The following is a 72089-nucleotide window of genomic DNA, read 5'->3' on the forward strand; positions in this document are numbered from 1 at the left end:
GAAGATTGAAAAAGATGTGAGTGTAGTGATGGGATATAGCCTTTACTGATAAAGTTATTGGTCTTAACTACTCACACGTGAATATTGAACTTGGTTCAGCAATGCACCATGATCAACTCAGACATTTCTGCAGGTGGTTTACAAATACACCCATCGCTTTACCAACCATCTGCTCCCACCGCCTCCAGAGTTTATCCGAATGGATTCCTGTTTCCCTGGTTCCTTGTGTTTTCTTTGTACACATCCAGCATTTTCATCAAACACTCTAATGTTGTACTGAGGAACCTTGTTCCCCACTGTCTGCCATGCTGTGCCTGATCCCGTGCTTTTCACAGATCAAACTGACTTCCGGCACCTGGTCCGTACAATATTCCCTTCAGGAGGTACAGACTGGCCTTGAGTAACACAGGAACTGAGTGAGTGCCCATGAGCAATGTCTGTAGCCGCATGATGGAGAAGATGACCACAGCAGCTGCATTAGTGGCACAGTACACATGCAACAGAATCTCTGTGCCTGTATTTTAGCCCCTGACAACTGTTACTCTCTACTTTTCTGCAGACCAAATGACTTTTTTTTTTCTACAAACACACCATTCTAGTTGCTTGGGGCTTTAATTTGTTTTGTTCTGATTATTATCATATATAAAAGTAAAACATCACTAGTCTTACCAGCCCATAAGAAAGAAAGCGAGAGTGAGAGAGAGAGAGAAAGTGACAAAAAGAGAGCGAGAGAGACAGTTGGTAGTGGTTAAACCTGAGAATTACCAAGCCTTAGGGGAGAAGTCAAGAAACAGAGTCTTTCACGATATATATTTAATTAAATAACAGCATTACTAATATATTGAATCCACATAAATAATCTAATGAGTTAACTCAAGGACCTACCACATTGCTTATTTTTGAGTAGTCATGCATTTTAAAACATGTTTGAAAAGCAGTTCAGGAACAAAGCTATATCAGGACAGCCATCAAATTGGACACAATGACTGAATTTAGCTGCATACACCTTTGTTCTCTGACTGAATAATTTGCAGCTTGTATGAATTCATTCACCTAACTTCTGCTTTAACAGGTTAGTTCAAAAATAGTCACTTTTTCACAGTATGATGGTAATGATTTTCATGGTTTGCAATTGCTGTAATAGCAAATATCAAGTTCTTAATGTCACAAGTTGCAGAAGATAATACCACCTATCATAATGTGCCAATTATACTAAAGCTTCAACTGCAAATATATATTAATTTCACATTGAAAACAAAATGTAAGAATGAAGCAGGCAAGTGCAATTCAATGGATTTCTAATGAATCAATTCACTTCCAGTTAAACTGTAAACTCAGAAGTAAGAATCATGCTGTTAATCTTCTGTACAAATTTTAGCGTACACCATGTGATATAAAGGATCAAAGGGAGAAAGTCCTACAAATACTCAGTGGGCCAGGTACCATCAATAGAGAAGGAAATGAAGGTAACATTCCTGCTGGATTTGTAAGGATTGTAGTGAAACAAAGTAATTCCCCAGAGCCCTCATCTCTCACACCTCACCCTCACAGAAGTCAAAGACAACAGAACCATTGTTTTGGGGATATTTGGAAATGTTTGCACTGTTCTGAGGACATTATCCAGCATTAACCATTACATGGGCATTTTCTGTTCTGGTTTGCATTCCAAAGTACATTCCACTGATACTTGTTGGCTATCTAGTGGAACACAATGGGCAGAATATCATATAGCCCATGAACATCTCACCTGATGGATGGAGAGACAATAAACCTATTATTGCCCCTTCCAGGGAGGACTACTGAGCAGCAGGTGGCTGTGGCTCAGGGTCAAGGACACCAGAGCAGATATACACTCTCTGCTATTGCAGTGGCCAATCTATCTCCAAGTGGTGCAGCCTAATCAGAGGCCACCAGCTCTTCTGCACTGAGCATTGAAGCCAGTGGATGATGCTAGTGCAACAAGCAGCCGAAACTTCAGACTGAGAATGGACTCAAGGCACTGGGGAATAAAGACAGCAGAGTTTCAGCAGTGGACAAGGGAGTCGGATTTTCCCTGAGGATGAAGTGTAGTACTAGCCACCTCAACCAGCACGTGGTATTTGGTCATAGTTATTGCATCCAAATGCACAGTGTGGGGTTTAGAAGGAGCAGACAGGTATATGGAAGACAATGGTCTTCATAGACCAGACGCTATGGGGGCCAAGCTGCCTCAAACATGCAACCATCTGTCTGCTCAAGAGACTTAATATTAAATTCCATAACTGCAGAGCCCTGACCACATGATATGTATTCTCTATTTTTGTTTCATTGTCCTTCACCTCCCCACCACTCCCACCCCACACCCACACACAGCCTTTCCTGTTTAATTTGATCTCAGTAGAGAAGACCCATTCTCTCCACTTCACATCTTAATTTTACATCACTTTTTCTCTTCCATCAACATTAATAACCTATTGCACTCAACTTCCACAACACCTCTTCCCTTCAACCTTCCTCTGTCAAAAGTACACAGGTATCCATTTTCCAAACTCTTTGAATTCTGAAGAGGAATCAGATCAAACTCAGAATGTTAACTCAATTTCTCCCTCCCTAGATGCTGAGTCTTTTTCTGCATTTTCTGGGTTTGTTTCAGGTTTCTGGAGTCTGCAATGTTTTGCTTTTATATGAACCTACAGGTGCCCATCTTGAACCACAGCACCTAGCATATGTGGCATGTCCAACCCAGAGTGCTCCTGATTATGAGCAGGTCAGGCAGCATCCAAGGAGCAGGAATATTGACATTTCAGGCAAAAACTCTTCATCAGGAATGAAGCCCTGATGAAGGGATTTTGCCTGAAACATCGATTTGCCTGCTCCTAGGATGCTGCCTGACCTGTTGTGCTTTTCCAGCACCACACTCTAATCTCCAGCATTGACACTCCTCACTTTCACTTCTGATCATGAACAAACCCCGGCCCCCTCACATTACCCTGACCTCATCCATGTTTTACCATAAACCGCCTTATAAATACAGTTGCCCACTTCAAAATTCTAATCTTCCTTCCCCTCAGGCTGCAGCCCCCAATCCCCATGAGGTTCTTAAGTCTCCTTCCTGCAGTAGAAGCACTTGTGTTTCTGACTTAGTTGGGGGATGGGGGATGGGGAACTGATGTCATTAGGAAAAGGATCTGGCCAAAATGGCTTGGGAGCAGCTACTTGTGGGGAAAACTCCATCAGGGTAATGGGTCATAAGGTTAAATCAGGACTCTACAGGACAGTGAGTCTACCATCAAGAAAGGAAAAGCCACAGCAAATGTAATAAGGAACCTAGACGACAATAGCTGCCACTGATACTTTTGTCCCACATCCCTATTCTTTCCCACCTTCTATGTTCCGACATGTTGGTATGAATGAATTAATTAGTGATTTCTAAGGTTGTGAGATATAAATTGAAGCAGGGGACAATGCCTGAGGAGATTCAGGAGTTTGGGGTCTCTATAACTTTTTGTCCTGTACAGATCACAGGTTGGAGTGTGATATTCTTTTCCTTCATAAAACCCCAACATCAATGAGTGCTGCAATCTCCTCCTTCACTAGTGAAAGAGTTTAGAAAAGATTTACAAGGATGTTGCCAGGGTTAGAGGATTTGAGCTATAGGGAGAGGCTGAACAGGCTGGGGCTGTTTTCTGCTGGAGCGTCAGAGGCTGAAGGGTGACCTTATAGAGATTTACAAAATTATGAAGGGCATGGATAGGGTAAATAGGCAAAGTCTTTTGCCTGGGATCAGGAGTCCAGAACTAGAGGGCATAGGTTTAGGGTGAGAGGGGAAAGATATAAACGAGAACTAAGGGGCAACGTTTTCACACAGAAGGTGGTACGGGTATGGAATGAGCTTCCAGAGGAAGTGGTGGAGGCTGGTAGAATTGCAACATTTAAGAGGCATTTGGATAGGTATATGAATAGGAAGGATTTGGAAGGATATGGGCCAGCTGCTGGCAAGTGGGACTAGACTGGGCTGGGATATCTGGTTGGCATGGATGGGTTGGACCGAAGGGTCTGTTTCTATGCTGCACATATCTATGACTCAATGACTAGTCAAGATGCTTACCACGCCCACAATGACTGCAGCCATTTTCATCTGCTCACTTTCAATTTCCATCCCAATGTAACGTGGCAGTGAGTGATCCTTGGCCAGTGGCTTGCAACTTCCTATTCAAGTATCAAAGAGCTCCCAAGCACCTAAATCCCTTTCCTGGTAGCATGTGCCTGGACCCAATGGATGATGCTCTGAGATGCTGTTTGGTTGTACACAACACAGAGATCATTCAGAGCAAGTTGCAAGCAGCCAGGTACTCACTTAGATTTCCATATTGGGTTTTGGCAATGCCTATCAAAAATGCCTATATTTCTGCATTTAAAATAATGAATTTTACAGTGGTCAAATCCACCTTCTATCATTTTTTGTAGAAGACACATAGTTTTTTTTCTGATTTGCAATGACTTGGCATGTTTGTTAGAACAGAAAGCTGGATTTTAATGAGGCAGGTTGGGTCATTACAAGGTATTTTACATGCAATAATTCCCCTTAATTGGAAACTCTCTGCTGTACAACAAGAAACTTACCACATCACACATCAAAAACATAAAAGATAGAGCGAGATTTTCATGACATTGTGATCAGTTTCACCAGACTTTTCATCTGATTCTACCACAACTCTTGCCATAGCACACATTGTTCATACACTTATATAACTCTGCTCTTAGTATCTGCTGTTTGGCTACTGTTTGTGTTAGATTCTCACCTTTGGCTTAAGACTTTGGCTTAGAACTCGCAAAATGAATGGATTCTGTTGAAGGTTGATCTTCTCCTCACTGAAGTTTCTGCGCCTTTCTGGTACCTCCTCCCATCACAATTTAAATAACTATCTCCAAAGTCAAATCCTCTTTAAACAGTAATAAATCTGACAAAGACTCATTAATAATTCAATTAACAATTCAGTCCTGATTTCAGAGTTTCACTATGAGAGTTTTCCATTTATCTGTGGAAGTCATTTCATGAAGTTATCTGCAGATTCCCCCAAATTGGATTCTTCTATCCAACCATGACCTTTCAAAAATTTTGTCTATATTCAGATTAAAGTAGTTATCAAAAGTTTGAAGGGCTTCTTCAGAAGTCTGTGGCTTCTTTTTATATTTTGGTGATTTATAACATCACCATTATCCTGCTTGTTCAGTTTGAGATTTAGTATTTAAACTTGAAACAGTTGTGATTCTTAAGTATTGTTTTCTTCAAGATTTCCAAACTTGTATTCTACTTGGCCCATCTTTGATATTAAATCTCGATGGCAATACTATTTCTCCAACCATGTTTATTTAATTAGATTATTTGTGATATGCACTTTTAAAGCTGTTCTAAATTCTGCAGTGTCTAAGCGCTGCAATATTTTGACATTTAAAGCTATTAATTCTACAGTGGGTCAACCCACCTTTAACCTCTTTTTGTGGAAGATTCTTACTACTTTAAATAGCAGTCCAATGTTTATTTTCTTTGGTTTTTAAACTGTGCAATGTTGAAAAGCTGTATTTTTTTCTAATAAACTTTTAATTCTTTCAAATGGCAATACTGCACCTCTCCCCTGCTTACTGGTGATCATCCCATCTTTTTGAAGTCAAAATGGTTGCTTTCCATGTTCTTCAGGTAAAATGAAGGTTTTCCAGGCAAGATTAAAGTTTCCCACAAAGTGGACACTTTCCCACCTTTCATAACTAATGCATATTGTTAAAAATTACCCAACACCAGATTATAGTCCAACAGGTTTACTTGGAAGCACTTGCTTTCGGAGCGCCGCTCCTTCATCAGGTTGTTCCAAATAAATCTGTTGGACAATAACCTGGTGTTGTGTGATTTTTAACTTTGTGCACCCCAGGTCCAATGCTGGCACCTCCAAATCATGAAAACGTATTGTATGTCGCTTTCCACAATTTTCCATTGAAGCTTTATGTCTTTATAAATCTTTCTGCTAAAATCATAGCTTAAATTACTGTTATCCTATTTTTATTACAGTCTTAAACATCTTTCTTCAGTTAGATTCTGTCCTCTTTATCTTTGAAACTGTTCTTTCTTCACATTAAATCTACATAACAGTGACATCAGTAAGTTAATTCTGTAGCTGTTAACTTTGCTGTTGTAGTAGTGTTTTTGCACTTTATTCATAGACTGCCAAAGCAGTCACTTCATAGCCAAATCTCAAATGAAAACTACATTGACAGAACCTTCTTCTCAGGGAACTAACTAACTACCAACTGAGATTAAACATTATTTTAAACTCTGATGAACCTACACTGCTTCCCCTTTGCTCCTTACCAGATCTCAAGTGAAGGCTTTAGTCTGGAGAACTGTTTCTGCCCTGGGGTGGAATGATACCATCAATTCTCCAATTGAGGTATTTTTGACCAACCATTTTAGACATGCAATGTCACATCTCTGGAGTATGTGGGACAAGAACCCATATCTGCTGCCACAGAAATAAGGACATTACCACAGCGCCACAATAACCTCTTAATCCTTCTAGCTATATGATTACAGGTCTGTTTAGTTAATACTGGTAGAGGATGAACCATTAGTGAGTCATAACTAGAAGTGCTTTTCTTAACAGGATGTAATTTATTGTGCAATAACAATGGTTCCAAATTACGTTTGTCAGTTAAATGTAATAATTTAGATTTTCAGAAGGCAAATGATGACTCATCTGTCTCCAGCAAGATCTTTCTTTTCTCTACTGAAGGCTGAATGACATGCTTGAATTGTGGGGAGCTTAATGCAGTTTCCAGCATTAACTCATTTACCAGAGCACATACACAGCCCTCTGTAATTCAAGAGTTCTGCGTTTTCTTCCTGTTTAAATAATATGTTTCTATTCTATTCTTCATCCCAGCATGGATAAATTTGCATTTTTCTAAATTGTCCTCCACCTGCCAAGTTTTTGTCCACTCACTCAATGCATTTACATCCCTTTTCAGACTCCTTATATTCTGTTCACAAATTTTTAACAATCATTGTTTCATCAGCAAATTTAGCATCCTTATATTTGGTCCCTTGAGCAAGGTCATTGATGTAAATTGTTATTAGTTGAGGGCCCAGCACTGATCCCTGTGATATTTTATTCATTGTATTTTGCCAACCTGAAAATGACCCTGTCATATCCACTCTCCAGTTCTAGTTGGCTAATCAATCCTGTATCCCTGCCAACTTGTTACCATCCAACACTATGAGCTCTATTATTGTGTAGTAACCTTCAGTGTGGCATACTGTCAAATGCCTTCTGGAAATCTGAAAACCTTTTATCCAGGTTCCTCAAAGAATATGAATAAATTAATGAATGATGACTTCACTTCCATAAATTTTAAACCAATACTCAAAATGGAATATTTTATTTAAATGTCTTTGTTTTATACCATTGGGGAGATAATCTCTACTGGTAACAATAATCAACCTGTTTTTCAAGCAGGCTATATGCTATTCTGTAACTATTGTGCCACCAACAAGAGGACTGATGCTATTAAGCAAAAGTAATGGAATTTAAGCCATTACAACAAAGACACAAGATAACCAGTATCAGGTAATCTAATTAAGAAATTGAGGAGGCTCATTGTCATGAACAAGCAGCTCTAGAAAGCATACATTCATCATTGTTGCAGAAGAAGCTAAATTCTTTTCCATAAAGATCAGCCTGAGAACTAGACATACCTTGTCCTGTTGGGCTATACTGTATTCAGCTGTAGAAATAACATCAACACTGAATGCCTGTCCATAACACACTGGCAGGGTCAAAGAGGATGCTATGTGTTAATTTTCCAGGACATGTTTTTGTGATAATGTTTACTGAAACCAACCATGTACCTCGCACATCTGCAACAAAGTTGTTTTGCTGCTTTTGCACTCTGTAAGCACAGCTCTGAAAATTATTTACCCTCCATAATTGCTGCTCACTCAAAAGCCCCAATTCATTGAAATTTTCTCAGTACTGTACTCTATCATGTCCTTCTGAGCAATATTTTTGAACATTTTCCTATGACATATTAAGCTAAATGACCTGTACTTTCCTGGCTTTCTGTCTCTCTCACTTTTTGTTTAAAACAGAGGAGTATTTTTCAATCAGATGGAACCTATCCAGAATTTATAGAATTTTGGAAAATTAAAACCGAAGATTCTCCTATCTCAGCAGCAAATTCTTTTAAGATCTTAGGAAATCCATTGGGACCTCGGATTTTTCAGATTTTATTTCTAATCATTTTCACTGTACACTATCTCTGGTGATTGAAATGATTTTAATTCTTGACTCAGAATTGTTTTATTTACAGTTCACTGTCTTCTACAAGAAAGATGGATGCAAAATATCTGATCAATTCATCTGCTGTTTCCTTATTTTTCATTATTAATCTCTAGACTCACTCTTTAGCCCTCACCTTTCTTATTATTTTCATTTTTAAACACCTGCAGTAGCTCTTGCTGTCTGTTTTTATATTTCTAAATAGCGCTTTCTCGTAATCTAATTTATCCCTTCTCATAGCTTGCTTCATTACTTTTGGCAATTTTTTATCACGTAAAAATCTTTTGCCCCCCAGAAATATTGAGTTAAAATCTTTCACAACTATTTGTAACTTGTTAACTATATTGCTGATGTAGTCATTTCCCAAACCATGTTTATAGCTTCAAAGGAGGGCCCATCAGTTTTCTTTAATTGGGTGATTTGAGGCAGGATATATTTTTTGCAGATTAAAAAAATGCATAAAACCTATTAATTTATTGCATCCTGAACTATGATTATCAATCTCAAAGCTTTTATAGATAGTAGTTTCTAGTTGGCAGCTTTCCAGTTCTAACAGAAATAAAGCATTAGCACTTCAGTGTTCCTTATAGTCTGTGCAGAGCTAGTTTTAGTTAAGCTTCCTGGTAAATAATTTTGTAAACTATGAGCAACTTTGTAAAGCGGGATGAACAGCTGAAGGAATTTACTACTCTTACAGAGATTTTAAACCATCGAGAAAAGAGCAGCGCAAACCAATTGTGTCAGGATGTGGGAAATCAGCAGTTCACCAAGTTAGACACTCTCAGTTTCTATAGGGCCACCAGGGTGAAGTAGAGGCCAGGAACTAGCTCACAGAGATGAAGAAAAGATCTGAAGCTGAAATGCCCTGAGGGCTTTTCAGCAGCTCTTTCAATCTCTTCCCAGAACTGCTTTGAAAAGCAGAACAGAGCTTGAGGGGGGAAAGCATTCTCCTGGAGCTTAGAGATAAGTCAAGACATAATATTAAAATATTTTTTTAAAAACACCTTTTTTCTTCAATGTTAAAGCCACAGTCGTTTGATTGGACTTCTATCCTCCTTCAGATATATCTCGTGGGGCTCTTTGCCCGAAGTACCCTAAATTCCCAAGGCACCTGTTTAAAATTGCATCCCCTGTCAGGCAATCCTATAAATACAGGGATTCACGGTATAAAATTAAGTTTCCTTTTATAGTAACTCCAATTAATGTAATTATGACAGCTGTGCTGCCTTCATCATTCCTGGAATAATGTCATTTAATTTGAATAATAGCGTCCCTTGCTGAGTTTAAGGTTGACATGCATGTTGCTGGATTATTATTGAATGTAATTTAAATTTGCTGCAATGCTGAGTACACGGTAACCCAGATTCAGATGTTTCAAATACAAATGGACCATTGATTAGAAATTTGTGAGAATCTGTAGGATTTTCTGTGAAGAGTGAAGGCAGATTATTTCAAATGCAAGTTTCTCAGCTGTTTAAAAAAGTAATTTACGTTTGAGCATTTACAACCTTAATATACAAAGAAACAATGGTCACACTTTAAATTTGTGATATTAAATCAATCTAATTTATCTCAGATCGCATGAAATTTGGTAGCTGGTTCACTTATTCATCTGTAGCTCAGCTGGGGGTAATCTTGCTTCTGAAAGACAAGTGTTTAAAAAGCTCAGCTGACAGCTAATGCAGTACAGAGGAGCACTTGCACTGTTAGCGGTACACTGTTTTTCAGGCCTCTCTTGCTCCCTATTTAGTGATGAAAGCCCAAGAATCCCCCTCCACCAAGGCCTATATTCTGCCCAGATCTCTGACCACTTTAGATGAGCAGCCACTTGGTATGTCTGAGGAGAACCCCTGACCAGTCCCTGTCCTGTTGATGCATGTTTCCTCTGAACTCCTGGTGATAGTCCTGAACTGCAGACTGTGCCCACTCCCCTGACTCCACTGAGAACATGCCCAGCCTGAGTGGATGACTGGGGTTCTAGATTAGAGTGGTGCTGGAAAAGCACAACACGTCAGGCAGTAACCAAGGAGCAGGAAAATCGACGTTTCGGGCAAAAGCCCTTCATCAGGAATAGAGGCAGGGTGCCTGCAGAGTGGAGAGATAAATGAGAGGGGGTGGGGGTGGGGAGAAAGTAGCATAGAGTACAATAGGGGAATGGAGGTGGGGATGGAGGTGATAGGTCAGAGAGGAGAGTGGGGGAAGGTGGCAAAGAGTACAATGGGTGAATGGGGGTGGGGATGAAGGTGATAGGTCAGAGAGGAGGTTGGAGTGGATAGGTGGAAAGGAAGATAGGCAGGTAAGAAAGGCCATGAGGGCAGTGCTGAGCTGGAAGATTGGAGTTGGGGTGAGGTTGGGGAAGGGGAAAAGAGGAAACTGGTGAAATCCACATTGATGCCATGGGGTTGAAGTGTTCCGAGGCAGAAGATGAGGCGTTTTGCCTGAGTTGACAACTGGCCTTGGCCAAACCCTTTATTGTGTGCGGACTGTGCTTGTGACTGATAGTGCAGGGACCCCATTCCTGACAGAGTGCCCTCTCCCTCCCTTGACACCCACCTACTTCCCCATTTGGCTGACCGACTGTGCAATGCGTTTGTAATCCAGATAGCTGACACAAGCTGGAGGTGTTAGATTGGAGTCTCAGTGTGTTGTATAGCAAGCTGTCCGGTGTCCAGATACCTAATGACAAGTCGTCCTGCCTACGCGCCTGCACTGAAGAGCACACCAATACAGTGATGCTAATACCATTCAGTCACTAACTGAAGCATCAGTGTGCCAACAGACATTGCATGGATGCTGGTACAACTGAATAAATGCAAAGAATGCGTGAGTATACCATTCACATTGAATGCCTTCACTTTGAGAATAACCTCCGTTGTGTTTTGTGGCACTATCACTGTTAAATGGTTCAGACTTTGAACAGATTTAGCAACTCAAGACTGGATCTCTACCAGGTGCTGTGGGCTATCAATAGCAGCAGAATTGTACTGTAGCACAATCTGTAGAGATATAGAGTCATAGAGATGTACAGCATGGAAACAGACCCTTCGGTCCAACCTGTCCATGCCGACCAGATATCCCAACCCAATCTAGTCCCACCTGCCAGCACCCGGCCCATATCCCTCCAAACCCTTCCTATTCATAAACGTATCCAAATGTTGCAATTGTACCAGCTTCCACCTCTTCCTCTGGCAGCTCATTCCGTACACATACCACCCTCTGTGTGAAAAAATTGCCCCTTAGGTCTCTTTTATATCTTTCCTCTCTCACCCTAAACCTATGCCCTCTAATTCTGGACTCCAGATCCCAGGGAAAAGACTTTGCCTATTTACCCTATGCATGCCCCTCATAATTTTGTAAACCTCTATAAGGTCACCCCTCAGCCTCTGACGCTCCAGGGAAAACAGCCCCAGCCTGTTCAGCCTCTCTCTGTAACTAAAATTCTCCAACCCTGGCAACATGCTTGTAAATCTTTTCTGAACCCTTTCAAGTTTCACAATGTCTTTCCAACAGGAAGGTACGCAGTTGTACGCAATATTCCAACAGTGGCCTAACCAATGTCCTGTACAGCTGCAACATGACCTCCAAACTCCAGTACTCAATACTCTGACCAATAAAAGAAAGCATACCAAACACCTTCTTCACTATCCTATCTACCTACGACTTCACTTTCAAGGAGCTATGAACCTGTACTCCAAGCTCTCTTTGCTCAGTAACACTCCCTAGGACCTCACCATTAAGTGTCTCTGTCCTGCTAAGATTTGCTTTCCCAAAATGCAGCACCTCACATTTAACTGAATTAAACTCCATCTGCCACTTCTCAGCCCATTGGCCCATCTGCTCAAGATCCTGATGTAATCTGAGGTAACCATATCTCCCACTCCACTATTAAGCTCAAGCCAGGAGATCAACCTTGGTTCAATGGAGTGTATGCCAGGAGCAGCACCAGGCACTCCTGAAGATGAGGTGTCAACGGGGTGAAGCTGCCAAACAGGACTACTTGCATGCCAAAAAGCATAAGCAGCAAGTGATAGAGCTAAGCAATCCCACAACCAATGGATCAGGCCTAAGCTCTGCAATCCTGCCACATCCAGTCATGAATGGCAGTGGACAATTAAACAACTCATTGGAGAGGCAGCTCCTCAATGCAAAAGATAAGGCTGAAGCAATTGCAGCAATCTTCAGCCGGAAGTGTCAAGTGAATGAGCCATCTCAGCCTCCTCCAGTGATTCCCCAGTATCACAAATGCCAATCTTGAGTCATTTGGATTCATCCCACATGATATCAAGAAACATTTTCAGGCTCTGGATACTGCAAAGCCCTGACAACATTCCAGTAATAGTACTACAGATTTGTGCTCCAGAACTTGCCACTCCCAGAGCTAAGCTGTTCCAGTACAGTTGCGACACTGGCATTTACCCAATTATGTGGAAAGTCATGTACGCAAAAAGAAGGACAAATCCAAACTGGTCAATTACCATCCCGTCAGTGATGGAGGGTGTCATTAAACAATGAGTTGTTTAATTGTTCACCACTGTTCATGACTGGATGTGGCAGGAATGCAGAACTTAGGTCTGATCCATTGGCTGTGAGATCGCTTAGCTCTATCACTTTCTGCTTATGCTGTTTGGCGTGCAAGTAGCCTATCACTTTTTATTTGGTGCTATCAAGCAGCACCTGCTCAGCAATAACCTGCTCATCAATACTCAGTTTGGGTTCTGCCAGGGCCACTCAGTTCTTGACCTCATTACGACCTTGATTCAAAAATCGGCAAAAGAGCTAAATTCCAGAGGTGAGGCGAGAGTAACAGCCCTTGACATCAACGCTGCACTTGACTGAGTGTGGCATCAAGGAGCCCTAGCAAAACAGGATTCAATGAGAATCAGGGAAAACTTTCAAACAAATAGTTCCAAAAGAAGCTACATTACGATTTCTTAATTAATATTTGTGAAATCTTTTAACCTACATCAATACAAGAGCAATTACACAAATTGGCTTACTAAATATTGGCATGAATTTTAGATAACAAAGTCACTGGTGATGACTTCAAATGATAAACAATGAAGGTTACCACTTTCCCTGCACATAATGCTTTGTGAAAACATCTTTTCTCACAGGGACATTGTTCGCAGTTTACCTGTGGTGATTTTCAGCTCTGAAAATGACCTTTCCCCTGAACGGTTTGTTACCATTAGACTCATAGCGAGTCATAATATTGCTTCTACATTAGGGAAAGCCATATTCATCTTATTTTGGATGACATTGTGATATAGGGCTTGATCGTATTAAATATGTTTTATCTGAATAATTTTCTTTGATACGTACTTGGAGGTGCCTTATTCCTCCAACAAAGTTAACATCAACATCATCAGGATAGTCCTTTATCAGATTCTTTGCATGGCTCTTTTTCCAAGACATCTATATCAACCAAAAATGCAAAGTTGATTTCAATTTTTTTGAATATAGAGTCATAGTTTCATACAGCACAGAAACATGCTTCGGTCCAACCAGCCCATGCCGAACATAATGCCAAACTAAACTAGTCCCACTTGCCTGCCCTCTCAAGTTATCTGCAAGTGCATCAATCACAGGTAATAAAGGGTTTCAATCAAAACTTCTCTCTTGGTGGAAGAAATTCATCAGCATTAAGTGTGTCACCATCACTGACAACTTTTGTTTCACTCTTTTCATTTCATTGACACACTTGGTGTCCACAGCAGGCACGTTTCTGCTGCTTTGAGTTCAATGACATCAAAGTTTTCTTAGGTTTCTTTCAAGAAGTGACAGAGTGACGAGTAAAACTTTAGACAAGTACTAAGGGCAATCTGAAGGACCTTGCTGGTTTTGTGAAATTGAACAAACAGCTGAGTTTGAAGTTCTCAAATAATTCCTCAATTTTCTCCTTAGAATGTCAACGTCTCTCTCCTTATGACACATTTTCACTGTCATCCATATGAAAATGCAAAGAGCGTCAACAATTAACACTTTAATCTCAGTTACGTCATGTTAATGATGATAATGTAATGATCAATCTCTTGTCAGGGATTGATTACCTCCGTGGATTATTTTGTTAAAAACAGTAAAAAAAAATGACAATTATGAAGCAGACATTACCATCTGGTTTTAGTGTGGCAGCTTGGAGACCACAACAGACTAAGTTCCAGGTGGAGTCACAACATTGCATATGAAGTCTTTAACCGTGAATCCTTGTAAAGGTAAGAGCAACACACAATATCCACCTCCTTTCTAAAGGAAAATTTAACTACAACATGAGTGACCATGAGTCTCCACAATGGATACATTTTTTGCCAATGTGACTTGGAACCAATATCCATAGCCACAGTGACATTGTCTGTCTTTCCTGTTCATGTTTGAGATCTTGCACATTATTCAAGATGTCTGGAAGGCGGCTGGAACAAACCTGACTTGTTCTTATATCTATCTCGCTCGAAGGAAAGGTAAAGTCATCACAGACTTCACAGATCACAGGACTGCTTGCTCACTTGGACAAAACAATTGGTGGCAGTTTAACCTGAGAGTCACCATGAAGGAAGAGGATGAGATAGGATTGATTAGATCAGTTGGTTGGCTAGGTGGCTTGCAATGAGACATAGCACCAACAGCAGGGCCTCAATTCCTACACGATGACCTCAGCTGGTGTAGGAATTGAGGCTGTGTTGTCAGTGTTACTTAGCATCCCAAGCCATGTCTCCAGCTAAATGAACTTGTTGCACTTGCAAATGACGAATGACGGGACATTGCATGAAGTTGTCAACAATGACAATGAAAATGAAAATGACGACATGATCGAATGTGATCCATAGCCAGAAAGAGAGTTACTGAAAACAGTACTACCTGAATGAGGTATGGAATATACTGAGCTCTTGCAACTCCTGTACAAGGTGCACTGATCAGAAACCTTGTTTAGCATCAACTTCATGAAGAACTTTTCATGTGAAAATCTCAGATTTAGCTTATCTGAACTACATATTTTCTAAATGCAACATTTCAAACCTCGTTGTAGATTGAATCATACTCTCAAAGATCTATTCTTCCTTCTGATGTATATTCAGGTGGCATGGTGGCTCAGTGGTTAGTACTACTGCCTCACAGCGTCAGGGACCTGGGTTTGATTCCAGTCTCAGGCGACAGTCTGTGTCCAGTTTGCACATTCTCCCATGTCTGTGTGGGTTTACTCCAGGTGTTCTGGTTTCCTCCCACAATCCAAAGATGTGTAAGTTAGGTGAACTGGTCATGCTAAATTGCCCATAGTGTTCAGGGATGTGTAGTTTAGGGTATTAGTCAGGGGTAAATGGAGAGTAATAGGGAAACAGTTTTGGGTGGGATACTCTTTGGAGGGTCAATGTGGACTTGTTAGGCCGAAGGGCCTGTTTCCACTCTAAATTCTAAATATTTTGCTACACCAGTCTGTGTGCTTTAGTAATGCTTTAATGATTCCTTCTCCTTCAATCTTGTCTAGTACAACTGTCAAATTTGTCTTGGAAGTGGATACTGCCCTTATGTTATGGATTAAGGAACATGCTTGCATTCAAGGATATACACAATGTTACAGCACCTTCAAAATGAACAATTTTATCAAAACATTCCGAATATGTTAATGTAAAATCTTGATTTGAAATGATAGGTGAGGTTCCTGAGCTAGAGGAGATCTAGTTAAAGTGTGATCGATTCCATGGATTGTGGACAATGTTTGGTCATGGCCCTGAAATTACTGACTCACTCGTGTCCTCTATGGAGAACACCCACAAAGTCTGGATAGATCTTGCACTGTTTCATCATAGGTTTCATCATAGCTTTGCTGTCTGTGGATACTTCAGGGGTAGTGATATGTTTCTGGTGACATTCTAGGTAATGCTATTTGTTGCTTGAAGATATGCCTTGTGTGCAGTCTCTTTGAGTCACTGTATCACTCTTTGTAGCTGCATTACCCTTTTCTCCAGTGCACTCTCTGCCTTTTCTGGCATGTGCTTTGCAAAATGGATTGAAAGCTGGGAGTTCATTGGAGTCTTGATGTGCACCTTATTTCTAATAATGTTCAGAGGCAGAGACCTTCATGCAATGGAAATAACAGAGCATCCAAACAATGAGATTACCAATAATTGAATGACTGTTGAAATGAGCTTCTGCAGTTGTCTGCTAATCCGTTCTCATTTTTTTACACTTATATGAGAGATTTCAGAGATGTTCACTGCATAGAAGAGGTCCTTTCATATCTATGTTAGCCAACAAAGGTCTGACTACACTAATTCCAATTTACAGCTTTTGATTCATAATCCTGGAGGCTTTGTGATCGCAAATGCATACCTAAATCAGGTGACATGGTGGCTCAGTGGTTAGCACTGCTGCCTAATGGCACCAGGCTCCCAGGATTGATCCCTACCTGTGTGGAGTTTGCACATTCTCCCTGTATCTGCATGGGTTTCCTCTGTGTGCTCTGGTTTCCTCCCAAAGATGTGCAGGCCAGGTGAATTGGTCATGCTAAATTGCCCATAGTGTTAGGTGCATTAGTCAGAGGGAAATGGGTCCTGGTGGATTAATCTTTGGAGGGTTGGTGTGGACTTGTTGGGCCGAAGGGCCTGTTTCCACACTGTAAGAAATCTAAATACTACTTAAATGTTACACAGGTTTATGATTCTTTCAGGCAATGGGTTCCAAGCTCCCAACATCCTTTGGATGAAATGGTTCATGAAGTGTATTAGCGGACGGCATCATCTTTAATATTCCTAAAAGACAAATTGAACAAGGAGCTTGGAAGCACCAATTTGCACTTAGCTCGTAGCTTTCACAAAGCTGTCCCAAGGTGTTCACTGAAATCTGAGCAACATTTAGCCCGAGTCCAAAGGAAAAAGGATCATGAAAGGAAGCCAAAGCTTTGGCAAACTGTGTAGATTTTGAGGAAGGTCTTAAAGAGTAGAGGCCAAAGTGTTTACAATTTTAGAAGATGAGGACTAGGTGGTGGAAGTCATGGCTGCTGATGATAGAATAAAAGGAACTTGCAAGAGTCGGACAAACAACTCCGATATGGAGAGATAGAATGGAGGAGTTCATAGAGAGGGAAAATCGCAAAGCCGATAGAGGATTTACACACAGGAATCCTAAATTTAAAAGGTAATAGAGGATAGGAGTCAATATGAATCAGCAGGACTGGGAATGATGGGCAAGTGGGACTTACTGTAAGATAGGGCACAGGGCCCAGAATTTTGAACAAAAATTTGCAGAGTGTAGAGGGTGAGTAAACAGATAGAAGGACATAGAAATAATCAAATATAATGCTGACAGAGGCTTCAAATGAGAATTTCGAAGGCTGTTAGACCCATTATTATGGCGATGGATTTTAACATTTTATCATCTTGAGGGTTGATTAGCTCAGTGGTTGGATGGCTGGTTTGTAATACATAACAATACTAATAGCATGGGTTTAATTCCCACACTGGGCAAGGTGATCATGAAGGTACTACCTTCTTGACCTCACCTGAGTTGTGGTGACCCTCAGGTTAAATACACCACCAGTTTTCTCTCTCTCTCTCTGTCTATGAGAGAGCAGCCCTCTGTAGCTGAGAGTGACTCTACATTATGCTGAGGTAGGCGAAGGCAGAATGCAATCCTATTTAGAATCCAAGAACATTCAGAGTAGTTTGAAATGTTCACCCCAGATGACATATTTCAAAATGTTCAGATAGATAATTAGTGCATGAGTTGGTATGTATTTCACACAGTGCACCCACAAATGGGCCCTGCATGAAATAAACCGATTCAGAATTAGTTTTCGAAATATTGAACTGATTATTTTGCAAAATGATTGAACATTATTAAAATAATTTGTTACAAGAAATATTGGCTCCAATTATAATTCTGACTCTCATTCAAACCATGGAGAGATCAATATTAGATAGAAAACTCAGCAAAAATTATAGCTTGTTCTATCGCAAATTAATACAGTCCAATTAAAATACGATGTCTGGGTTGGGCATCAAGTGTAAAAGAGTGGGAAAGGTACATATCAGCAATGAAGATCTCAACTGGGGTATTTGAAGTGTAAGATAAAGTTGACATTTAGAGCAGCTGTGAATTTGAATGTACTGACAATAAGATCAGGAGATTTAATGGATGTCCATCTCCCCAGATTAATGGTATCTTTCTTGATGTAATGCTGTGTTTGGTGACGCGCAAGAAGGAGACGATCTTCTCCATTTATGGAAAGAAGATAAGTGAACATTGTCAGGAATTACCCATGACCAGAAGTGTCTGAGAAGATACACAGCAGAATCATTGAACCAGATTTTATACCATCCTGTCAGTCAATGAGGGTTAGACTTGCACTACACTTTGGTAAAAACATTCTCCTCATTCCCTTCTATTCCTTCTGCCAATTACTTTCAGTTTATGCTTTCTATTCATGGACCTCTCAGCTAAGAGAAGGTGGTCTTTTCTAGCCTCTATATCTGGACTCACCATAAATATATTGATCTCAGCCTTCAGTATCACAAACAAAAAGCATCTTCCAACCTATCCAATCTTTCCTCAAAGGTAAAATCTTCCACTCACAGAGAAAGGTTTAAATAAGGACATAAACGATTTAAAGAGTGCAGCAGAAGATTAATGGGACTCTGGACAGGATGGCAAAGAGCCAGGCCAGAGAGTGAGTGATCGAAAGAAGGATACAGTCTTGACTGCACAATCAGCAAGATAAGGGCATGCTTTGTGGGAAATAACTGGAAGTAATATCTGCTTAATATGTAGTTATAAATTGATCAAATTAGGAATTAAGCATGACATTAGGTATATAAGAGATGAAAATTTGTGGGGTTTTGCCAGTGCTCGGTCTTACAAATGTAAGACGGGCTCTCATTATGTGCACATGGGTGAACAATCATAACCTGTACTGTGTCTCCTGGTGGTTTGTCAAATTGAACATCTCTCTATGCCTTTTCCAGCACTGTCACATTCTTCCTATAATGTGGTGAAGAGAGCTGTGCACAAAACACTAGCTGTGACCTGACTAGTGTTTTCTATGGGTCTATTAAAGAGTCCCTGTTCTTGTCCTTTTAATAATACAATTATTTCTTAGTTGATTGGTAACAATGACAAATATAAATATTGAGAGTTTCCCTCTGTTTATATCAGTCAATCAAATTATTAGTTGATAATATTTGCAGAACACCAAAGATAAATCTACAAAAGAACAAAAGCCGTCAAATGATCTTCGGTGGGTTTTATCACAGACTGTATTCCATTCACTGCCTTGTAGAAATTAACAGTCTACTGAATATATTTATGTAGCATGATTGAATGTGATGCTTAAGGAATTAACTGAAACTATAATTTCTTAAATTGATGGTGAAAACATACAGCCTTGCCCCTTAGTAGAGGATAAAATAATTTTGGTTCTTTTCTATCTTCTTCAGCCAGGAATAACATTTAGACATCTCATTATTTTATAAAGCTGGAAATTTGAATAAGGTGGAATTATCAAATTGACTGACACTTGGATTTTGTTTCAGTCAGATCCTTATATTTCAAGCCTGAATAAACCAGGGGAACTTCACTCACTGTACATCGTTTCCTCAGAATAAAGTTTGTTATCAGTTAATTAAAGCTTTGAAAAGACTGCAAGGTCTTTTAATTAGGCTTATTTTCTAACTGATCATTGTTTCTGATCAGTGCTAATTCAGGATTTCAACGGTCACTGAATGTAAATTAATCATGCACGTGCATAAAATAAAGCAAGCTAATCTTATCACAACTTTAGCAGACTTTAAGATTGCCCATTAACCTTTTCCTTGTTATATAATCTATTACCGTCCCATATTTTATTTCTCTTAACTATTTTTTTCAAGTCTTCACTGGTCTCCAATTCTTAGCTCCTGTCTAACTCACTAAGTAACTACTGGTTAAAGATGTTCCACTGTGGCCCTTTGCTTTTTAAATACAAAACATAATCAGATATTATTCTGAAAGGGGCAAGGTCATTTCACAAAAGAATCTTTCTATTTGTTATCATGAAAGAGCTGCCGGGGAGCTGTGCAGAACTGTTGCCTGCAGACACAGTGGTTAATCAGTGATGTACTTATTAAATTCTTGTGTTGCACATGATGAGGACCAAGTTTTTACAGACTTGCATCTGATCTTAAAATAACAAAAAGTTCTGAATTGGTCAAGTTAATGGGCAGCACAGTGGCTCAGTGGTTAGCACTACTGCCTCACAGTGCCAGGGACCCGGTTTGATCCCTGACTCGGCGTCTGTCTATGTGGAGTTTGCACATTCTCCCTGTGTTTGTGTGGGTTTCCTTCCACAATCCAAAGATTGCACAGGTCAGCTGAATGGGCCATGCTAAATTGCCCATACTGTTAGATGCATTGGTCAGGGATAAACATAGGGTAGGGGAATGGGTCTAGTTGGGTTACTCTTCAGGAGGTCGGTGCAGACTTGTTGGGCCTGTTTCCATACTGTTGGCAATCTAATGGTTCTTCCCTAGTTTGTTGCAAGGGGTCTGTTGAATCAGCCATTCCTCTATGTAGCATAGTATCTTGAGGATTACAAATAGTAACTTGCTTTTGCATATCACCTCCTTCATAATAAAACATGACATGGCACACAGAGGAGATGTTTGAACACTAAAACAAAGAAAGCATTAGGACAGATGTTCAAAATGAGTGAGGGTTTACAAGAGTTGCAGATTCAAGGAAGGGGGATGCACATGAGGTGAGAATTTGAGTTTGTATAAAGGAAGGTTGCATGCAGGAGGAAGTTACAATGAGGGGTGGAGAAAAGTCTTGTTTTAAATGTATCATGATTTGATTATACATACAAAGTATTTTCCATTTGAGATGCTAAAGGTCTGGGAGAGGGTAAAAGATAGTGAGAATGGATATGATGAGCATTTTAGAACATAGAACAGTACAGTACAGCACAGTACAGGCCCTTCTGCCCTCAATGTTGTGCTGCCATTTTATCCTACTCTAAGATCAAAATAACTTAGATACCCTTCGTTGTATTATCGTCCATGTGCCTATCCAAGAGTCGCTTCAACATCCCTGAAGCATCTGACTACTGTCCCTGCTGCCAGTGCATTCCATGTACCCATCAATCTCTGTGTAAAGAAACTACTTCTGACATCTCCCCTAAACCTTCCTCCATGCACCTTAAAATTATGCCCCCTCATGATAAGCCTTTCCGCCATGCGAAAAAGTCTCTGGCTATCCACTCTATCAATGCCTGTCATTATCTTGTACACCTCTATCAAGTCACCTCTCATCCTTCTTCACTCCAATGAGAAAAACCCAAGCTCCCTCAACCTTTCTTCATAAGACCTCCAGTCCAGGCAGCATCCTGGTAAATCTCCTTTGCACCCTCTCTAAAACTTCCACATCCTTCCTATAATGAGGTGACCAGAACTGAACACAATATTCCAAGTGTGGTCTAACCAATGCTATACAGAGATGCAGCATAACCTTGCAGCTGTTAAACTCAATCCGCCTGCTAACGAAACCCAGCACTCCAGACACTTTCTTCACAATCCTATCAACTTGGGTGGCAACTTTGAGGGATCTATGGACATGGACCCTAAGATCCCTCTGTTCCTCCACACTACCAAGGATCCTGCCTTTAACCCTGTATTCTGGATTCAAATTTGACCTTCCAAAGTAAATTACTTTACACTTTTCCAGGTTGAATTTATCTGCCACTATCAGCCCAGTTCTGCATCTTTTCAATGACCTGCTGCAACCTACAACAGCCCTCCACACTCTCCACAACTCCACCAACCTTCGTGTCATCGGCAAACTTACCAACTCACCCTTCCACTTCCTCATCCAAGTCACTTATAGAAATCACAAAGAGCAGAGGTTCCAGAATCGATCCCTGCAGAACATCACTGGTCATCAACCTCTCGGCCGAATACTTTCCATCAACCATCACCCTCTGTCTTCTGTGGGCCAGCCAATTCTGTATCCAGACAGCCAGCTTTCCCTGCATCCCACACCTAATTACATTCTGAATGAGCTGACCATGGTGATCCTTAACACCTTACTAAAATCCATGTACACCACATCACTGCTCTATCTTCATCATTGTATTTTGTCACATCCTCAAAGAATTCAATAAGGTTTTTGAGGGGTGACCTGCCCCTCACAAAGCCAGACTGACTGTTTTTAATAAAATCCTGTCTCTCAGAATCCTTTCCAATACTTTGTCCAGCACCGACATAAGACTGACTAGTCTATAATTCCCAGGAATATCCTTATTCCCTTTCTTGAAGAAAGGAATAACATCTCCCATCCTCCAATTATCTATCCACAGTGGACAGCAAGGAAGCAAAGATCATCTCCAAAAGCAGAGCAATCCGTAGAAATGTAGGGTGTATCCCGTCTGGCCCAGAGGATTTTTCTATACTTCTGTCTTTCAAAACTTGCAACACAGCCTCCTTCTTAACAACAAACCTGTTAATGATGGGAAATAAAATACAGGTTATAGAAGTAACAGCAGCCGAAGTTTACAGATTATGGTGATGACAAATTAGCCAGAAAAGCATTGAAATCCTTAACAAAGATCTGAGTTCTGAGTGCGAATGGGCTGAAGAGGGATAGTAACAGTGAATCTTATCAAGATGCAGCTTCAAGGTCAGCACCAAAAGATTCAGCTGTAGATTTTCCACAACTACTCAATCTTCATCGGTCTGCTCCATCAATTGAATCTGTGTCCAACCTTAACAGTTAGACATAGTCTAGTAAGCAGTACCTCACAATTTTTCCATTGGATTGGATAGCTGAATTGGTAGTATTTTAGTAATTCCAGCTCTTACTGTTGTAGCTGATGATGCCAATCAGTCCTGTGTACCTATTGGTAGGACAGCCATGCAAGTGCCAAGGCTGCTCACTGATTTCATCAAGCAATTATTCTGATATCTTGACCATTTAGCAGATGCTTCATGGAATACTTCAGGGAAGAAGGCTACGTTCATTCGGATGTGCTTCCTGACATTACCATCTGGATGTAGCTAATGCATGAGCTTCAGCTCATTATGAGGTGAATAGAAGGACAATGCGACAGACATTGAATCCCTAATGATGGAGAATCACTTTCAGGAAGGCAGCAGAAGAGAAAGCTAATCAATGCAGCTGAGCTGTGCAAAGTCTACTCATAATGTAGTGCCTGTAATGGTCGTGAGCTTCTCTCTTTTTATTCAAGGATATGATTATGTTCTGGAGCTCAGTCATTGCCTTTCTGCAAAAAGTTCTTTCTGGAAATTATTGATTTTATGATGGTTTAGTTATTATTTTAAGATAAATTGCAGCTCCCAGCATTTTCTGGCTGTAAAAACCAGCATTACATTAATAGCACATCCCAACAAAATGGATAACATACTATGGTTGTAAAGAAAATCAAAATGCCTACGGATGTTTTGGAGTTAAAACATATGCTAAAAGATCTCATTAAAATGTGCTGCGACCTTGTTGTTTTCTCTCCTCCCTGTGTCTTGGTAGTGGCTTCCTTCTTACCCTCCTGTACTCCCTGATGAAAGAGTGCAATTGAAAAAAAAAGAACATTCATTTATGTCATGCTGAAGACTGAAAGATGGAGAAGACATGTTTGTCTTTAGACAGCAAAACAGAACAATGAGATTTGAAAATGTGTTTGTCTAGGTTAAACTTGGCATTTCTTGATGCAATCTGAGGATTATGAATTCAATGTTCAGACTGCAGTTAACTGTAATTCAAGAGTTCCATTAGCAAAAGTGCCAATCAGACGTATAATGGTACTGCTATGAATGTGTGAACCTCATTACGGAGAAAATGCTTCATCAGCCAAGATCCGCAGTTATCTCCCTCAGGATCCTCTTTACTCATCCATAGATGTTAAGCTGTTCAAAACACTTCATGCATGTCTTATTCCAATGGGTGCCCAGTGTCAGAGCAATCAAATGTTTAGTTTGAGCAAAGCCATTGACACATCCAATTCAGAACTTCAAAACAGTTTCCAAGCAATAAGGTTGACATTTTGATATCAGTCTGTGTACAGATTGCCACTTTCATTTGCGGAACTTCTGTTTTGCAATCCAATGCAACCTCAAAGTCCAAATCACAGTCTTTTGATGCCACTCAGATAATGGCACATGAAGCAAGAAGTCCTCGGGGCAAACATATTATCAAGGCTCCGACGTGAGGAGTCATGATGAATGATCAACATGTGCCCGCTCCTGTTAAAGGAGCTAACACTCACACATGCCTCTGGATCCAAACCATTTCAATGTGCAACCTAACAAAGAACAACACCACAGACTGCACTTACACTAAGGCTCGAGCAGAACACATGGCTAACGCTTACCCTTCTTGACGGGGAATGCCTTCATTTTGTGAAACATTTTGTAGACTGTCAGTGGAAGACTTGGTTGGAAAAATGGACTGAAATTTATGCAGTGTGTACGAAAACCCTGATTCCCTGACTTTGAGCTCACCTTAATCCTAGAGTCAAAGAGTCATAGAGATGTACAGCACGGAAACAGACCCTTCGGTCCAACCTGTCCATGCCGACCAGATATCCCAGCCCAATCTAGTCCCACCTGCTAGCACCCGGCCCATATCCCTCCAAACCCTTCCTATTCATATACCCATCCAAATGACTATTAAATGTTGCAATTATACCAGCCTCCATCACTTCCTCTGGCAGCTCATTCCAAACACATACCACTCTCTGTGTGAAAAGGTTGCCCCTTAGGTCTCTTTTATATCTTCCCACTCTCACCCTAACCTCTGCGCTCTAGTTCTGGACTCCCCGACCCCAGGGAAAAGACTTTTTCTATTTATCCTGTCCATGCCCCTCATAATTTTGTAAACATCTATAAGGCCACCCCTCAGCCTCCGACGCACCAGGGAAAAAAGCCCTAGCCTGTTCAGCCTCTCCCTATACCTCAGGCACCCAATCCCTTACCCCACAGCAGTTAATGGATAATGGCAAATAATTAAGGCATGAGGCAGCAGATTTATTTGGGATATAAGGTAGACAATTCAAGACATTCACTGCCATCTAATTTGTTCACAACTCAGTTTAAAAGAAGCATACCATTATTCTATGTCCCCTTTGTTTGAGAATTCGCCATGATGGGAAACATCTTCTCAACATCTACCCTGAGGGAATGAAGAAAACAAGAGAATAAACCATGGAGATGAACAATAGAAAACATGAGGGAAGAGATTGTGAATTGTGATATTTAGAAACTATTTAGTGACTTGGGGTATTAATGCATTTATTTTTGTCAGCCACAGGATGTACTCCTGTTCTTCCTAGTACAAGGGAAGGTTCAAAATCCATTTACCCATTCTATGCAATAGTTCATGTGTCATTTGAGCTGTCAATTTTCCCCGAGGCCTGAAAACCCCAGCCGATCAGTGTTCAAACCAGTAATTAGAAATAATTTGCAAGCTTTCAAATGATTCAGTTCAAAACAAAGCAAAACTGAAGAGTTGACAGAACATCAACCAAAGCTTAATCCTTTCAAAGGCTGGGTCAAGCAAATGTGTCACTGTGAAAAAAAGATCCTTGTTGATTGTGTTGAGAAGAACATCGGAGACTTGCAGCCTCATCAAATTATTAACTTGTGCAATCTGCCCTCTGGAGATTGGTTGATAGCCCTTCGACCCTGCCCCCATCCCCACATAGCCCCATGCTGGCCCCAATACGCTACCCCAGCCTTCTTGCTAACTTTACCCAACACATCTCTGTTCAAATCAGAAGGTTTGGCTCAATTTGATGCAGGTTTGATCTACCCATTCTGTGCTGTTAAAGGTCCACTCTTTATCACAGAGCAGCTCAGTACACCGACGGTCCCTTTCGGGTACATTTCCGACTTGATTTTATCAAACAGACTCTAGGTATGCTTCCTTTGATTCAGTTCAGGTTGCGAAGAATATTAACAATTCAATAACAAAAATGACCGGTCACCTATGGATGACAGTGTATTTTTTCAGACATCAGTCGTAATTATGGGGCAAACAGACATTCGGTCTGAAACCTCCTCGGATGCTGCCTGAAGTGCTGTGCTTTTCCAGCACCACTCTAATCCAGAATCTGAAACCAAACTGAGCAAGCCTAATGATTTTCACCAGAAATCCATTTCATTTCATTGCCACTTAGATCAACTCTAGGTTCTGTACAAATCAGCTAAGCCAGATTTTGTTTGATTTCCAGCCAGAGTCAAGACATATTTACAACTGCTCTTTGGTTCTTTCAGCTGCCTTAATGTGGTTAAATGCTGATGTATGATCTTGGTGCTATTAATAAGTTCTCTTTTCTTCCCACAGCAACATATCTGTTTGACCAAGGCTTTGAAGGGATTACATTTTGCTTGACATCCAGTAAAACCTTCAGTTTTGTTTTGCTTGAATTGCATCAGTTAAAAACTCACAAATTATTTATAATTACTGGTTTAAGCTGAGGATGTATTAAGTGAGTCCTTTATATGAAGCCTTTCCAGAAAATCAGTTTCTTTTCAAGTAGCTGAGGAGTGAAATTATGAGTTCAGCTTCCCATATAGTGCAAACTAACTCACAACTTATCCTGCCGAGCTATACATTCTGTTGTAATCCCAGCTGATGTTATCACTGGAGACCTCAGATCCCAGACAGAACACCTGGCTTGATAAATCATATTTTCTTTGTTTTTGGTTTTGACAAAGTGGTATCTTGCTGAAACACAGGCACACAATTGCTGCAGATTTTGCTTTCAGCAATAGTACAGTTTATTTCTGAAAGAAATAAAGAAAGAATAGAATACACTGAACTATTTACTTCTTATTCACAAACTTTTAAGCATATAGAAAACGAATGATCCTATTAGTTCCAAAACATTCCATTGTAAGTTAAAAAACAAATAAAATGTTTGGTTATCCAGAACACACCATTAGTACAGTATCCAAAAATATTGTTTGTACAGTAATTATACCAGCATCCCTGTATGTAACATTGTAGTTTAGCATTTAGAACCACAACTGCAGATAGCTTCTTCCTGGAGCTATGATCTAAGTATGCCTCAATTTAAGTAATCTCCCCAAAGTTTTATCCTTCCACTTCTGATCTGGGGCTTCACTAAGATTGTTCAGACACCATCACACTTCGTTTTGTTAGAGATTCTTAATAAGCTGCAGTGTTTCCTACATTATAGCGGTGAGTAAAGTATATTTTTGAAATTTAAAAAAGTGAGCATGCTTTACAAAGTTTATCAATGGTTGAAAATGATTTGTGGCATTCAGTGATTATGAAAAACGCTGTATAAATTACATTTTCTTAACTGTTTTAAAAATAACAATTTTGGCATCAGCCAGAGTGCTGTGCACACCAAGTGATCCCATTTGAGAGAGTGCAATGGAGACTGACAAGGATGTTGCCACAAATTGAGAAGTTTAGCCATGAGGAGAGACTGAATAAACTAGATACTTAGAACAAAGGAGGCCAAACGGAAATTGAAGTGAAATTTGACCAAACCAGATATAGAGAAAAGAAAGAGCTTTAATCCACTTGGCAGAGATGCCAACATCGAGGAAAGGTAGAATTCAAGAAAGAACAAGAAAAGCTGGAAACTCTCAGCAGAACTGGCGGCATTTGTAAAGAAAAACAAAGGTAGCACTTTGGATCTGCACCCTGCTTTTTGTCTTCAGCAGAGTATTTATCAGACATGGGTAAGATAATCCTGAAGTATTCAGCAGACATTTATGACAGCTGCTGATATTATACTTGTACGAAATCCACTGGCATTACCGTGTCGGGGTGGAGCTGAGGATTATCAGATCAGCCATGATCCATTTCAATGATGACCATTGATGGGCTGAATGGCCTTCTTCTGCTCCTATGTCTTGTGATCTCATGGACTGGTGAGAAGCTACTCACTCACAAACAGCAGCAAGAATTAATCAGCTTGTTCATGCTTCACGCAGCCCCAGTTAATATGAAGGTCTGGACATTTATACCCTTGGGGAGAATGGTATGAAAATGGATAATATCATCAGCACATCTCTTAAAGAAAATGTGCATACTACTTGTGAGACATAACACAACATATTCAGTCATTCAGCTTTCAACAGAATTGTGTTCACATGGAATTAAATTATTGTAGAAATTTAGAAGGGAGTTGAGGAAACATAGTTTTTCACCCAGAGTAGTAGGGCTTTGGAGTTCATTGCCCAAAAAAATGATTAATGCAGAAACCTTCATTGCATTTTTAAAAATATTTGGATATATTTGGAACTGTTGTAACTTACAATGCTGCAGATCAAAAGCTGAGAAATAAGATTAGACTGGACAGACAAGACAGACTGAAAGTTATCTTCCATTCTGTAAATTTTCAATGTTTCGATGGTTCCTTTTTTTAGTGTAAAGCATCCATATTCTTACAATGATCTGGAAGACGTGCCTTATAACTACTAACGAAACCACACTAAATATGACCAAAATCACATTAATGAAATTAACCAATGTATAATGAATTGATAACTAAACTCAACATGAAATCAAAATCTCAAAAATATATTGCATGATCAATTTCTGCAAAGAAATCTATTGAGAACAATGAATTACTTTATCTTATTTCCTGTCATCTAGTTAGTGTTGTAGCAATCAATTGTTGCATAACCAATTTTATTATCATGTAACAGTGTCAGTGAAGCTCAAAAACTCTACTCACATTTTGAAACCAAATGTCAGACTGACATCTGGAAACACTCATGGGTTTGTGATCTGGCACATTACCCAAATATAAAGAGTTATCTGTCAGAACAGTTAACAAGGTTTCAGCAATGTTTCAGAGAAGGCTGTCTTTTTGTCATTAGATCAACTCAATGGGCTGATTTTGACCAAGGCCGTCAGGTACTGGAATAGTAGGTGGAGGGTGAGAGTGTTCCGATAAATGATGAGGTGGGTGGATGAAACATCTGTTGTCTTTCCGTCTCTATATTATCTCTAAATCTGTGACTGGAAGTCTGGTTCCAGTGGGGTTCCATAGGACGTGGTGCTGGAGTCCTTGCTTTGTTTAATTGGTCAGGTCTTAAGTAGTGATGAGGATATCCATAAACTGTAGGAAGATATCAATAGAAGGTTCAGATAGGCAGACGAGCAGTAAATGGAATTCTGCTCAGAAAAATGTGCACTGAGGGAGGGCTAACAAAGCTAGGGTAACTACTGAATGGAGGACTATGGGAAATACTGAAGATCACAGATACCTTGCTGTGCACATTCATGTTGGTCACCGCATTGTAGATAGATGTGATTGCAATGGAGAGAAAGCAAAGGAGATTTACCAGGATGCCGCCGATGGCGGAGGGTCTAAGCTATGAGGAAAGATTGGATGGGCTGTGGCTCTACTCCTAAAGTAGCAAAGATTCCATGGCACCTGATAAGGTAAGACATGAGATTATAAGGGCATAGATAGAGTGAACAGGAAGGTATTTTCCATAAGTAGAGGGTTAATAATCAGCGATCTTAGATTTAAGGTAAGAGATAGAAGGCTAAGGGGAGATTTGAGGAATTTATTTTTACCCAGAGGCTGGTGGATGAACTGTTGACTGTTGATGAATGCCATCTCAAACCACAGTGACACTCACCGTTCCTGATCTAGTGAGTTTTTGAAACCTTGTCTGAAATTGAATGCAGGTACTGTAGTTTTTTTTTCACGTCATTAGCTACTTCCACCAGGTTTATTCCAAATTGATCTCTGGCTTCTTAACCTCTGTCTACAGGAAAATTTCCCTCTTGGCTCTCATAATCAGCCTAGAGTTCCAGAGAAGCAGTAGAGAATGGGGACGACTTCCAGTATCTTCCCTCTGTCTCCTTGTTTTCAATTTCTTTCAGAAAAGGCAAATGCTAAACCAGAACTTGCTGCGATTATTTGTTTTTGTCCTAACATCGAGATGTGCTGATGTGTCCATTTGTCTGAGGGGCACAATCCTTAATCACGAGGGAGGCTTGCTTGGAGGTTGCCTCATTTTGAAGGCAGACTTGCAGACAAATTCTGCCATTAGCACAGTCCATGGATGTCAAGTGACAATTACATTCAATCAATAAGAATCACGTTTCAAGTTATCATTTGAGAGGTGTTGTAAATATCTGTCAATCAAGCTGCAAATCAATAGGTGAAAGAGAAACGACCATAAATTTGTCTCTTGCTTGAGTATCAGTATTCATACTCCCCTGCAAGCAGCCTGTAAGGCCTCTTCAAATGTACTAAGTGGCAGGATCCCCAAGGGTGCACAGGTTATAACTGGTCATACATGCTCCATTTCAACTATCTAAATGAATCACAAAAATAGCCCACTCTCTCAATATTCACCTTGCCTGCCATGATCAGCTTCATTATGCAAGTAATGTTTACATTGCCAACAACTTTCTAAGTGTCTTCATTCCAAGGCATTCTGAAAACAAATGATACTTTAATCCAGAAAAACAATTCTATGTGGACTCTCCTAGGGTAAGATCATAGCCATGATCTGTACTCATGCTCCGAGTACCTATGGGTCATCACAGGCAATTAGCAGAGTACAGTTGCAAAGAGGTACAACTCTTCACAAGAACACTTTTTTGGATGATCTATATTTCGGATGTCTGATTTAATCTGTGATTCCTGATGAAGGGCTTATGCCCGAAACGTCGAATTTCCTGTTCCTTGGATGCTGCCTGACCTGCTGTGCTTTTCCAGCAACGAATTTTCAGCTCTGATCTCCAGCATCTGTAGACCTCACGTTCTCCTCATTAATCTGTGATAGCCAACATTCTGGAAAGAGATTTGCTGATTAGATTTACTTTCTATATGCTGCAGGATTTTGTCACCAAAGAGACATCATCATGGAAACATTGGAAGAGGAAGACAATTGCATCCATCAAAGACACCAGTAAAGTGGCCTGGAGAAAGATGAAGAGGTACAGACAAGAATCATTAACTCACAATGGGAATGATTCTCACCAGTCTAACGCAGGACACTTTCCCAAAACTGCGCCTGTGCCCTCAGCACTGACTGTCTTACTCATATCCTCACTTTGCACTCTGTACCAATGTACCAACCCCTCCACCCTCTATGTTTACACCACCGTGTAACTATCAAACATGCCAACTAATTGAATTGATTCTAATGTTCTCTGAACCAATATGTTCTTTACCTTCAGATATAGAGAGACACAGCATGGAAACAGATCCTTCCGTCAACCATTCCATGCCAACCATAATCCCAAACTAACCTAGTCCCACCTGCCTGCTCCTGGCCCATATCCCACCAAATATATTTCATTCATGTACTTATCTAAATATTTTAACTGTACCTGCATCCACTACTTCCTCAGGAAGTTCATTCTACACACAAACCACTCTCTGTGTAAACAAATTGTCCCTCATATCTTTTTTAAATCTTTCTCCTCTCACCTTAAAAAAAATACTCCCTAGCCTTGAAATCCCCTACCCGAGGTAAAAAGTGCCTACCATTCACCTTAAACATTCCCCTTGTTATTTTATAAATCTCTATAAGGTCATCCTCCCATGTTTCAGTGAATAAAGTCCTAGCCTATCCAGCCTTTCCTTATAGGTCAAACCCTCCATTCCTGACAACATCTTGGTAAATCTCTTCTGACCCCACTCTAGATTGATGATATCCTTCCTGTAACAGGGAGACTAGAACTGGGCACAATACTCCAGACGAGGCCTTACCAATGTGTTGCTGGTCAAAGCACAGCAGGCCAGGCAGCATCTGCTGCCTGGCCTGCTGTGCTTTGACCAGCAACACATTTGCAGCTGTGATCTCCAGCATCTGCAGACCTCATTTTTTACTCGAGGCCTTATCAATGTCCTGCTTAAATGTGCTCCTTTGATTTCTTACCATGACATTGGCAATTGTAAATTAAATTTGACTCTTTGACTTCAATCTTAAGCTCATCTGAGCAGAGTATGTGGCATCGCTGGCTTGTTGTGGCAATACAACTTCTTTACAAATCAGGTAGCTCCCACTTCGCAGGATTTCAGGCTTTTGACTGACCCTGTACTAGTCTACAGTATTACAGCTACTGTATAAGTAATCTGAGCCTCAATGGCTACAAATGCTTTGTTGACATGAAGAAGGGCTCACAGGTGAGTTCAAATCTGCTGGGATCCTTACAGTCTGTTTCCAGGTCAATTCTACACAAGCCATTATTACTGATTACGACCTCACTTATGACCATTAATTAGTCTGACGATAGAACCAATCAGGTACCCTTTAACCAACTTCTGGAACCTGGACCAGGTTAATATAGAACAATTTGAGAATCTGAGAGAGCAATTGTTATCCCAATGCTCCTGACATCATTGCAGATTCCCAGGGTGGAAAATTACATTGGCATCTGCTTCTTAAAACTAATGTATAACTTTAAATCCAGAGGCATAATGCAAATTCATAAACAACCCTGAACACTTGTTTAAGACCATGCTTGGTTTTCTCTGCACTTGGAGCTGCCCACTGTTGCTTGGTTACAGCAAAGATTTGTGGAGGGTCAGATAGGAAATTGGAGCTAAAACAACAACCAGATGAGCCATGATCTCATTGAATAGTGAAACAAACTTGAAGGAGCAGACGGGCCATTCCTGCCTATATGTCCTGTGTTCCCATCACACACACACACACACACACACACACACCAAACAGAAGCTCCCATCAGAAGAGTTCAAAGAGAAATCAGTATAATAAAAGCAGAAAAACACCTTATTTTATGATAGCTTGTCTACATGAGCCAACAAGAAATATTTTGTCATGCCAGTTTCACTAAAGGTTTCTGTCTTTTCAACTATAAAGAGTAGCATTTTTAGGCATGGTTCTAACCTGCATTGAGTGAAAAGTCATATTGGTTTAGGATCCTAACAGCATTCCACCTTCTCCCTGCTTTTTCCTGAGAGATTAAGAGTCTTGCAGGGAACCCCTGTTGGTCTATCAGGAAAACACCTTGAAGGCTTAAAATATGTCTTCTTTTAAATTTATTCATTTTGTGCGATGTGGATGTGGCTAGCAGGCCAGCATTTATTGCCTTTCTCTAGTTGCCCTTGAGAAGGTGGTAGTGAGCTGCCTTCTTGTCCTGCTGCAGTCCATCTACTGTGGGTTGACCCATAATGCCATTAAGGAGGGAATTCCAGGATTTTGACCCAGCGACAGTGAAGGAACGCCAATATATTTCCAAGTCAGGATGGTGAGTGGCCTGGAGGGCATCTTGCCTAAATGCCTTTTTAACCATGAATTCTTCATTTCAGAATTCATACTATACGTGTACCTTGCCAGTGTTGGCAAGGCAGGGATATAGCACAAAGAATGTCTGCAATGAAACTGACAAGCTTTGAAGGATTAGATTACTTATAGTGTGGAAACAGGCCCTTCAGCCCAACAAGTCCACACCGACCCGCCGAAGAGCAACCCACCCAGACCCATTCCCCTACATTTACCCCTTCACCTAACATTACGGGCAATTTAGCACGGCCAATTCACCTAACCTGCACATTTTTGGATTGTGGGAGGAAACCCACGCAGACACAGGGAGAATGTGCAATCTCCACACAGCGAGTTGCCTGAGGTCTCTGGCACTGTGAGGCAGTAGTGCTAACCAGTGTACCACTGTGCCACTGAAGAATTCCAGCCACAGCCAGACAGGAGACAGCAGTACAAAGCTCCCCCCTCCTTCACCCCCCCCCCCCCCCCCCCCGCCACTCATTGGGAGTGCTTGACATTGTATGACATGTAATTGCCAATTTCACCTGTCTGATGCTTCGGTTGCTTTGAGCTGCACTTCCCAGCTGTGAATCTTCACCCTGTCATGCAAACAGCCATGCAGCTCCACCTTCCTCCTCTGCCTCCCCTTCCTTCCAAGAGCAGGAGGTGTCATTTTCCACATGTCAGCTGAAAGCTTCCATCCGTGTTTACCTGTTCCTTCCATCTTTGGAAAAATTTAACTCGCTGCAGCCTCTCAGAACCCATGACAAGACTTTGAGGTGGGAGCGAGAAACATCAGAAGCAGCCTTCCCAGGTCTACCGTCTGTTTCTGTGTATTTTATCAGCCTCAAAGATCCATCTGCTCGTAAGGCCCTATCATCCATGTTGTGATCGAATTATTGAGGAATTCTTCCTTTCACAAAATAAATGCTTCTCTCTGTTCATCCTGTATTATTGGTTGGGGAATCTGGAGGCAGTAAAATAATAAGATCATCCTGTGGAAAAGAGCACCCACAGTCACATTAATCAACTATATAGCTCCCTGATCCAATGGTGGTCCAGTTGTTCCCTGAAGGCACTGAATGGGAAATAATCCACTCAAAAAAACAACATCCAAATTGAGAAAAAAACTTAAAATTCACTTCCTTACCTATTACTACAAATATGTTTAAATAATTTATCTGGGTTTTGTGAAGGAAGATTATCTAGAAATGAATAACTAAATTATTCAGTCATCATGAATGAATATATGGGATAAATGACAATATTTAACATTTGTTCATGAAACTGAAATATTTCCTTATTCAGAATGAATAAACCTGAGAAATGCTTGAAGGTGTTATACACACTTTGAATGGGACTTTGTGACTTAGTGGATAGTATTTCAGCCAGAACTTCAGAACTTTCAGCCAGAACTCCAGAACTTGACAGCCAAGGAAGGTCGTTCATAATGAAACCAAACAAACTGACAGTCAACATGTAAATTCTTCCAATGCATGCCAGTGACAGACAGTATAGTGTCATAGAGATGTACAGCACGGAAACAGACCCTTCAGTCCAACCTGTCCATGATGGCCAGCTATTCCAACCCAATCTAGTCTCACCTGCCAGCACCTGGCCCATATCCCTCCAAACCCTTCCTAATCATATACCCATCCAGATGCCTTTTAAATGCTGCTATTGTACCAGCCTCCACCACTTCCTCTGCCAGCTCATTCCATACATGTACCATGCTCTGCATGAAAATGTTGTCCCTTAGGTCTCTTTTAAATCTTTTCCATCTCAGCCATAACCTTTGCCCTCTTGTTCTGAACTCACCCACCCCATGGAAAACACTTTGCCTATTTATCCTATCCATGCCCCTCATGACTTTATAACCCTTTAGAAAAACAGGAAAGACACCTGGCCAGCAATGTGTCAGAAAGAACATTGGAGTCTGTATGAATGTTCCTGCAGGCACTTAGACTTCTTGAGGGGTGCTGTTGTTTAAGTTGACTGGATGGCAGGTGGAAATTAAATGGATATCAATGGAGTGTGATTCTCATACTTGTTGGATGGATTCAGGATCTGCATCCTTGCCCTATCCATGGTGGTCATCATGACACTATGGATTGGACCTGTCTTTGTGAAGAGAACTGAAGGAGAAGATGGGACTTCACCAATTGCTTAGCAATACCCAGTAATACAACGATCTTGATTTATTGTATCAAGGGATTGGTTTTAAACTGATATATTCTATCCTATTTGAAATTTATATGATCTTTTGAGTTGGAAAATGACATGGTATACTGTCAAGAAAATAGTTATAAGGAGTTGAATAATTAGCTCCACTCCAGACAGAGTGACATGCATAATAAAAGTGCAGCAAAGGTTCCCAACTTGACATGCATGAGAATAGTTCATATACAGCTTCAGATTTTACATTTCAGTCTCAGGAAGGTTCAATTAGGAGCAGGAACAAAGGAGCCTGAACAACCTCCAGTATAATGAGATAAAGTCATAAAGCTCAGTGTGAAAGTAGTGACAATGAAAAGATGTCAAATGTATGACTTCTTCAAATTGCTGCAACATTATAAGGTTTCCCATGGTGAAGTTTCTCATCATTTATCCTCAAAAACAAAAGAGAATATAAATTTGTTTTTCAAGTGAAAAATCCTTTTTTGTATTTGAGGAAGGTTATGAGACTATTGGCTTGGGCTCTGTTCTTTTGTTGGTGCACATATGCCAATCTTGAGCCCTCAACTGTCCTTGACATTCATTGCATGTAATCATGAGTAATTGGCAAGAGAGTTCACTCAAGGCCAGAAGGATTTTTTTGGACAAATAGGGCTTTTCAAGAAAGTCTCAGTAGCAAGCTCAAAATAAGTTAGCACAGGAACTGGCTTTTTAAAAATTATAGCCCTGGGAATTTTTTAAAAATCATTTTTATTCATTCTGTTAGGGAAATGTGTGAGTTAAAATGATGAATTAAAATCCAAATACACAAATCATTGAAATTCCTATTTGTTGAGATTTTATTCGCTGCCCATTTATTTTAAAATTTAGGTTGCTTTTCAATTGCAAATATGCAAATAATCCTAAACTCCCATGGCAATGTGTCATAGGAAGTGATGGCAAGTGCTTGATGATGAAATATTGATAGTAATTGCTGGTTAACTGCTCTACCTACAGCACATAGACTGCAGTTTAAGAAGGCAGCTCACTACCACCTTCTCAAGGGCAACTAGGGATGGCAATAAATGCTCACCCAACCAGCGACACCCATGTTCCACAAGTAAATAAAGAAAAAATAATATTTTTATTATTATGTACAACTCTGTCATTAATATAGACACCATGGTGTGGCAATTCAGAAAACTTCTCACTGTACTTTTCATGTAAATGTACATGTGACAGAAAATTTCTATTCTCTTCTATTGTTACAGTCCATGTGTTGTAGGCAGGCCCATAATGCCCTTAGGGGAAGAATTCCAGGAATTTAACCCAGCCACGATGAAGGAATGGCAATATATTTCCAAGTAAGGACAGGGAGTGGCTTGATGGGGAAGTTGTAGGTGGTGTTTCCCATGTATCTGTTGCCCTTATCCTTCCATGTGGAAGTGGTTGTGGGTTTGGAAGGTGCTGTCTGAGGACCTATGGTGAATTTCTGCAGTGCACCTTCAAGATAGCACAAATTGCTGCTGCTGAGGTTTGGTGGTGGAGGGAGGGGATGTTGAGACAAAATCAAATGAATTATAATCAGAGTCCCTACAATGTGGAAACAGGCCCTTCAGCCCAACAATTCCACACTGACCGTCTGAAGGATAGCATACCCAGAACCATTTCCCTACACTTCCACTGATTAATGCATCAAACCTACACAACCCTGAACACTATGGGCAATTTAGCATGTCCAATTCACCTATTCTGCACATCTTTGGACTGTGGGAGGAAATGGAACACCTGAAGGAAACCCGCAGACACAGGGTGAATGTGCAAACTCCACACAGACATTCACCCAAGGTGGAATCGAACCCAGTCCTTGGCGCTGTGAGGCAGCAGTGCATACTACTGAGCCACCATGCCACCCAAAGATGCTTTCTCCTATTCCTTGAGTGTTGTTTGAAATGCACCTATCCAGACAGGTGGGGAGTATTCCTTCACACTCCTGACTTGTGGCTGGCTTGTTGATGATGGACAGGCTGTGGGGAGTCAGGGGCTGAGTGAAAACCACAGTATTCCTAGCCTCAAACCTGCTCTTGTAGCCTCTGTACTTATGTGGTGAGTCCAGTTGAGTTTCTAAACAATATTAACCCCAGGATGTTGATATTGGGGGATTCAGTAATGGCAACAAGATTGAATTTCAAGGGGTGAAGGTCAGATTGCCTTTTATTGAATATGTTCATTACCATTGGTTATGGGATCGCTTAGCTCTGTATCACTTGTTGCTTATGCTGTTTGGCTTAGAAATAGTCCAGTTGGTTACTTCATCAGTTGACACCTCATTTTTAGACATGCCTGGTGCTGCTCCTGGCATACTGTCCTGAACCAGGATTGATCCCTTGGCCTGATTGGAATGGTTGAATGGGAGATATGTCAAGCCATGAGGTAGCAGATTGTGATGGAGTACAGTTCTGCTGTTGTTGATGGCCCACAGCACCTCAGGGAAGGCTGCCTTGATGTCAAGGACTGCCAATCTCAACTTACCTCTGGAATTCAGCTATTTTGTCCATGTTTGAATCAAGTTTATAATGAGGTTAGGAGCTGAGTGTTCCTGGTGGTCCACAGTCTTGAGTTGCTATATCAACACTAATTGTGCAATAGTGCTTTCAACCGGGATTAAATTAAGAAATATCAGCTTCACCATGCATTTTAATGAGTAAACTACACATAAATATTAATTTGATGATACAGCATTTGAACATTACTCACAAAAGACACATTTTGTCAGAACATTTTATCTTGTTTTCATCAGAACAATTCATAAGAATACCAATTGAAGGGAAAAACCAAAATTTACACTGCAAGAGAGGACATTGTGGCTGGGTTAGCCAGTGGACTCTAAGTCATAGCGGCATTACCATGGAGAATGCATCTGTTAATGATGTTTAACAATGAATGGCAAGGTTGCATTTGACACTTACTGATCAGAGCATTGTCCTAAGAAAGAAATCAGCAAAGGTTGTCATCTATTTTGTTGAGTTGAAACAGTTATACTGTCGACAAAGAACATGTATTCATTGGTTTCACATATGGTTCAGAAATAAAGCCTGACTACTGCTGGAGTAATCACAGAAGTTAAAGATACAATTCTCCATCTTTTACACCCAGGTATAAAGAAAGCATGGATCAGATTTCCCTACTTAACAAGAATTGCTATTTATTGCAGATCAATAGGTTCTAACCACAGGCAAACAACAATGAACTGCTAACTCTACTAGTCAAAACTCTGACCCATTTATAAACTTTCCTGCACACACATGCCAAACACAGAATAAATGTTGGTGTCGTTGTTGGAGAGAACGCTGTCTGCTTGATTCACTGAGATATTATCATTTTGCTTGTCGCAACTTGCTGTTTGTCAATCTCTGTCTCTCTTCAGGTCTTTTCCACTTCCTTGTAGAAGGCACAGAGCAACTGGCGCACCAATTATAAAGTCACTGATGCATTGTTTTAAACCAACAAATAATAAACTGGCCTTCTCCATGTTTTAGGTTTTTAGTAATGCAGAGTACAGGATAGCACATTGCCACAGAACCAGTGGAGGCCAAATCGCCGAGTATATTTAAAACAGTAGTGGAAGGATTCTTGCTTAGTGAAGGGATCAAGAGCTACAAGGATAAGGCAAGAAATTGTGACTGAGAAGCCCATAAGCCATGATCAAATGGCAGAGCAGACTTGATGGGCCGAAAGGCTGGTTGAACAAAAAAACAGTGTAAACAGCACTTTCTGATAGCCTGCCTTTTAAAAGTTCATCAATTCCTTCCACAATTCTTGATTTTTAAGCCAGTCCTTATCTCATTTCAGTCCACTGACAAAAATATAAATAAAAAATACAGTCTTTAAACTGTAGCCTGAATAAGGATCCAAAATTCGTCATCAGAATACTTTTTTGCACATGCCACATAATCCAGAACTGTTATTCATTTGCATTTAGTATTGGACACTATGTTTCAGATTTTGCAATTGTAAACTGGTTGGGTGCAGTTAGTACTTTGTTTATTGTTAACAAGCGGCAACATGGTGGGTTAGTGGTTAGCACTGCTACCACACCAGGGACCCGAGTTCAATTCCACCCTTGGGTGATTAATTGTGTGGAGTTTACACTTTCTCCCTGTGTCTGCGTTGGTTTCTTTTGGGTGCTGTCTTATTTTCTCCCACAGTCCAAAGTTGTGAAGGTTAGGTGGTGTGACCATGGGAAGACCACATTCCTGATGAAGGGCTTATGCCCGAAATGTCGACTGTCCTGCTCCTCAGATGCTGCCTGACCTGCTGTGCTTTTCCAGTGCCACACTTTTCAACTCTGATCTCCAGCATCTACAGTCCTCACCCTCTCTCCGACCATGGGAAGTGCAAGATACAGAAATAGGGTGAGATGGGATGCTGTTTGGTGGGTTGGTGCGGACTTGATGGGCCAAATGACCTGCTTCCACACTATGGGGATTCTATGATCTGTAAATGATACAATAAATGATATTGGTAGATGTGCAGGTAAAACTTTGATGGATGTGGAAGGCTCCTTTAGGGCCTTGGATGGAGGTGAGGGAGGAGGTGTGGGCACAGGTTTTGCAATTCCTGCGGTGGCAGTGGAAGGTGCCAGGATGGGAGGGTGGGTTGTGGGGGGGGTGTGGACCTGACCAGGTAGTCACGGAGGGAACGGTCTTTGCAGAAGGCGGAAAGGGGTGGGGAGAGAAGTATATCTGTGGTGGTGGGGTCCGTTTGGAGGTGGCGGAAATGTCATTGGATGATTTGGTTTATTCAAAGGTTGGTAAGGTGGAAGGTGAGCACTGGGGGGGCGTTCTGTCCTTGTTACGGTTGGGGGGGTGGGGTCTGAGGGTGGATGTGCGGGATGTGGATGAGATGCTTTGGAGGGCATCTTTAATCATGTGGGAAGGGAAATTGCGGACTCTAAAGAAGGAGGCCATCTGGTGTGTTCTGTGGTGGAACTAGTCCTCCTGGGAGCAGGTATGGTGGAGGCAGAGGAATTGGGAATACGGGATGGCATTTTTGCAATAGGTAGGGTGGGAAGAGATGTAATCCAGGTAGCTATAGGAATCAGTGGGTTTGTAAAAAATGTTGGTGTCAAGTCAGTCGTCATTAATGGAGATGGAGAGGTCCAGGAAGGGGAGGGAGGTGTCAGAGTTGGTCCAGGTAAATTTAAGGTCAGAGTGGAATGTATTGGTGAAGTTGATGAATTGCTCAACCTCCTCGCGGGAGCACGAGGTGGCGCCAATGCAGTCATCAATGTAGCGGAGGAACAGGTGGAGAGTGGTGCCGGTGTAATTACGGAAGGTGGACTGTTCTGCGTAGCCAACAAAGAGACAGGCGTAACTGGGGCCCATATGGGTGCCCATGGCTACCCCTTTGGTCTGGAGGAAGTGGAAGGATTCAAAGAAGAAATTATTAAAGGTGAGGACCGGTTCGGCCAGACGAATGAGAGTGTCGGTGGAAGGGTACTATTGGGGACATCGGGAGAGGAAGAAACAGAGGGCTTGGAGCCCCTGGTCATGGTAGATAGAGTGTAGAGGGATTGGATATCCATGGTGAGGATGAGGCTTTGGGGGCTGGGGAAACTGAAGTCTTGGAGGAGGTGGAGGGTGTGGATGGTGTCTCGAACGTATGTGGGGAGTTCTTGGACTGGGGGGATCGGACAGTGTCAAGGTAGGTAGAAATGAGTTCAGTGGGGCAGGAGCATGCTGAGACAATGGGTCGGCCAGGGTGGTCAGGCTTGTGGATCTTGGGAAGGAGGCAGAACCGGGCAGTGCGGGGTTCCCGGACGATGAGGTTGGAAGCTGTGGGTGGGAGATCTCCTGAGGTGATGAGGTTCTGTATGGTCTGGGAGATGATGGTTTGGTGATGGGAGTGGGGTCATGGTTCAGGGGGCAGTAGGAAGAGGTGTCCTCAAGTTGGCGTTTGGCTTCAGCGGTGTCGAGGTCAGTGCGCCAGACTACCACTGCGCCACCTTTAACTGCTGGCTTGATGGTGAGGTTGGGATTGGAGCAGAGGGATTGGAGGGCTGCGCGTTGTGAGGGTGAGAGGTTGGAGTGGGGAAGGGAGGTAGACAGGTTGAGGCGGTTAATGTCCCGGTGGCAGTTGGAAATGAAGAGGTCGAAGGTGGGTATTAGGCCAGCGCGGGGAGTCCAGGTGGATGCAGTTTGTTGGAGGTGGACGAAGGGGTCCTTGGAAGGGGGGTGGGAGGCATGATTGTCAAAGTAAGTTCGGAGGTGGAGGCAGCGGAAGAAGTGTTTGACTATTTATAAGGTTGTCAATAAAGCCAATCTTACAGCATGTGGGATTGCAGGAATTTCAAAATTTACACTAACTATCGAAGGTTACACAGCAAACAGTTACACAGAGGTCCCTGACTAATTTCTCATCTAGGATATCAAACGAAGAGAGCTCATTTAATTGTTCCATTTTAGACATGAGTTTAAATGCAAGATGGAGTTGAATGAAAGTCGAAAGGGATGTCTTAGATGCCACTGCAGATTCACATATTGAATACATATAGTCTATACATTGGAGAAATACAAACGATAAAAGTTCAGGTTTAAGTGAATTGGAGACACGTTTCTCATGGAGTGTGTGTGAGAGATGAATTTAATGGGAATCCCATTGGATTCACTATCAAGTTCAGAAACGTGATGTTATTGAAAGGAACTCGATGAGTTGCTTAATTCATACGTTCAGTGAGTATTGATTCACATCATAGTGACAGGTCTAAATTACCATGATTGAATCCTGCAGTGCAGAAGTCTATGAGTTGCTTGAGTAATTGGTGAATAAGCCAACAATTTTAAATGAGCACATGTGCACTATTTTCAAAATTCAAGTCCTCTTCTAGGTCTTCACAAATGTAAAGGAGCTATTCATCAGCCTGCCCTTGGAAAACTCAAAAGGAAGTGTCCGAAATTAGATGTGATTCTGCATTGGACAACATTTGCTGGATAACATGGAATGTGTGAAAAAAAAATTACAATAGTATCCAATTTAAGATTGGCAGTCCATTTTACAGTGTGGGACAGCTGCACGTATTGGAGCTGCCCATATTAATACATAGGCCTCTGTTCCTTGCAGGCAGAAAGAACATGTACATTCACTGAACCTGTTTCAGTTCAACAAAATAAGTGGCAACCATTCACTGGTTCACTTCTCAGGGCAATGCCTGACCAATAAAAGTCAATCTGCCTGACTTAAAAGTTAAACAAAGCATGGTAGTTAACTGTTAGTTATCATTAAAAGGTGCATTCTCCATGGTAACACATCTAGCAATCAGCCTCCATTTGCAAATCAGTCAGCACTGACCTCTCATGCAGTTTTAATGCTGTTTTCCCCTTGAATTAATAAGTGCAAGATGTAAAACTATGACTATATATGTGTGTACATATATTCAGCCATTACCTGCACATCCTAATGCAGGTAAATGGAAAAATGTTAATAGCAAACAAAAATGTCCATATAATGTCATCCTTTATTTTTGCTGCCAGGAAAAAGAAACTGAAAATACGTAGTGAACTCATGGTACAGTATTAAGTGCCTGTATCACACTATTTAGCAGTCATTTAGCATACCAAATAAAGAAACTAAACACCACTAAATTGTTTGACATAATTATGTTAATTGGGCCTGAAATCAAACTCAGATTGCACTTAGATTGACAATTTATAATTGACTACTTCATGCACAAGTGATTACAGTTGAAGCATTATATTCAGTGCTGCAAAGATTACATCACTAGACTATGTTAAGGAGTTATTACAGCAAGTTACCAGTCTGATGTGAAAGTAGGGACTGCAAACCTTGAAAATGAGATGGGCCAATTCTATCAGGTTTTGGGAGAAGAATATTTAGGGGAATAGTGATCACATCTTTGAAGGTGACTGTGGAAAGAACATTAACAATCCTAGTAAGATTAACAAACTGGGGAAAACCCAACTTCAATCTGATAAGAATGGATATGAGCGAAAATTAGTAACAAAAAATACAGTGACAGTGATTTACCTTCAATGAAGAGATAGTTTCAGTATAGTCAAAACATTTATATTCTCAAAAGAAAATGGTACAGCAGTCAAATCCAGAGCTTCTTGTTTGACAAAAGAAATAGGAATTAAGGTAAAAAGGATAGAGGTATGTTTATGATTGATGAGAAGTAGAAAAATACAATGAGAGTGAAGAAGATGTTTGATACGTTTGCCTTCATCAGCAAGGGCATTGTGTAGAGGCATTGGGACATCATTTTGTGGCTGCTCAAGACATTGTAAGGCCAGTTTTGGAATACTGCATACAGTTCTGGTTGCTCTGCTATAGGAAGGATGCTATTAAACTTGAAAGAGTGCAAAAAAGATTTATAAGCATGTTACCACAACTGGAAGGTTTCAGTTATAGAGAGAGGCTGGATAGCCTGGGACTTTTTTCCCTGGAGCGTAGGAGGCTGAGGGATGATCTTGTAGAGACTTATAAAATAATTAGGGGCATGGAAAGGGTGAATAGTCAACGTCTTTTCCCCAGGGTGAGCAAGTCCAAAACTAGAGAGTATAGATTTAAGGTGAGAGGGACAAGATTTAAAAGAGACCTGAGCAGCAGTTTTTCACAAAAAGGGTGGTGCGTATATAGAATGAGCTGCCAAAGGAAGTGGTGGAGGTGAGTACAATTGCAACATTTAAAAGACCTTTGGGCTGGTACTTAAAGAGGAAAGGTTTAAAGGGAAATGGGAAAAATTCAGGGAAATTGGAATAGTTCAGTTTGGGAAACCAGGCTGGCATGGATGAGTTGGAGCAGAGGGTCTGTTTCCGTGCTGTATGACTCTATGACTCTGACTCTAGAAATACAGAATGTTTAATGGGAAATAAAAAAGCAAAATGAAAAGCAATGAGGGAGTATGAAAAGAGACCGACAGCCAGCATAAAAAGGAACTTCAAAGTCTTTTGTAGGCATATAAATAGTAAAACATTTTTAAAAAGTAACCACCACATTTCTACCGGACCACAGTGATACTCTGCCACTAGAGACAGATGGCTGGAAATGGTCATCTTGCCTCAGGTGAGGGGAGATTAAGAAGGAGAGTCCATTACAGTGGCCTCAGCTGGTGCAGGAAATTTACACACCTTGTTGGTGTCAAAGTGCAGTGCAAAACAACCATCCAGCCAACTGAGCTAACCCAAGCCCAATACATATAGTTAACAAGGTGACAAAGGAAAGATGCATGTTCATAATAGGAGGGAAGACTGAGCAACCAGAACTGTACACAATTCCAAAATATAACCATACAGTGTAATTGGCTTTATTAGAAGGGACATAGGGTGTAAGACCAATTGGGATATATTGAACCTTGTATTAGACACTGGCTTAGTCCAGCTGGAGTACTGGACCCAATTGTGGACACTGCATTTTTGGAAAGACGTGAAGGCACTAGAGAAGGTAAAGATAAGATTTACAATAATGGTATTAGGGAGGATGAGAAACTTCAGATATGAAGATAAATTGAAGAAGTCAGGGCTGTTTCCTTGGAGAAGAACAGGCTGAGAGGAGATCCATTCAAAATCAGTGGCATTAGCTTCTGATAAGGTTAGAGAGAGAAACTATTCCTACTAATGAAAGGATCAAGGTGATGGCACAGATTTAAAGTAATTGGCAAAAGAAGCAAAACAATATGAAAACACTTTTTCACACAGCAAACTGTTACGGTCTAAAATGGACTCACAGAGTGTGATAGAGGCAGGTTCAATCAATTCATTCAACAGTGCATTGAAAAGGAATGACATGCAGTGTTGGGGAAGAAGACTGAAGAACAGAGTTAGATGAAATGCCCATTCTGATCTTTTGCAGGCATGATGGACTGAATGGTCTCCTTTTGCATTATAATAATTAGAGTCAAAACCATAGAGATGTACAGCAAGGAAACAGACCCTTCGGTCCAACTCATCCATGCCAACCAGATATCCCAACCCAATCTAGTCCCATTTGCCAGCGCTTGGCCCATATCCCTCCAAACCCTTCCTATTCATATACCCATCCAGATGCCTTTTAAATATTGCAATTCTACCAGCCTCCACCAGTTCCTCAGGCAACTCATTCCATACACGTACCACCCTCGTGTGAAAAAGTTGCCCCTTAGGTCCCTTTTATATCTTTCCCCTCTCACCATAAACCTATGTCCTTGAGTTCTGGACTCCTCCACCCCAGGGAAAAAACTTTGTCTGTTCATCCTCACCATGCCCCTCATGATTCTATAAATCTATATGAGGTCACCCCTCAGCCTACAAAGCTACAGGGAAAACTGCCCCAGCCTATTCAACCTCTCCCTTTAATTCAAATCTTCCAACCCTGGCAACATCCTTGTAAATCTTTTCTGAACACCTTCAAGTTTCACAACAACTTTCCAATAGGAAGGAGACCAGAATTGCACACAATATTCCAACAGTGGCCTAACCAATCTCCTGAACAGCCGCAACATGACTTCCCAACTCCTGTACGCAATACTCTGACTAATAAAGGAAAGCATACTAAATGCCTTCTTCACTATCCTATCTACCTGCAGCTCTACTTTCAAGGAACTATGAACCTGCCCTCCAAGGTCTCTTTGCTCAGTAACATGCCGCAGGATCTTACCATTATATGTATGAGTCCTGCGAAGATTTGCTTTCCCAAAATGCAGAACCTCACATTTATCTAAATTAAACTCCATTTGCCACTCCTCAGACCATTGGCCCATCTGATCAAGATCCCATTATATTCTGAGGTAACCTTCTTCGCTGACCACTACACCTCCAATTTTGGTGTCATCTGCACACTTACTAATTATATTTCCTATGTTCATATCCAAATCATTTATATAAATGACAAAAAGTAGTGGACCCAGCACCGATCCTGGTCAGTGGCACTCCACTGGTCACAGGCCTCTAGTCTGAAAAGTACCCCTCCACCACCATCCTCTGTCTTCTACCTTTGAGCCAAAATTTTGTGTCCAAATGGCTAGTTCTGCCTGTATTCCATGAGATCTGACCTTCCTAACCAGTCTCCCATGGTGAACCTTGTCGAACACCTTACTGAAGTCCACGTGGATCACATCCACCACTCTGCCCTCATCCTTTTCAAAAAACTCAATCAGGTTCATGAGACATGATTTCCCATGCACAAAGCCAAATTCTGTGTTTCCTTTCTGAATGGACATGACCACTATTGCTGTTTTAGACAGGTTGCAATTCCTCTTCATCGCAGCATTAGATTTGTTTTTTTCCCAATTACATTTTTATCCTAAATTCAACCATATGACAAGAATTAATAGAATAATCAAACAGATTCACTATTTAAAGATAAGACTAACTACATATAATGGTAACTGCAAGTCTATATGGAACATTTCTGACCTGTAGGACTGTTGCTCTCTTCTCTCAATAGAGTATGGCATGGTGGCTCAGTGGTTAGCACTGCTGCCTCATAGCACTAGGGGACCTGGGTTCAATTCAGCCTCGGGCATCTGCCTGTGTGGGGTTTGTACATTCTGTGTGAGTTTCCTCCCACAGTCTAAAGATGTGCAGGTTAGGTGAATTAACCATGCCAAATTGCCTGTAGTGTTAGGTGCGTTAGTCAGGGGTAAATGTAGGGGGGTGGGTTGCTCTTCAGAGGGTCAGTGTGGACTTGTTGGGCCAAAGGGTCTGTTTCCATTCTGTAGGGTATCTAATCTAAAAGTATGTAGGGTTGCACAAAATATTCTGTTTTGTGATGGATAATGATGGGCAGCGATTTATGATAGCCCCTTTAAAAGTATCTCATTACAACTGAGACTTCTTCCAACTAGCACCAAAGGATATTGATCTCATCAGCATTCTGTCGTATTACTTTGTTATTGTTGTCAGAATCGTTAGGTACTCATTTTTGACTGGCACAGACCATAATGGACTGAAAGGCCTTTTTCGGTGCTGTAGACCTCCATGACTCTATTATACATTATTAGCACAACTTTTCTGGTCATTGAGGAAGCCAATATCATTAATAGCATGAAAGGATTGCATCTCTTTACAAACTTGAGCATGCTGTAAGTGATAATGGGAAAGGGTTGGAGATGCCATGATGAGGAAAAACGTGGGTTTTATATTTATCTCAGGCTACTGCTGAAGTTCAGTTATCAGAAATCAGAGAGAAGAGGAGCACAACATTTAGATTAAGTGCCAAGAAGCCGAAAAGGCAAAAGTTTGAACTAGGCAGAAGGCTCAGAATAAATCTATCAAACCTCATAAAACAGGCAAAAATGTATCCGTTGTATCATGAAATAAAGAGGAAGTAAGTTTCTGCTTTAACCTTCTGTCCTCCAAGTCAGGCACAGAGACTCACAGCTCCACTTCAAAGACCTGAGCACAAAGTATGGGCTCACACTCCAGTGCAGAGCTAAGGATGTGGTGATCACCAGAGGATAAATCATTTTGGATGAGATTTAAATATGGAAAGTCTTCTACCCTCAGAGGTTGTAAATTAAAACAAATCCCGTGGCACCTTTTCAAAGAACAACAGGAGAACACTTTAACCTTGCAGACAACGTGAATTGACGGTTCACCCCCTGTACCAACTGTTACACCATACCACCAAGTGTCCTTTGTCCTGTGTTTGATTAGGTAAGTCTGTTTCCAATTGTTGCTCACAGTGCTTGACTAGTTAGGCTTAGATGTGGGCTCTAAGAACAGTAAACCAACTGGAAAAAACTGACAGCATCAGCTTGAAGCATGAGATAGACATTTTCAAACACTATAAGTTGAGTTCCTACACACATTAAGACGAGCGTCATCACTGCAAAGCTCTGAAAGACAAAATGTACAACACAGTCACACTGATGTTTTTCATCACATGTCCATGTTTTCTTCTACCAGTTATTTATTATCCTGAATTCGAGAAATCTTTCCAGATTGTAACAGTCAGAGCTGGTCAGTGCTGTATGGAGTTAATGCAATTCTACAGGAGAATACTGCACTCTACTCCGCTTGATAAGAAATAGTGTAAATCTGTACATTAAGGCAGCATTAAGAGAAAGGAATTCCTACACAGTGGAAAAATGCTATTCAGACCATTATGTCAGCATCAACCCCCACCCCTACAAAGATCCCACCCAGAGCCAGCCACCTACCCTATCCCTGTAACTCTGCATTTACCATGGCTAATCCATCTAGCCTGCACATCCCTAGACATTACAAAGCAATTCAATATGACCAATCCACCCAACTAGCACAGCTTGAGCAGCACAGTGGCTCAGTCATTAACACTGCTGCCTCACAGGTACCGAAGTTTGACTCCAGTCTTGGGCGTCTGTATGTGAAAACTCTACACATTCTCCCCATGTCTGTGTGCATTTTCACCGGGACTCTGGTTTCCTCCCATAGTCCAGAACTGTGCAGGTTGAGTGGATTGACCATGCTAAATTGCCCACAGCATCCAAGGATGTGTCGGCTGGCTGGGTTAGCCACAGGATGTGTAGGGTTACTGGGATAGAATGGGGAGGTGGTGGGTCTGGGTGGGCTATGCTTTGGAGGGTCAGTGTGGAGTTGATAGGCCGAATGGCCTGCTTCCACACTGTAAAGATTCTATGATGTTTGGACTATGGGAGGAAACTGGAGCATGCAGCACAGACATGGGCAGAGTGTGCAGGGAACTGCGGCAAAAATTGAAACCAATTGATGTGGAAGTTGAGAGAACCCCAATTTCCTTGCAGAGCATTTAGAAATGTACAGCTTTATTCATATCATGAAATGATATTTTCTTCCATCTTTCTAACCAGGTTAGAAAACTGGTTGACAAGTGACATATTGCTACTCATGTCGCACAGCCTCATTTCGACTATCCCTCACACTGAATAAACTAGAGTTAGACAGTCAAGGTTCACAACTTAAACAGAATATGATAGAATATGACAAAAACTGATACATGCTGACTCAAGAACATAACAACTTCAGACGTGTCCTGCTAATTCTGAGCACAGCTTGAGCAGCACAGTGGCTCAGTCATTAACACTGCTGCCTCACAGGTACCTCACAGCTCATCATTAGAGTCTAAGAAATGCATCTAAGACACTCAAGCATGCAGACGATAATTTCAGAAATCTTATCACGAAACCAAGGACTCCAGAAAAGCATTAAATTTGTATAGAACGTCTGTGGAGACACTTTCAGGCTGTGTGACAGATGGCTGTAGTGGAACTGCGGTCTGCTTTATTAGAAGGTGCATGATGAAGTAAGGGTGTAATTTCTTTGTAAACAATTGCAATGAATCACTGAAATTACTAATGCAAGGACTGTGCAGTAAAATTCTCAGTCCTCTAGGACAACTGGGAATGGGGTTTCTTGCTCAATTGAAAGCTCAGGGTTATGATATGCAAACTCATAATCAAGCAAATAGATTCTGACCAGACAGAATTTGCTGAGATCAGACAGTACTTTATACCTTAATTAACTTTAACTCTATATTCACTAGCAGGAGTATCAATTTTATGGTATCTGATTTGTGTTTTTTTTAAGGCCAAGTTTTCAGCATCATTAGAGTCATCATCAGGTCCTGGGACACCTAGTGTAAGAGCAAATTACTGCAGATGCTAGAATCTGTATTGAAAACAAAAATGCTGGAGATCACAGCAGGTCAGGCAGCATTCATGGAAAGACAGCAAGCTAATGTTTTGAGCCTTAGATTACTCTTCATCAGGGCTCTCCATGGATGCTGCCTGACCTGCTGTGATCCCCAGCATTTTCCATTTTCTGGAATACCTACTGTTTGGCTTATCCTGACAGAAACGTAACGAAGCACACAGGATGAAATTTAAGAAAGTGTCCTTGCAGAATCTGACACCATTCAAGCAAAAGAAATTACCTTTAAGTGTTCCAAAAAGCCAATGTATTTCTCATCCTTGTTTCACCATGTGCTACATTGTATTTTACTCTGTAGGCCTGGTGGGACAATGGTCCTGATGAAGGGCTCTGGCCCGAAATGTCGAATTTCTTGTTCCTTGGATGCTGCCTGACCTGCTGTGCTTTAACCAGCAACACATTTTCAGCTCTGATCTCCAGCATCTGCAGACCTCACTTTTTACCCGGGACAATGGTCAAGCCATTAAAGGACGTGGAAATACTGGACCTTTCTCAATCCGAGGCAATCATTCTCTCCCTTCCTCCTGCCGGGCCTGATGGAGTACAGAGGTATGAAACTAGGTCATGACATGTCAGTAATGCTCATGCAAGAATTGCTTAAATTTATCTCCAATGCAGCAACTCATTCAGTCTTCCCAAACAACAGCTTCCAAGTCCATGACTGGCAATATTTAAATGACTCTTGTTCAGGAGCCTGATCTTCTACTCTTCATAACCTTAGCTCCTTTAATACATTGTTACCCATGTCCGATGCTACACCAATTTGACTTTGACCTGAATTGATTCCACATCCTCCTCTAACTTATCTCTGGAACCTTCTCCAGCACAACAACTCCTCTTTATTTTTGACCTTTTTGTTTTTTTCTCCAATTCTGGCCTCTCCCCTTCCTTTTACTCTATATTTGGTGGCCATGCCTCAGCTGCCTCTGTTCCTGTTTCTGGAATCACCTCTCTCAGTCATTCTCCTCAATGTGTTGACTTCTAGGATTATTCATCAGACTATTTCTTCAATCAAACTGAATTGAATTGAATTTTTTGTCACGTGTACCGAGGCACAGTGAAAAACATTGTCTTGAGAGCAATATAAGCAGCTCACATAGTTAAGTAGCATAAATAAATAAATATAAGGTAAACGATGGCAAAAAACAAAAACACAGATACAGGAAAATGTTAGAAGTTTGTTGGTCCATTCAGTATTCTAACAACAGTGGGGTAGAAACTGTTCAAAACTGGCTGGTGCATGTGTTCAGGCTTCTGTATCTTTTCCCTGACAGTAGAGGTTTTAGAAAAACATTGCCAGGGTTGGATGGATCTTTGAGAATCCTAGTGGTCTTTCATTGACTGCGGTCCTGGTAGATGGATTCTATAGATGGGAGGTTGGCCTTTGTGATTGTCCTTTCCGAGTTTACCACTCTCTGTAACTGTCTACAATCTTGAATGGTAATTTGCCAGAATGCTCTCGATGATGCACCTACAAAGGTTAGCAAGGGTATTCGTCATCATGCCAAATTTCTTCAGTTGTCTGAGAAAGGAGAGACATTGTTGGGCCTTTGTAACCTGTGCATCCACATGAAAAGTCCAAGGAAGCTTGCTGTGGATGACCACTCCCAGGAGCTTGACACTCTCCACTCCTTCCACCTCTGTGCTATTAATGTGTAGGGGAGCATGAGTAACATCCCGCCAAAAGTCAATGATGAGTTCCTTCATTTGCCAGCATTGAGAGCTAGGTTGTTCTCAGTGCACCATTTTTCCAGGTCTCCCACCTCCCGTCTGTAGTCTGTTTCATTGCCATCTGAGATTCAATCGACTATGGTGGTACCATCAGCGAATTTGTAAATGTCATTATTCTGGTATTTGGCGATGCAGTCATGGGTATACAGTGAGTACAGTAGGAGGCTGAGTACGCACCGCTGGGGGGCTCCAGTGTTGAGTGTGAGTGAGGATTTTAAACAATCCTTCCACATAAAATCGTCTACAGCTGTGTTTTCCCCTGGCATCCCCATGATCATTTACTGTATTAAAACAATTATATAAACTCAATTTATTGTTATCCTGTTTAATTTTTTTTTGTTATTTGAGTAGGCCTTTACCTGCCACTTATCAAGCAACTATTTCTTAAGCACATCCTGAAAATCACTGACAAACCTAGAGTTTCACCATGAAGATCTATCATAGCCAAGGCCTTTTCCATAGGGTAAGGGAATTCAAAGCTAATGGGCATAAGTTTAAGGTGAGAAGGGAAAGATTTAAAAGGGACCTTAGAGCAACCCTTTCACAAAGAGGGTGGTGCATGTGTGGAACGAGCTGCCAGAGGAATGGTAGAGATGGGTACAATAACAACATTTAAAAAACATTTGAACAGATACATGGACAAGAATGATTTAGAGGGATACAGGCCAAATGCAGACAAAGGGGGCGAGTTCAGTTTAGGAAACATGGCCAGGATGGATGAGCTGGGCTGAAGGGCCTATTACCGTGCTGCATACCTTTATGACTCTATTTCTCACAATTCTAATTTCTATCTGCCCTCAAACCAAGAGTTCTTGGGACATAATATAGATTTGTGGATGTATGCTTAGCTTGGGATAAGATTATGCTTGTGGAACAGAAAAGAATATTGGGAATAATTAGAAAACCTCAAGTGAGCATTGATAACAGAATAATGCAGTACCTTTGGCCTCTAACCCAAACAGAGAGCAGTGATGTATGAAGTTAGCTTGTGGAGAAGTCATTATTGCTGAATTAGCTCATTTTGCTATAAGACGAACCAATATCTAATTGAAAATGGGAATCAGGATTATAAGTGTTACATTCTTCTGTCTCACATAAACATATTAATCATACAATAGAGATTCATGAAACAGTAATCTGGATTTGGGAGATTGTATTGGGACAGAGTTCACTGTGAAGTTGCGTCTGACCTCACGTACAGCTACTTGCAGGCTGACTGCAAGTCATCGAACAAATGCATCCCATCATTTTGAGGTGGTAGTGATTGATACCAGTTTCAGATAAACCCCTTTAAGATACATACACATCAAATAACAACAATGAAATGCAATAAAACTAAAATGAATCTGATATTCCTGGAAATACAATCAATTCTAAAATATTGGTATAATGACACTGTTGGAAAACAGCTCAAGGTATGAATAGTGGGAGTTATGACAATGCTTAGATCCAATGGTAAACTGTGCAATTACTTTTTTGATAAGGAACATTCCAGAGTTTTGTTTTGCTCAGAGGATCAAATAAATTTGATGGGAAGATAGACTGGAGACAAGTACATTCGATGGGCGATGTGATCTTTCACTGTTTCTTATTAAATCATGTTCTCAACTCTATTCTTCAAACAAACAACTCCACTAAATGATCCCTTGAGTGATTGCTGCAGGATGTCAGGAGTGTTCTTTAATCTAAATGTTTATCTCCAAATAACACTGAAGTGTTTAATTTGTTTGTTCAAAACCATCCCCAATGTGTATTTCAGTTTGTAGACATGAATGTAGGACCAATCATTGTTATACTGTCTCAGCATTATATGCAGTCACTTACTGCTGTGAAACTGTGCTTTGAACATCTGGTGACATTTACAAAGGAAAGTCTTTAACAAGTGTTACTACTAATCCCAGCTATTACCAGCTGCAATGATGGATTAAGATTGTTTGTTATAATTTGCAAATTTCAATGCATTGGTTAGCTTTAAAGGCATTATCAATCTTCGAAGACTTCTTAATGTCTTTATACAAAAATTTGATTGCTCAGGTGTGATCCAGTAAATTGTGATATTGGCAGGAGTGAGTTGTTGGAGAAAAGAACCATTTCAGATTCTTGGAAAAAGCTTTGGAGCAATGCTTTAGCTCATAGGTACACATAGACAAACTGCTGAAAGCATTGTTAGTCAAAATTTGAGTCTGTTTCAGCATGCCTTTGATGCACAGGTCCAGAATTATAATTTCAGGCTAATGTTTTGACAAAACACACTGAGAGATAAAGTGGCATTATCTTTGATTTTGGAAATCTTAGCAGAAATACCAGCACAGATTTGTGGGACAATAACATTTATTAAACAGTCAGGAATTTCCCTGCAAATGATTTGACCAGATTGTGCAGTGTAAACAAGGGAAACCTACTATAGTGACAGAAAATTACTGCAAATGCTGGAAATATGAAATAAAAATTGAAAATGCAAGAAATATTCAAAAGCTCAAGCAGCATCTGTGAAGAGTGAAAAGCAGAGTTAACAATACAAGTCACAGTCTTAGAGTCACGGAGTCACACAGAACGGAAACAGACCCTTCAGTTCAACTGATCCACACCAAACAAAATCCCAAACTAAAGTAGTCCCACTTGCCTGTTCCTGGCCTATATCCCTTCAAACCTTCCTTATTTATGTACTTATCTAAGTATCTTTTAAATGTTGTAACTGTGCCTGTATCCACCACTTACTCAGGAGGTTCATTCCACACGCTAACCATCCTCTGTGTAAAAGATTTGCCCTTCGTGTCTTGTTTAAATTTCGCTCCTCTCACCTCAAACACTATGCCTTGTAGTCTTCAAATCCCCCATCCTAGGGGAAAAAAACACCTAACATTAATCCTATCTTTAGTCCTCATGATCTTATAAACCCCCATAAGGTAATATCTCAACCTCTTACACTCCGGTGAAAAATGTCCCAGCCTAATGACCTTTTATCAGAACCGAGAAAATTAAAGTGAGTAGCAGCTTTTAAGCGAATGTCGTGCACGGAAAAGAGAAAGAAGGAATCATAAAGAGAAAAAACAACTCTTGCTTTCTATTAGTTAGCCAATCCTCTATCCATGCTAACAAAGCCTCTCCAACACCATGCGCTGTTTCAATAAGTAGCTTAGCATGTGACGCCTTATTAAATGCTTTCTGGAAATCAAAATATATTATATTTACTGGTCTTATCTATTTATTTTTATTTATATCTTTATTTGTATTGCCTTTATCTTTTCCTGCCTGTTACCTCTTCAAATAATTCTAGTAGCATTTTTAGACATGAAGTCATGCTATCTGTCTTGATAATGTTATAGCTTTCTAACTATTGTGCGATTTTCCCTTTTGTAATAAATTCTAACTTTTTTGAAATGACAGACATTAAGCTCACTGACCTGTAGTTAACTATTTGTTTTTTTGTCTCCTTCCTTTTTTGAACAAGGGTGTTACATCGGTAATTTTCAATTTTGCTGGGACTTTGTTAGAATCTGAGAATTCTTGGAAGGTCAGTACCATGTATCCATTATTTCTGTAGCTACTTCATTTAATATCCTCGAATGGATCCCTTCAGGTCCAGGGGATTCATCAGCTTTTAGCCCACTGGTATCCTCAGCACCTTTTTCTCTGGTAAAATACATTGCATTTATTTGCTCTCCCTTTTAACATTTTGACTATTTAGTATGTTTTGAAATATTATTTGTGTTTTCTTCCATGGAGACTGATGCAAAATATTTATTCAACTCTTCTTCCATTTCATGTTTCCACATTATTCTTTCCTCAGCCTCATTCTCTAAACACATGCTTAGTTTGGTCCTCGTCTTTTAAATAATAAAGAAGAATTTTGATGGCCATCTTGATGTTATTTGCAAGTTTACTCCCAAAATTTATTTTCACTCTCTTCATTTTTTTAGGCATTATTTGTTGCGTTTTAAAACTTTCCCAAACCTCTGACTTATCATTAATCTTGGTAAAATTGTAATGTTTTTCTTTCAATTTGATGCTACCCTTAATTGCCAGCTTTGATATCCTTGTAACCATATTTCCGTAATGGCTTTAAGATATTAATGTCTATTTGTGCCGTTAATTCATTTATTTTGCATTGAATTCAATATGCCTTCAAATAAAGAGCCATTAATTTTGCCTCTTTAGCCATCTTTCTTGCTTTGACCCTGTTTTTTCACGTGTTTATGTTCTGTCCTTTTGTCTCCCACTCTGTGTACTGTTATCCAAATAGAGTCATAGAATCCATACAGTACAGAAGTAGGCCATATGGCCCATCGAGTCCACACTGACCTGCCGAAGAGTATCCTACTCAGACCCACTCCATCCTGGAAACCCACATAGCTAACCCATCTGGCCTGCACATCCCTGAAAACTATGAGCAATTTAGAATGGCCAATCCAGCCAACCTCACAGTTTTGGTCTGTGGGAGGAAACCCATGCAGACACGGGGAGAAAGTGCAAACTCCACACAGACAGTCACCCAAGGGTGGAATCAAACCCAGGTCCCTGATGCTGTGAGGCAGCAGTGTTAGCCACTGTGCTGCCCCATTCTAGATGATTTTTGATCAACTGGCATCCTCAGACAACACACTTGGCCCTGATAATACACTCCAGGAAGTCGAACTGCCAGCAAATACCATGAGCCTGACATGCCCCTCCCTGCAATGCCGCCACATCCCTTTACTCTGTCAGCCTCCATTTCCCCTCTCCCAATATCATCCTCCTCTAATTAGTCATTTAATTTGCCAGGCAGTGGTAAAGTGGTATTGTCACTGGACTAGTAATCCAGAACTCCAGATTCAAATTGTAAGGCGTGGGTTCAAATCCCACCATGGCAAATGGTGGAAGTTGAATACAATGGGAGGAAAAAGGATTAAATAAAAAGCTAGGCTACTGGAGGCCATGTAACTGCTGTTGATTTGTGTAAAGAAACCCATCTGGATCACTCATGTTCTTTGGGGAATGAAATTGCTGTGAGACAGGAAGGAAGGATTGGTTTTGCTCTTGTGTGGGATGTGACATTGGTTGAGAAACACAAGCTATGGCACTGAAGAATGGACCAGATTGTCGGGGAGGAAAGGGCCCATTCTTCAATTTCCAGGATCCTTTATTCTGAACAAAGGAACATCCCCACTGGTAAAATGATTGTAAAATCAAACCTGTCCGGGTGGATTGCTCCTCTCAGAAGGTCAGCATGGATTCAATGGACCAAATAGCCTGTTTCCACACTGTAGGGATTCTATGTTTCTGTTCGGATAACAATACACGGGAAAATACAGAGAATAAAAATATAGAAAAATAGCTGCAAATATGTTCAAATCAGGAAAGATGGTTAAAGTGGCAAAATTAATGTTTGTTTACTTGAATGTACATAGAATAATACAGCGCAGAACAGGCCCTTCGGCCCTCGATGTTGCGCCGACTTGTGAATTCTTAGCTCATTCCCCGACACTATCCCATGATCATCCATGTGCTTATCCAAGGATTGTTTAAATCTCCTTAATGTAGCTGAAGTAACTACATTGGCAGGTAGGGCATTCCACATCCTTACCACTCTCTGCATAAAGAACCTGCCTCTGACATCTGTCTTAAATTTTTCACCCCTCAATTTGTAGTTATGTCCCCTCGTACAAGCTGAGTCATCATCCTAGGAAAAAGACTTTCACTGTCTAGTCTATCTAATCCTCTGATCATCTTGTATGTCTCTAACAAATCCCCTCTTAGCCTTCTTCTTTCCAATGAGAACAGAAATGCATACTGAATTCAGTGCAAACTAAATGAATTAATGGCACAAATAGAAGTTAAGGGTATAATGTTGGAGCCGTTACAGAGATACGTTTACAAGGATATCAATAATGTGAAGGTGCTGGTGTTGGACTGGGGTGGACAAAGTTACTAATCACACACCACCAGGTTAGAGTCCAACAGGTTTATTTGGAAGCACTAGCTTTTGGAGCACAGCTCCTTCATCAGATGGTTCTGCGGTAGTGGCATAAGACACAGAATTTATAGTATAAGATTATAGTGTCACGCAAGTAAAATGATATATTTAACAAACCAATTGTTGTTAAGTCTTTCATCTTTTAGAACGGGTTATAAGTTTCGGTTCAGTAATATGTAAATCCCAGAACTTCTTTTCTGTCACATTCTCAAGATAAGTTAAGGTTTTGTATTCAAAAAAAAGTGACATCTCAGCTCAGACAATGCATTAAACATGTGAGGTCAGCGCCTGTCTGTGTCCTAATCTTGAGTCAGACTAGTTCTATTTCCAAAGTAAAATTTACAAAATATAATATGGATTGACTGTCTGCATTGACTGCTACTGTTTGTGTATTTTTTGAGCAAAATAGAATGTATCTGAAAATATAATTCCGCAAACACAAATTCACCCATGGACTTAGATGTGTGTGCGCATGCAAAGGAGAGAGACAGAGAGAGTGTGCATGTGAGTGTGTGCATGTAAGTGTGAGTGCATGTGAGAGAGTGTGTGTTTGTATGTGTGCAAGCTTGGTAAAGTGTGTACGTGTGTGATGGGGTATAAGCCTTTGAGACGATGTGTGCGTGGGTGGGAGTGGGAGTGGGAGTGGGAGTGGGAGTGGGAGTGTGTGTGTGTGTATCTGAGACAGAATGTGTGTATGAGAAACGTTCCTAGTCTATGTGAGTATTTGTGTGTGTGTGTGTGTGTGTGTGTGTGTTTGTGTGAGAGACAGAGAGTGTATAGTGTAGTGGGGTCACCTGTACTGTGACATGAACTGAAGATCCCGATCGAAGCCATCCTCATGGCTACCGAACATGGATATCAGCCTCTGTTCAGCCACTTTGTTTTGAAGCCCGCCTTGGAGGATGGTCATCTGAAGATCTGAGGCCGAACGTCCCAGACCGCTGAAGTGTTCCACAACTGGAGTATCAAAGCTAGCAGCTAAGGATATCATCAAATTGAAAAGGGAGAGGATTTTTTTGCTGGCATCATTTTAGTTCCAGTTCTGCCAAAACTGCCCTGAAACTTTCAGTCAGTTTCTCTCTCCATGGATGCTGCCTGACCTACACAATATTTCCAGTATTTTCTGTTCTGATTGTAACATGCTGAGTTTTTATTTGTACATGGTTTTGTTTTCTGTAACTCTTACAGCTTCTATCACTAAATCGGGAGGGGGGGAGCATGATCGATAAGGTAATCTTTCCCATCTCCCCATCTCAAGCATGGCAGCCAACTAACATCTGTTACAAGCTAATTAAGATTACATGACCAGAGCAAGGTGTCCTGTCTACTTTTCAGGTGACAACAAAAGAAAATTTCCCTTCCAGGATTAGGTTTCCTCTTTGCATTGAAGGCTGTTTAAATCAGTGCTGTGGAAACAGTCCAGTACCAAAGAGTCAAATTACTCCTTCAGAATGGATTGGGCCAGGTTTAAAGCATATCTGATCTTCCGACAGGGGTATATACAGAGGATCTCAGGCCAGATTCTGCCATCATCAAATGAACGCTCTGCACTGTGAATTATAGTTGTCAGTTTATTGTGTCTAAACACATTATAAATCACAGTAGAAGCATCCAGCTTCTGTCTGTAGATCTGTGTAAATTCAGACATGAACAGCTGATTAAGCTGTCAGTCTAGGAATACAGATTTTTAAAAAGGCAGAATATTTGCAATCTTTTATAAATGTTGAATTTTATAATCATTTTACCAGTGGGGATAGTCATTTGTTCAGAATAAAGGAACCTGGAAATTGAAAGTAATCCTCCCTTTGATTTGTATTCTTACAGGCAGAGGCTTTAACAGACACATCCAGTTATCAAATATACTGCTAAGAGACTGACTTTATAGTGATTAAGTTTGTAATTTTGCACAAAATTCTCTGCATGCAATGAAAGTGAAATGTTAAAGGTCCTGCAAGCATAAAAGAGAAAGAAGAAAGGCATCGTTCAGATACATTATACAGAAAGAAGTGATGACAATCCAATTTCACGCTACATTAATGCAAATGGACTCCAATTCTGTCAAGACTCTATGTATACTAATGCATTTCAAGAAAAAAAACGTCAGTATCTCAGTACATTTGAACAAAAATATACTTTTAGTCTTTCTTTCACCATCCCTTAAGGCAGTATAGTTTAAGGTAGTTGTGGTCAAACTCCAGTTGATTTATTTGTAAAACTTGTCTCATGACACAGAAGACATTGAAGAGCACAATCATTGCAAGCTTGCCGAAAACTCAAACTAGTCTCATTTTTTATAAGCTACCCCAAAAAAGTTTTTAATTCCATTCTACAGCTATTGGGTCAGCTGTCTACGTGACAAACACTCTGGGTGTCTATTCAACTGTGTGGCCATTTGGTTGGAAACTGCGCTTTAGCTAGTCCTCAATGCAGTCAAAGGAGGGCTTGCTGTCTGTCAGGGTGTCCTAATACTGTCAGTCAGCAAGGTATCCCCATACTGTCTATCACTGCCACACAGAGCCCAGAGTCAGGGTGGCATGGTGGCTCAGTGGTTAACACTGCTGCCTCACAGCACCAGCGACCCTGGTTTGGTGGAATGAACCTAACTGACACCCAGTTCCAGTAAATATGACCCTGGGCACAGTACATCATTATGGACTCTCACGGTCAAGATACCAGCATTTGGTTTGCATTGTGACTGCCAATGGCAGCCTGAATTCATTTCCTTTATGAACCATTCCACTTCCCATAGCATGCATTAGATTCACACTGACATGTTGCAGCGATGTTTCCTAATCCCTGAGAATCTCCAGAAATGATAGGACATTTTTTTCCAGTATTCACCTCTTTTTAAGTTATTGCAATCTGCCAAATATAAGTTAATGTTTCCCCAATGCTTGCCTGCATGTGATGCTCAGTACTGGACAGTGACAAGATATAGGTGATCAGTGGGCATTGGGGAAGAGTAACAGGGACTCAGAGAGTGTCTTCAGATGGGCTGCATCCAGGGTTAGGTAAAGTGAGCAAAAGGTGGGCAGAACAGTGGAAGAAAATCTAACAGTTTGTGCCAATGTGAATAACCAGTGATAATGAATCATCTGTCCCAAGGTTCATTACAATGGATGTCAGAGTCAGAGCTTGTGGCCTCACCGCAGGGACCTGAGTAGAGAACTCATTTCAGTGTAACACTCAGGGAATGCTGCTCTGTCAGATGTTTTGACACATGGTGAGACTTCAAACTGAGGCCTTGTCTGGGCTCTCAGATGGATGTAAAACACTCCATGACCATGTCCACTCCAGAGTCCAGTGCTCTGACCAACGTATCACAGAATCATAGAATCCTTACAGTGTGGCAGCAGGCCATTTTGGCCCATCCAGTCCATACTGACCCTCTGAAAAGCATCCCACACAGATCCAACCCCCTTTATCCTATTTCTGTAACCCTGTACTTTCCCATGGCTAACCCACCTAGCCTGCACATCCCTAAATATTATGGGCAATTTAGCATGGCTAATCCACCTTACATGCACATCTTTTGACTGTGGGAGGAAACCGGAGCACCTGGAGGAAATCCACGCAGACACGGGGAGAATGTAAAACTCCACACAGACAGGTACATGTGGCTGCAATCAAACCTGGGTCTCTGGCGATGTGAGGCAGCAGTGCTAACCACTGAGCCACCATGCCAACCCAACCAGAATATGATTAATACAGATTGTTTACGGCAAGGAGCTTTGCTTTGGGCAAAATTGACTATCCATTATCCTTTAAAACAGCGGGAACACAATGGAAATTCTCCCAAAACATGTGTATTATTGAGTTTCTGTTGACATGTTTAAAATCATATTGATCTGTATTTGACAGGGTTCTGCATTCCCTGCTGTCCCTGGCTAAAATATCAGAGGGAGTGCACCCACAATTCTGATTGCTATCATGCAACAATTTAACGCCAGGATGGTAATAATTGGTGAATCAGTTGGCTTTAAGTTGGCTTATACTGGATTAATAGTGCTGGAAGAGCACAGCAGTTCAGGCAGCATCCGAGGAGCAGTAAAATCGACATTTTGGGCAAAAGCCCTTCATCAGGAATAAAGGCAGAGAGCCTGAAGCATGGGGAGATAAGCTAGAGGAGGTTAGGGTTGGGGAAAAGTACTCGATGCTACTTTCTCCCCACCCTCTTCTAGCTTATCTCTCCACCCTTCAGGCTCTCTGCCTTTATTCCTGATGAAGGGCTTTTGCCCAAAATGTCGATTTTACTGCTCCTCGGATGCTGCCTGAACTGCTGTGCTCTTCCAGCACCACTAATCCAGAGTCTGGTTTCCGTCATTCTTTTTACCTTTAAGACTTCTACGCCTTTCCTGGAAGGTAGTCTTACTTTAGAGATCTGAGAATCTGAAAAGGGTCACTGGACCCGAAGCGTTAATTCTGCTTTCTCTCCACAGATGGTGCCAGACCTGCTGAGTTACTCCAGCAATTTCGGTTGTTGTTTTGGATTTCCAATATCTACTGTTCTTTGTTTTTTAAGAGATCTTCCAGCCAAGAGCGCTGAAATCCCACAAGCGCCAGACAGTGGATACTGCCAGAACTGCAGGCAACCCAATCACTCAAAAGAGGGCTGGAATGTAAGTGTCTCAGCAAAGGTGTGGGGGAATGGGCTTCTGGGTTGACGAGGTCAAGGGAGTGCTAAACAAGAATGACTGGAGGACCTTGGGGTACAGGCTCATAGCTCCTTGAAAGTAGAGTTGCAGGTAGATAGGGTATTGAAGAAGGCGTTTTTTATGCTTTCCTTTATCGGTCAGAGCTGAGTATAAGAGTTGAGACGTCATGTTGCAGCTGTACAGGACATTGCTTGGGCCACTTTTGGAATACTATGTACAATTCTGGTCTCCCTCCTATAGGAAGAATGTTGTAAAACGTGAAAGGGTTCAGAAAAGATTTGCAAGGATGTTGCCATGGTTGGAGGTTTTGAAATATAGGGAGAGGTTGAATAGGCTGGGGTTGTTTTCCCTGGAGCTTTGTAGCTGAGGGGGGACCTTATACAGATTTACAAAATTATGAGAACTATTGAATAGGGTAAATAAATAAGGTCTTTTCCCTGAGGTGGGGGAGTCCAGAACTAGAGGGCTTAGGCTTTGGGTGAAAAGGGGAAAGATTTAAAAGGGACTTAAGGGACAACATTTTCACACAGAGGATGGTGCATGTATGGAATGAGCTGCCAGAAGAAGTGGTGGAGGCTGGTACAATTGCAACATTTAAAAGGCATCTGGATGGGTACATGAATAGGAAGGTTTAAGGGATATGGGCAAAGTACAAGCAAATGGGACTAGATTAATGTAGGATATTTGGTTGGCATGGACAAGTTGGACCGAAGGGTCTGTTTCTGTGCTGTACATCTCTATGACTCTAATAAGTCTGAGATCCCCTTCCATTTGGCCGATAGCAGCCTGCAAAATAGAGTAGCAGTGAATTGACCACTTCAGGCACTCAATAGACACAATGGCAGATATGACACCTGACATCTTTCCCCTTCCTCCCTGGGAAAATCTCAGGCAGATTGAAGGCAGACAGGTAAATGGTGAGTAAATTGCCCACTAGATATTATACAACCCTTCCACACTGCCTATAAACTCAGTAGTAGGCGAGGGTAAAAATCCAGCCTGAAGATTTCTGTTTAAATTAACCAGAATCCTTAAATCAGAAAGAAACATGATTGCATTTTTAATACTGACCCCCGTGAGATTTCAGTTACACATCACTTTCAATACCTGCCAATTCTAAATTAGGTTGCCTAGCCCAGGCTAATTCGATAATTGATTGAACAGCTTTTTATTTGATGGACACAAATGATTTAAACTACTTACCAACTTGGCTCCAAATTAAATTGTGATCTATAATAAATTGATTGTCAAGTAAATAACATGCATAAATCATGATGGCATATTACTGCTACTGTTTTAGTCTTACGACAAACTTGGTCAACCCAGAAACTCAAAATTTTGCCTCTTGCATAATGAGGAAAACTCTTTTTGCACTGCTATGTTTTTTAACACTATAAATGTCACCCTGTTACCTTATAATCTTCTTTCTTCACAGTTGTATCCCACTAATTATCTTATTCCGAAATGTTTTATTTTCTAACCGTCAGCAAGGTCAGGGTTGAGAAATTCCATCATGTTTGTTCCTCATTTACAGATAAAAGAAGATAAAACAAAAAAAAATCAATATGATTTTCAAGCAATCAGCATCAGATCAAACATTTAATGAAAACTATAATGACCTTGCCTTACAGGTGGTGATAAAGTAGAATGAAGTCTTGACAATCGATACTGCTTCAGTCACGATTTTTTTTTCATTCACAGGATGTGGGTGTTGCTGGTGAGGCCAGCATTAGTCATCCATCCCTGATTGCCTTTAAAGTACTTTGCTGTGAGTCCGGAGTCACATATAGGCCAGAACAGATAAGGATGGCAACCTCCTTCTCGAAAGGACTTTAGTGAACTAGATGGATTTTTCCAACAATCAATCATCATTATTAGACTCCTAATTGCAGATATTTATTGAATTCAAATTCCACCATCTGCTGTGGCAGGATTCAAACCTGCCCAGTACATTACCTGGGCCTCTAAATTAACAGTCCACTGATAAGACCATGGGGCCATTGGCTTCCAGCAGGGAGTACAGACATGAATGCCAGGAAACGTTGCCCATGGATTGAGAAGGCCAATTTTTGGGGGATAAGCAGATTCATTTCTAAATCTGAGAAAGGGTCACTGGATCCAAAACATTAACTCTGATTCCTCTGCACAAATGCTGCCAGACCTGTTGAGCTTTTCCAGCAACTTCTGTTTTTGTTTTTGGTTAATAAAACCTGAGAACAGACTAGCAGTAGATAGAAAGCAAAATTTGGTCACTGCTGGAAACCTGAAATAAAATGTGAACATTATGGGAAAAGCTTTAGGACCTGAATTAAAATGCTCCTTTCTGTAAAGTCATAAGACCCAGCAGACCTTTAAGGATACTGGTTGAGATCAGATTCAAATGTGTTGCACCCTATTTCATCAGATTATTTTCTCTGGTAGCAGAAAGGGAACAGAGTTCAACCATATCTGACTTTCACTGCAGCAAGAACCCTAATGTGTGGTATGGGATTATACATTATTAAACTAGATATTAGCATTCATGAAGGACTGGTAAAAGCTGTAGAACTTTCAAGCTCTGAGTTATTTACATCTTCAGCCCTATAAAGCATTTTAAAAAGTCCGTATGTGTCAATGAGATAATCAGCTGTGAAGTTATTTCAACCCATAGCCTTTAAAATATGAAAAAGAAGCTGCCTGCATCAATGGAAGTTGAAATACAAAGTTCTGGAAGTTAGAATGAATGTTTTTTGATATAATCAGAAGGGTCATACGTCTGTCATTGTTAATGCTTGGCTGTTTTTGACAACCAACTATTATCTCAGCAAGAATCCTACGTTTGCAGTTTGCTTGACAGATCTGAAATTATTAATTAACTTGGTGATTTTTCACATCTGGGGTGAAGAATAAAATTTAAGTTGTTCTTTATTGGGATTAAGTACCTGAGTAAAGTTAAGTAAAGCTTTTTATTTGACTTTCATGAATGGGAGTTTATATGTATGGCTACAATGGATATTTAAATATTTGTTTTATTTCAGCTTCACACAGCTCCTGAGTTCTGATCATGGTACTGGCTAAGTTGGCATGTGGAATGTAAGGTCAAAGGCTAGTGGGTGGGATTGTGTGATTCGCTTATTTTTAATTCATTCATGACATTTTGAAAACACTGGCTTGAGTCTAAAGTCACATGTAGGCGCGACCAGGTAGGGTGGCTGATCTCCTTACCTAAAGGACATTAGTGAACTGGTTGAGTTTTTACCACAATCACAACAGCTGAGTGAACAATATTTTCCTTAGGTTCCCTCTAAACCTCCCTCTCTTCACTTAAATTAATGACCTCTTGTTAGCAACCCTTCAACTTTTCTGGAAAGCTGCTTCTTATCCACCTTTTCTAATCCACCCATAAACACAATTCAGGCCACCCCGCAGATGTTTCTGCTGTAAAGGAAACAAAGTCAGAAGTCACATGACACTGGGTTATAGACCAACAGGTTTATTTGAAATCACAAGCTTTCGGAGCACTGTCCGTCCATCGACTTCACCTGACAAAGGGGTTATGATTTCAAACAAACCTGTTGCACTGTGTCGCGTGACTTCTGACTTGTCTACCCCAGTCCAACACTGGCACTTCCACACCATACCGAAAGGAAACACTATTTGAATGGACTGCTCCTGTTCTGATGTACCAATGAGATATAATTACTGTAATTAAAAATGGAAAGCAAGTTTGCAATAATTTCTCACTATCAAGATGTTTATAAGAAGTCTTTTTTCTAGTTATCTCAAGCACATTAAACAGTTGGAATATTGCATGCAATTCTGGTTTCCTTCTTATCAGAAAGATGTTGTGAAACTTGAAAAGGTTCAGAAAAGATTTACAAGGATGTTGCCAGGGCTGGAGGATTTGAGCGATAGGGAGAAGCTGAACAGGCTAGTGCTGTTTTCCCTGGAGCGTTGGAGGCTGAGGGGTGACCTTATAGAGGTTTGCAAAATCATTAAGGGTATGGATAGTATAAATAGACAAAGTCTTTTCCCTGGGGTCAGGGAGTCCAGAATTTGAGGGCATAGGTTTAGGGTGAGAGGGGAAAGATAAAAAAGAGACCTAAAGGGCAACATTTTCACACAGAGGGTGGTACGTGTACGGAATGAGCTGCCAGAGGAAATGGTGGAGGCTGGTACAATTGCAACATTTGAGAGGCATTTGGATGGGTATATGAATAGGAGGGTTTGGAGGGATAGGGGGCGTGTGCTGGCAGATGGGACTAGTTGGGATGGGATATCTGGTCGGCATGGATGGGTTGGACCGAAGGGTCAGCTTCCATGCTGTACATCTCGATGACTCTATGACTCTAGTATTTAATGTGCAAATGATTCTGAAATCTTTTACTCAAGTTTTACAACTTGACAATACTATATCCTCAGAGAAGAAAATATATCTATTCCCCTGAAAATGAAATTGTTTTGCTCTTTGCAAATCAAGCATGACTGCCTTGATTTTGCATGATTCTAACTATTTAATCAAAGAGTTATTTTTAAATAAAAAGCATAAGACGTGTGGATGCTGTAAATCACAAACAAGAACAGAAGTTTCTGGAAAAGGACTGGCAGCATCTGTGAAGAGAAAGCAGAGTTAATGTTTTGGGTCTGGTGACTCTCTGAACTGAGTCATTTTTCAAGCAATTTCTGTTTTTACATCTTTTTAAACCTTTAAAAAACTCTTTAAGAAAATCTCTGCATGCTTAAGTGAAACATCTACAAAATATAAACATGCAAAATATTGTCAAGTGAAATATTCTTGGTTGATCAGAACTGATTTCTTTTAATATTCAATGATGGAAGAGTTATGAATTTATGTAGATTACAGGAAGCAACTATAAAATAACACATTTCCACCAGGTCTGACTACTATAAAATGCTGATTTATATTTAATGTTGATTTATATTTAATACATGTCTAAATCTTGAGTCATGTTTTATGTTTAATGTCAGTTGGCATCAGTGCACTACAACTTCTAAGTAAAATGTTGATCATATTCTTTTATAACTTTGCATTAACTATCCCGATACTAAAAAAATGTAATTCCTACATTTAAAACAGCAGATGACTTACTGGTGTTTGGTCATTTTCATGAGGATGACCTGCAGAGTGGACTTGGGATCGCTACTCTCCCTGCCCATGAGCAAAGGAGGCAACAGCAAAGCATCGCTGGCAAAAACTGCCAAGGAAAATGGCTGCGAATAAACCATAGGCCAACAATAACCAAGATCTGCCTTCAGGTGGAGTACAGATGACTATGAATAATCCTCAGAAGGTAGTCAAAACATCACTCCGATGTCAACTGAGTGACAACATTAGCATTCTAATATACTGGATTCTTACGATCTCTATAGAGACCAGTGACATTTTTATGATTTCTTTGTGGAAAATTCCCAAACGTGTCCTCTGCGATTAATAAAAGAAAGAAGCCCTGAGGTTCATAGTTTAAAACAGAAGAATTTGACCACACAGAAATCAAAGAATATGAATGTTAATAACTACGCTCTATCTTACATAATCATTTATGTGTAGTTACTCTAAACCAAACTTATTAACTCAAGATTTGCTTGACATCCATTTGACTTACACCTCCAGTGTACTCAGGCCAAATATGTATCAAACATTGGACAATTAACCATCTAGTCTGTCTACATATTGTTTCAAAGATACATACAAGAGTCAAGATTTACAGGGGTGAGTATGGTTAGCATTGCTGCCTCACAATGCCAGGGACTTGAGTTCAAGCCAGCCTTGGGTGACTCTTTATGTGAAGTTTGCATGTTCTCTGTGTTGGTCTTGGAATGGTCTTGTGGTGGTGTCCCTATCTCTGATCTAGGAGAAACAGGTTTGAATCCCACCTGCTCCAGACATATGTAATAACATATCTGAGCAGTTTGATTGTGAAAATACTTACCTATGGATTAAAGCTTGCTTGGTTCTAAGGTTCTTCAAGTCTGGAACATTGGTTCTGGGTATCGTTCTCTCTTCTTAGCTTGGCTATCTGAGAAGGCCACATTAGAGTCCTCTAGTTCTTCAGTTTTTAAACCTTTCAACCAGTATACTGAATTTCAATGAATTCTGCTTATAAGGAATGCTCAGTACAGCCAGCTAGTTCAAACCTAGGCTGCTTAAAAGCAAAACCACAGACATGAATCGACTCCTACTGTCAGTAACTTCTTGTTTATTCTTTACAGTTGTTTATCTCCCAGGCCACTTAGTCACATGATCATTTACTAGAAGCAAGTTCGTTTTTCCAATAAATTACCTTGCAGACAAACCAAGTTCTTAAATGGATCACCAACCCAACATAAAATATAAGTTCATGCTAAAAAATGCATCCATCATTACCATATAAGCTGTCTAAAAAGCAATGCTGTCTATGGCTACATTTAAGAAATAGTGCAATGAAGCAACAATTAATAAAATGTCATAAAAAATGATACTGAGCCACATAAGAAAATATCATAGTTGATGATCAAAAGCTTGATGAAAGAAGTATGGTTTAAGTGAATTTTAATGAAGGAAAAAGAGATAGAGGCATTTCAAGGTAGTGTTTAAGGAGCCAGAAATCCTCACATGGCTGCGGGCATCGCTTCACCCTCTTCTGGGTCAACTCATGCCGTGTTGCATGTTGGGAAGGGTGTTAGCACTTGTGTACAATATGTGCGATGGAAATATCCCAACTGCCCAATGTAATCATGTTTTGGCTGATTTAATACATGTTTCTGAAGTTTGGTCTGTGGCCCGAGTCCAAGACACACAGGCTCCATTGCAGGAGGGACTCCCGCATTAACTCTATTTGAAAGGACTTTACAGACATAAGCTTTGCTTTGTATTATTTCAGAGGATGTTAGTGCCACTGGCTGGGCTGGCATAGCTTACCTATCTCTAGATGTCCTAGAGGAGGTGGTGGTGAATTACCATCTTGAACTGCTTCAAAAGTAAGAACGTACGAAATACGTACTCAAAGAATGCCCCATTGAGCCAGCTCCAAATTTCAATAAGATCACGGATGTTCTCATTATGACCTTGACTAGATCCTCCATTGTTCGATACATGGCATGGGTAGAATTGACTGCATACTTGCATGGAAAAAAAAATCATGAAACTATAGAAATGTAATGTGTTGCAGACATCCCTGCCTTTAATTGTTCAGCCTTGGGGAACTGTCTGCATGTCTACATTCTACCCGTGTCTGATCCAGTTTCCTTCCACAGTCCAAAGATGGACAGGTTAAGTGGATGGGCCATTCTAAACTGCCCATAGTGTCTAGGGATGTGCAGGCGAGGTGGACTAGTCATGGTAAATGCAGTGTTACAGGATTACAGTGTTACAGTGGAGTGCCACAAGGATCGGTGCTGGGTCCTCTACTTTTTGTCATTTACATAAATGATTTGGATGCGAGCATAAGAGGTACAGTTAGTAAGCTTGCAGATGACACCAAATTTGGAGGTATAGTGGACAGCTAAGAAGATTACCTCAGATTACAACAGGCTCTTGATGAGATGGGCCAATGGGCTGAGAAGTGGCAGATGGAGTTTAATTCAGATAAATGTGAGATGCTGCATTTTGAGAAAGCAAATCTTAGCAGGACTTATACACTTAATGGTAAGGTCCTAGGGAGTGTTGCTGAACAAAGAGACCTTGGAGTGCAGGTTCATAGATCCTTGAAAGTGGAGTCGCAGGTAAATAGGATAGTGAAGAAGGCGTTTGGTATGCTTTCCTTTATTGGTCAGAATATTGAGTACAAGAGTTGGGAGGTCATGTTGCGGCTGTACAGGACATTGGTTAGTCCACTGTTGGAATATTGCCTGCAATTCTGGTCTCCTACCTATTGGAAAGATGTTGTGAAACTTGAAAGTGTTCAGAAAAGATTTACAAGAATGTTGCCAGAGTTGGAGGATCTGAGCTACAGGGAGAGACTGAACAGGCTGGGGCTGTTTTCCCTGCAGCGTCGGAGGCTGAGGGGTGACCTTACAGAGGTTTACAAAATTATGAGGGGCATGAATAAGATAAATCGACAAAGTCTTTTCCCTGGAATCGGGGAGTCCAGAGGGCATGGGTTTAAGGTGAGAGGGGCAAGACTGACTGTGTGGAGTTTGCACATTCTCCCCGTGTCTGCGTGGGTTTCCTCCGGGTTCTCCAGTTTCCTCCCACAGTCCAAAAATATGCAGGTTAGGTGAATTGGCCATGCTAAATTGCCCGTAGTATTAGGTGAAGGGGTAAATGTAGGGGAATGGTTGCATTTCGGCGGGTCGGTGTGGACTTGTTGGGCATAAGGGCCTGTTTCCACACTGTAAATAATCTAATCTAATATAAAAGAGACCTAAAGGGCAACATTTTCACACAGAGGGTGGTACGTGTATGGAATGAGCTGCCAGAGAAAGTGGTGGAGGTTGGTACAATTGCAACATTTAAGAGGCATTTGGATGGGTATATAAATAGGAAGGGTTTGGAGGGATATGGGCCAGGTGCTGGCAGGTGAAACTAGATTGGGTTGGGTTATCTGGTCGGCATAGATGGGTTGGACCAAAGGGTCTGTTTCCATGCTGTGCATCTCTATGAGTCTATGACTCTATGATTAGGGTAAGGTTGCTTTTCGGAAGGTAGGTGCAAACGTGATGGGCTGAATGGCCTACTTCTACACTGTAGGGATTCTATGATTCTATATTGCATGATTCTGCATGAATCAGTGTGGAAAATGCAAGAGTGTAAAATCCTTGATCTAAGATTTGGAGTAGGAACTACTGCTGTAAAAGGAGGGTGGAAAATAGATTGACTGTACTCAACAAAATATGAAAAGTTCAGTAGAATTGATTGAACAAGTGCCTGGTGCCCCGGGCAGTGACAAAACAAGGGTAGCAACCCACACAAATTACAAAGTCCATTTGTTTCACAACACTGTGTCAATAACCTTTCTTGTTTAGGTCAATTGCACAATGGAAGAAATAGTCACAGCCATGTTACTTAAAATCTTCAAGACCCCAGTTTTAGCTTATATCCGTTTTAAAGTTTTTATGGTCAGAATGACCATAGCTGGTTTAACAATGTTGGCATGAGATAGCTGTTAGTCGGTGATCCTGGCACAACTAAAAACTGAAGCAGAAATCAGTATCACCCCCACTTATCAACAATATTTTTGAAAAATCTCCTTTGCATTATGTTATGTAATAGCTATCGAAGCTTATACTCAATCCAGACTTAAACATGTTTCTCTCCATGTCACCTGTGATAGGTTCAACCACCACACCAGAGTTTTGACAAAATCCAAGTCGACACTTCATTCCAGTATTTATTAAGCTTGAAGCACACTCGCTGCATTACCGGAGATTTTGTTTCAAAGATGAAATATTAAACCAAGCGTTGCTCTCTTCTTCAGGTAAATGTAAAA

Source organism: Hemiscyllium ocellatum, chromosome 18, assembly GCF_020745735.1.
Source record: "Hemiscyllium ocellatum isolate sHemOce1 chromosome 18, sHemOce1.pat.X.cur, whole genome shotgun sequence".
Classification (NCBI taxonomy): Eukaryota; Metazoa; Chordata; class Chondrichthyes; order Orectolobiformes; family Hemiscylliidae; genus Hemiscyllium; species Hemiscyllium ocellatum.